This window comes from Rhincodon typus, chromosome 7 (assembly GCF_021869965.1).
Source record: "Rhincodon typus isolate 14 chromosome 7, sRhiTyp1.1, whole genome shotgun sequence".
Classification (NCBI taxonomy): Eukaryota; Metazoa; Chordata; class Chondrichthyes; order Orectolobiformes; family Rhincodontidae; genus Rhincodon; species Rhincodon typus.
This window is the reverse complement of record NC_063338.1, coordinates 60125254-60193661: the sequence shown is the minus strand read 5'-3', so window position 1 is coordinate 60193661 and position 68408 is coordinate 60125254. Positions and strand designations below refer to the sequence as shown.

At 40.4% G+C, this 68408-nt stretch overlaps 3 protein-coding genes across 5 annotated transcripts in view; 2 read left to right on the top strand and 1 right to left on the bottom strand.

Annotated features, from left to right (window-relative positions):
* Positions 1–5149, top strand: part of lrp2a (low density lipoprotein receptor-related protein 2a) — a 286554-nt gene extending 281405 nt beyond the window's left edge. Inside the window, exons 73-74 of the mRNA XM_048599223.1 lie at positions 2262–2333; positions 3073–5149. Coding sequence (XP_048455180.1) covers positions 2262–2333; positions 3073–3249 — 249 coding nt within the window. The 3' untranslated portion in view covers positions 3250–5149. The remainder of the gene's footprint in view (positions 1–2261; positions 2334–3072) is intronic.
* A 2850-nt stretch (positions 5150–7999) lies between these two features.
* LOC109934862 (retinol dehydrogenase 7-like) lies at positions 8000–23672 on the bottom strand. The gene is made up of 6 exons (XM_048599222.1): positions 23655–23672; positions 23431–23469; positions 19675–20005; positions 14010–14268; positions 8949–9112; positions 8000–8424 (listed from the first exon to the last, which is right to left on the bottom strand). Exons 1-6 carry the CDS (start codon positions 23670–23672, stop codon positions 8171–8173), a joined length of 1065 nt encoding a protein of 354 aa, XP_048455179.1. The 3' UTR covers positions 8000–8170.
* A 19786-nt stretch (positions 23673–43458) lies between these two features.
* LOC109934859 (retinol dehydrogenase 7-like) lies at positions 43459–63824 on the top strand. Of its 3 annotated transcripts, none has more exons than XM_048599530.1 (5): positions 43459–43933; positions 52080–52399; positions 58690–58948; positions 59963–60126; positions 63327–63824. In XM_048599530.1, exons 2-5 carry the CDS (start codon positions 52087–52089, stop codon positions 63548–63550), a joined length of 960 nt encoding a protein of 319 aa, XP_048455487.1. In that variant the 5' UTR covers positions 43459–43933; positions 52080–52086; the 3' UTR covers positions 63551–63824. The 3 variants fall into 3 exon arrangements, with proteins under 3 accessions (XP_048455487.1, XP_048455488.1, XP_048455489.1); XM_048599531.1 differs by lacking the exon at positions 43459–43933 and adding an exon at positions 44420–44543; XM_048599532.1 differs by lacking the exon at positions 43459–43933 and adding an exon at positions 44553–45039.
* Positions 63825–68408: the final 4584 nt, after the last annotated feature.

The following is a 68408-nucleotide window of genomic DNA, read 5'->3' as shown; positions in this document are numbered from 1 at the left end:
CTTGCCCCCTTATTGCTCTTTATTTGTTTTTTTCTGGTTTTTAAAGCTATCCTCCTTACTATTTAACACCCCATCAACTTTTGTATCCTCCATAAACTTACTGATCAACTTTTTACATCCAAGTCTAAATGGTTTGTGTATACCACAAACAACAAAGGCCCCAAACACTGATTCCTGCTGAACCTCAATGGACACAGGCTTCCAGTCAGAAAACACTTCTCAACTATCACCCTCTGCCTCCTACCACTCAGCTAATTCTGAATCCAATTAGCTAAATTTCTCTGAATCCCATGGGCTCTTATCAGTCAGTCTTCCATGTGAGATCTAATCAATAGCCTTGAAGTTGAGGAAACCGGTGTCGAATACATTGCCCTCAACTACACACCTGGTCACCTCTTCAAAAAATTCAATCGAGTTGATTAGACATGATTACCCATTAATAAAACTGTGTTGACTGTTTTTGAGTAAGCCCTGCTTTTCCAAGTGCAGATTAATTCTATCCCTCAGAATTGTTTCCGATAGTTTCCCCACCAGTGAGGTTAGACTGACTGACCTGTTAGATCATAGAATCCCTACAGTGTGGAAACAGGCCGTTCAGCCCAACTAGTCCACGCTGCCCCTCCGAAGAGCATCCCACCCAGACTCATCCCCCTATCCCTGCATTTCCCCATGTCTAACTCACCTAACCTAAACATCCCTGGACACTATGGGCAATTTAGCATGGCCAATCCACCTACCCTGCACATCTCTGGACTGTGGGAGGAAACCAGAGCACCTGGAGGAAACCCATGCAGACATGGGGAGAATGTGCAAACTCCACACAGCCCGAGGGTGGAATTGAACCCGGGTCCCTGGTGCTGTGAGGCAGCACGCTAACCATTCTATATAAGGCTAAATACTAGCACGAGACTGATAGTCACCAAGTACCGTAAGGGAAAGTTGAAAAGAACTTTGAAGACTGAGTTCAAGGGGGCCCAAGTCCTCCTAATCGAGGCTTAGCCCAGGGAAAGTGTGAGGCCAGTGGCAGCCCACGGATCATCGGGATGCTGTCTTCTTGGAGTCGGGTTGCTTGTGAATGCAGCCCAAAGCAGGTGGTAAACCTATGGTTTCCTGGTTTATCCCTTGCTCCTTTCTTGAATAATGGTATCACATTAGCTGTTCTGTCATCCGCTGGCACTTCTGTTGTGGCCAGAAAGGAACTTAAAATGCCTCTACTATATCCTTCTTTGCCTTACTCAACAGCCTGAAATACATTTCATTCACCCCCACAGGTTTATGTACATTTAAGCCTGCTGGACCTTTGAGAACCTTCTCTCTAATTACACTCGTTTCTTTAAATATATCACAACCCTCTTTCCTGAGAGACAACCAGCACATCTAGAATCCGACTGACATCCTCACCAAAGCATCTACTGCAATCTGATTCCTTGCTCTTGTCCGAGATCCAATAACAGGTTTTTTTCAGTTGCTATTTCAGATGTGGGACCTAGACATTGCCTTTTCTGTGTTATGGACCAGACCAAACCCATCCCCACCTCCCAAAATATATAAAGGAGATAGCCTAGACCCTAACTTTTATCTTACTTACACTTGCCTTTAAGATGCTCTGTTCCAGATGTAATTTGATTGGTTACACAACTCTGCTTTAAGCAAAACACACATTTTATTCTTACCACCAGTTAAAATACATACAAAAGAAAGAAGAATTGGAATAACAACTCTATTGGAAAACTTAAATAAATCTATTATTTTAAGTAATGTTAAGTACTGAACTGTAACTGTTCCAGTATAGTAACATTTCATGAACACACCTTGGGAAAGGCAAATTCAGTAAAATAGATTGTCTCACATGTGACTTTGGCAGGGAAAGAGAGAACCTAAGCTTTTTAGCTGTAGCAGAGATGTACAGTTTTGAGAACCAGCTTCAAAGCCCCAGCAACGGCTGAAAGCTAGTCTAAAACCTTGGTTCTGTGGAAGCCCGACCCTACCTATTTATGCTGCTTCTATTGTTCCAACTCTTTTCAAAAAAAACCAAAGCCTCATAAGCTGTTTACTTTATTGGCTTGGAACAGATCGTTCATTACCTCAGTCTCAACCTTTCTTTGTTTAAATAAAAACAGGCCAAAATACACCTTTTAAAGCCATAGTATTGTCACATTAGCCTTTACCAATAATGTGGGTGGCACATTTCCAGTGCCTAATGAACATGTGCACTACCCACTGCATTAGATGGTGGCATTAATGTTATTTTCTTCTTTCAGGAATCGAAGTGGAGCTTTTTTAAACGAAAACCTCAACAAGGGACAAATTTTGAAAACCCAGTATATGCAGAGGTAACTCTCCTTTCACCTCCTTAACAGTGAATATTCTTTTTAATTTTGCCATGTAATTTAAGAAAGTGCAAAACATAAAATGTTGACTGCTCTCTTTAGTCAGTGCCCCTGTGGAGCCAATACCTATTGCTGGGGCCTCAGTACAAATCTCTTATACACTTGTGAGGAGACATAAACCGTGCTGTACTTCTCTAAGTCATGTCTCGTCTACAGACTCATTCACAGACTAATCATTTTAAACTCAGCAAATGAAGAGGCAATTGCTTGGCTCCAAGAATTTGCAGTTGCTAAATATATTAGTCTATATATAGGCACAGATGGTGCTTATCACTTAGCCACAGGCAGACCAGGCGCTAATATCACATGATTCAAATCATATCCTAATTAGGTATGTCAGAACATTGCTGCCTTTGCCAATCAGCAGGAAAGCAATGGCAAAGTTGTATCATATGCAGTCATTGGATGCCAAAAGTTGAACTCGGTTTTCTTGTTAGCAGCCCAACATTGATGTTACAATATTTCAATTGTGATGATTCTCTTTCTGCATCACAAGGAAATCATGTTGCAAAGCTTGTTTTCAATTGATTGAAGTAACTTGTCAATAATTTCCTGTTAATAAAATAAAAAAGCAATCTAATAATGGATACTCTAAAGGACAGTTTTCTTAAGACAAATTTATTTAATGGATTTTGAGTAACTGAATTTTAATGTATGCATGTCTTTATTTTCTACTTCCTAGTGCCAGAAACAGCAACAAACAAATAACCCAACTGGAGAAACCACTGCTGTTTCTCATACTTCTGGATTACCTCCAAGTAAGTCACGTTCGAAAAAAGACGAACCTTTGACATATAGTCCGACAGAGAATACTTTCAAAGATACAGCTACTCTTGTCAAAGAAGATTCAAATGCATAATTCAAAGCTGAACTGAAGGAGAGATAGACTTTCCTCCGATACATTCTATTTTATACACACCCAGCATATTTGGACATGTCATAAATATTTGGTAAAAGATACCTTTTAAAGATAATTAGAATGAGCCAATAGCTGTTAAAAGAGGTGGTCTGTCTGTTCCTTTATCTTCAGTAATATTTTGTGCCAGCTTTTTTTTTTGTTGTTCTTATCTGTAAAGACTTTTAATCCAGGGGTACTTTTTGTACTTCTTTGCACTGGACTTGTGTAAAAGTTTGAAATATGTAATGTTATAAATATGTTGTACATTTGTAAATTTTGAAGAGATTATGTCAATTATCTTGCCAAGGGTATGACTGATTTATACTGAAGGTTGCAATCAGTGGAAACCTAAAGATTGAAGTAAGACTACTGATTTTAATATAAACAAAAGTAATTCTAAATGTGAAAACTACTGATCTTGCCACGTAATAAGAATTCTTCACAAACACATTTTGATGAAACTAAATGATCGAAAACATATATAAAACACGTACACTGGAGCTTTAGCATTTCAGTTATTTGTACACAGTGAAATTCGTAATAAATGGTCATTCAAACTATGATAAACTAATTGTTAATCACAGAAAACTGACACACACACACACACACACACACACACACACACACACACACACAGTGTAGATATGCTCCAATCCTGGTAAGCAAAGAAGATCTTCACAAAAAAGTTCATTTGATTATTCAAAATTAAATATTCATAAAAATATTGTTTTATAATTGTTTCTTCTGAAATCTAAGTAGTTTAATTTTGTTCGTTTTTAATTAGTTGTGATTCAGCAGGCCGTTGCTGAAGTCATGGGTGTAGGACCAAACAGCATAAGGGAAAGCACTGTCGAACACCAAGGTGTCATGTGCAAAAAATGGTAGCTACAGAACTTATGATAAAAACCTAAATAATGAATAATCTGAGGACAGACTCATCGATTGGGTTAAAATAATTGTAGCAGATGCTTCCTAACATTTTATGCAGAGGAAATATAGGATCAGTCAGAAAATTTGAATCAATAATATTTTTCTTTTAATTTGACTTCCAGCTTTACAGTTCATTTACCTTGGTGCAACAGGGATAGTCATATTCACTGGTTTGAATTGAATTCTAGTTCTTGTAAAGCAAAAGTTTTGAAATTGGAGAGGAAGAACAGAGTTTGTTTCTAACTCTAAAACTCTTTGCAAAAAAGAACTGTGGATTGAGGGAAACATCTACTTAAAAAAAATGCTTTTCTGACCACTGAAGCTTTCAAAGGAACCAGATGAAATCAGTTTATTCTGGTCCAGTTACGAATGTGAGCAAAATATCTATTGATTATAAAATGCTTTGAGATTTTCAGAAATTCCTTTAATTACAATCAAATACATTGTGAAAAGTAAATACAATTTAAAACTGGAAAATAGAACCAATGGGAAATACAGCATTGGATACAGGTGACTGTTTATACAGATTACACTTTTAAGTATATACCTCATGACCAATATTAAAATGATTAGGCCCGGATATGTTCTCTTATCCGTCAGGATTCAAGGAATGATTGGGATGACGGTTCATCTTGGCTTACTTCACACTGAAGTACAATTCCAACAGGTATTATCCAGTAAATGGCCTAGACTAGCTGCCTAAATTTTAGTTAAAGGCCTGCACATCTACTCCATATTGATTGTACTTAATGTGATTATAGTTTTATATATTTTACATCATAAGAATGAATATTTTAGAATCCTTTGTATGCTAATTTTGATGGATGTATTTTAATTAGCATGAAATTTACGTTGTACTTCGATCAAGAAAAGAATTGTTACTGGAATAAATATGCTCAAAATGTCCAATAAATTTTGTTATTTTATCATACTTCAGTATCCTTTAGTTCTTCTTACAGAAGGAAATTGTCAGGGGGTGGGAAATACTTTAAAACAGCACTTTCCTGGGAGAAATTCACTGTTAGTTATTTTGCTTGCTGAGATAATTGCCTATATAGCTTATATTCACACCTTACCACCAGAAGTTCCAGACTGGAATGATCACCTTAGCTGTCAACACTTAACATTTCCTTTCAAAGCACCACGGAAAGATAAAATTGAACAGTACTTTTTGGTAAGATTTGCACGACAATATTCTTTTGTAACAATTTCTTTGGGCTGATTCTTAGTTTTTTTTTGACCAAGTGTAAATTGCATCAAGTTTATTGGCCAAATGAGATTTCTCACCAAATTTTACAGAACACACCACATTAATAGGCATTCTTACTCCTATGGTGCCTATCACTGTCTAGTTTCTGCCCCATCTTGCCACATGCTATTCCAAGAACAACTCACTGCTGTCCAGACCTCCCAGAAATGACTGACATCGCTGGCAGAGGGCCATCTTTAAAAGCCCATTATGCATCCAGAGAAATAGACATGTTCAAGTCTGGTATGACTCTGAAGAATGAGTACTGAAGAAGAGTCATACTGGACTCAAAATATTACTACTGTTTCTCTCTCCACAAATGCGACCAGACCAGCTGACTTTCTCCAGCATTCTGCATATTTGTTTTAGGCTTTAAAAGTACAATTCCCATCCCACTAACTTCTCAAGTGTTTCTCTAACTCTAGCTTCATAATCATAGAATCCCTACAGTATGGAAACAGGCCATTCAGCCCAACAAGTCCACACTGCCCCTCTGAAGAGTATCCCACCCAGACCCATTCCCCATGTCTAACCCAAACATCCCTGGGCACTATAGTATGGCCAATCCACCTACCCTGCACATCTTTGGAGTGTGGGAGGAAGCTCGAGCACCCAAAGGAAACCCACACAGACACAGGGAGAATGTGCAAACTCCACACAGACAGTCGCCTGAGGGTGGAATTGAACCCAGGTCCCTGGCGCTGTGAGGCAGCAGTGCTAACCACTGAGCCACCTTCTTGTGTGTCCACTCACCTTGCTTTTATTGGTGGTTATGCATTCAGCCAGAAAGGCTCCTTATTCCGGAATTCTTTCCTCTACTATCTTACTTGACATTCTGTTCTCTCCCATATCATTGGCCAAGATTTCCTTCACTCTCTTAATAGTTCCTTCCTTGCTTGACATCATTTTGTTTCATTCACACATCAGTAAAGTATGTTAATACATTTTTCTAGGAAATGATAACTATTTAAATGCAAACTGTTGTCATTGCCAAATCAAATAATGTACTTGTTGTACTGTATACTTTACTCTTTGCAGCAGATCTGGGCATATTCCTGATGTCTGTACTTTCAGCCAGGGACTTTACATGCCTGCATCCACGAGTGGCGGTGCATTTTACTTCTAATGCAGCACAGAAACCTCACCACTACTATGGAGTTGCACACTTGTCAACTCCCCTTCTGGTGTCTTACTTGGGTGTAAACCTGCTGATGGCACACCAATATGTTCTGCAATAATATAAATAATTTCACTTACATGGCTCATTCAGATCCTTGAGCACCATACTATATTGACTTTCTCCATTCTAAGCCAGTAAAATGCTCAGGCATGATACAAGAACCAAATGGATGAATTAAGAAGAACTAGAACATAGAACATAGAAAAGTACAGCATAGTATAGGCCCTTCGGCCCACGAAGTTGTGCCGACTATTATCCTACTATGATCAAACTACCCTGCATACCCTACATTTTACTATCCTCCATGTGCCTATCCAAGAGTCACTTAAAAGTCTCTGAAGTATCTGACATAAGCATATCCATATAGATATGCATAGAAATTGGTCTATTTTGCTTTGAATATACTTCAAAAGACTAGTGCAATTCAATGCAGGAACAGGTAGGCCATCCTGTATTTCATTTCTAGACATCTTTACTATGTGTGCATTATGTCCAGTCCACATACATCCATTTAGGCTTAGAGTGAGAGAGCTGTGTTTTTTGGGAAAAACGTTTTTTTAAACAAATACATCATGAAGGGTTTTAGTCCATGCAAATTATACATTTTTTTTTCCCCAGATCACTGTTCAATTCTTATTCACATTGGTGTTGACATGGAAAAAGCAACAAATCTCTCTTGCTTCAACAAAACAAAGTCCAACTATTCCACGGGAAAAACACAATTCCGTATTCAAACATTGAAACAATGCATTATTACAGAGGTTCATAAAAGAAAACATTAAAAATTATGTTTTTAGAAAACATTGATGCTACCATTAAGACTTACCTAGATAAGTTTAGTCTCTGGAACCATTCAAAACTTCCAAAATTGACATTAACAATTTGCTATGTTAAACAGAATTGGCTCATGAATGAGATGTAAAAATTACAGGAAACAAAGTATATTTTAGGTTCCAACAGATTAAAGAGGTTAAAGAATAAATGCAGTCTCTAAATCTCAGATAAACGTTCAAGATCTTATTGTTGTAGAATATGGGTTTATGTGCGTGAAAAAGACAGACAATGTACATTAGCATCAATAACTTGAAACACCATCATAAAATATCTCAGTAGCATCTTCAGTGAAAGCGACATCAGTCAAAACTTGACAGCACCTTAAAGGCAGAGCCTTGCAATTACAAATCCACTCTCAGTAGCAAATATTCTGACAGTACTGAGAGTTGGCAAATTGGATCGCAACAAAAAGTAATTACAATATTTTCAAATTTAGAAATGAACCACATCTAAAATGGCACAGGAAGGAATTTTCTATGCTCAATTATTGCAGACTTACATTTAATTTTTTCCTGAGATATTTTAACTTGTTGTAAAGTTACTGATCACATATAAAATCTAAGTACAATCCTCTATTTATTCTGTCTGAACAAGTGCTTTCTTACCGAATTAAAACTTAGAAAAACATTACCTGGTAATAATGCTACATATAGTGCCTACGTGTAATTCTAGTAGAGTGGATGATTTGATTACACAACAATTACGTTCCTGGCTTTTGATTTTCTCAAACAATATGCAGGGGTCGGTAAAAACAAACGTAACATGCAATCTACTAGAAATGATGGTGCATAGGAGATAGGAATCCAGAAAAACTTAGCATCCCATCCGGCGCTGTAACGTGTTCGTGGATACTTGGCTGTCAAAGCATGGTCCATGCAGTTAGTCACCTTCTCAAGGTCAGTAGAACACAGTGCGTGCATTGAAAACCGTTGTACTTTAATGTCTAGAAAATGAGCACTCAAGTTATACTAAAACTGTTATTCACAGCATATTATTGAAGACAATTATCGTACTTTTTGAATAACAATTATGCGTTGTTGCATTTGAACTTTCAGTTTAAATGTAAGCTAGCACGAAGCAATGTACAGTATCACACTCAAAACTATGCATTTAAAACAATTCAAAGTAATAAATAGCAGATCAGTCACAACAGGACAGCACTGGTGTAAATAGCCATTTTAATTTAAACAGTTATTTGTTAGTAAAGCACTTGAAAATTGGTGATAGGAGGATCAGGTTGCTAAAGGTTAGGGAGCCGACAGTTTCCCAAAGCTATTACCATAGTGATGCCTCATTGCAACCAGTTTGCACTCCTTCTGAGGTATAAATTGTTGTGATTGTTTGAAATTTGACATTTTTTTCCAATTCTTGTCATGAGTGGAAAACCTTTGACAGCATGTCTCTTTAAAAAGGTGCAAGAATTTTATACATGAATAAGAAATGAATGACTTACTAATACACACTTACAATTATTAAAATACTTTGGCCCATAGTAATCCCTGGTCTGAGGGGTCAGTCTCTCCCAAAGCTGTTGAAGGTTTTTCTCAATAAACTCTAAGTTTGTAGTTTCTGTCTTGAAGAAACCCGGTTCAATAATGCTGACTTTCATTCCAAAGTGCTGCATATCCCTCCTATAAAGAAATTCACAAGAGTTTAGTTTGCTCCAGCTTTCCAAATGTTTTGACAAATTATGTGACATGATGTGTTAAGCTGGAGGGAGGACAGAAAGAAATTATCCAGCTCTTTAAAGGTATTCAAATCATAATCTGTTCCCTTTCTTACAGCTATCTCTGACTAACATTCTCACAAAAGTGAAACACTGAGTGCTGGAAACCCAAAATAAAAGCAGAAAACATTGGAAGTGCCTACAGAAAGAACAACAGAGAGCCAAATCTTATGTTTTTTTGACTGCGAATCACTGACTTTTTTTGTAGGGTTTCTTGTCACAAGGCACAGCAAGATTCTTGATGTTTCATACCAAACTCGCTTCGTCAACTACCTACTCTGTGAGGTCCTTCAAATCCAATTCTATCCCCACCTAATCATGCCCCAGAAAAACTCTCCACTTAACGGAAATCTGCTGAAAGACCAGCATCCTTGGCATCTGTACGGTATTTAAGAGGCTATTATACACCCAGATGAACACTGGCATTCCAAATAACTTCCCTGCTCATTAACAGACAGAATGTGAACATTTTGGAGAGGGGAAGCTGATGCTGCTGCTCTCAGACAGGGACTCGGTGGTGATGGGGCATAAAAAGGGGTGGCCTCTTCCCAAAAGGGTAGTCAGAGGCAGCAACACCAGACTTTGGCAGCGTGGTCCATAGTCATCACGAGGGTCACTGCCATCTCATTGATGCAAATGAACAACCAGTGCTGTGAGAAGGTCAGTGCCCTTCTCCACTTTGCAGGATATGTGTAACACTTCTCTCTTAGCCCTCACATTCACTATCTCTGCTACTGCACTCCTCCCACCAAGGGTTATGATCTATCACTCTCGTCACAAACAGTTATGCCACCCACTTTCACATCACTCAATTCCCCCTTTTCCAGGAGGATCAGCCCACCATAGGACAGAAAGGGCCCAGATATGTAAAGGGAGTCCAAAATTAGACTCGTCAACCCGTACAAAGAGAGAATCCTGATCATCACAGGACAAGACCAGGACCATTCCTACAAGGATGCCAAGACATCATAGAGTCACACAGCGTGGAAACAGACCCATCAGTCCAACTTGATGCCAACCAGAAAGCCTAAACTGATCTAGTCCCATTTTCCAGCATTTGATGCATATGCCTCTAAGCCCTTTCAATTCATGCACCCATCAAGATCACTTTTAAATGTTGTAATTACTATCCTGCCAACCAAGTAAGTTCTACTCTTCATTCCAGTGCAACTCTCACAGTAACCCTGCTGTTGGTGTCATTCATTGCACAGTATTTCTAATTGCAGACCACATCACACACTGTCTCATCTTCCAGAAACTGCCAGCATCTCCACAAACACCATGGTGAAACAGCCAGCCTCACCAGAAGTCACCTCCTGGACCTCTGAGGATAAGGCTTCAGAGGAAGCATTGGCAAAACTGCCTCCTGCACCCCCCATCAGCTCAGATTCTGGCTCCTCGGTAGGAACGTTAGCTTCAGCAAATTTGGGAGCACATACTAGTAAGCACCTCAAATTGACAGTTTCACAGCTGGCCAAGGAAGAAACAGCCATGCCACTGGCACCCAGAGGACTGTCAGAACCCAGGTACCTGGTCAGCACCAGGATTATCAGCAATGAGGGTGCCCACATGCACAGTTGCAGCAGACAGGAGTGGGGGAGATAATGGCCCTCCTTGCCCTGAGGCTACAGGAATGCATTAACACATGTGATCACTCGGTTGTCTCCATGGGCAGCCAGCTCCAGTCCCCTCAGCATCTGTTGGAGAAGTGCACACGCCTGCACTCCATCACCACAGCCATTGCTCCTCAGGACTAAGGCATGGAGACAGGGATGCCATGAACGTGCCCCTTCCTCACAAGGGGTCAGGCTATACCTGGAGGTTCCCAGCCAGAGAGGGAGCCACACAGATACCCCCTATAAGTCTCCTGTCAAGGACACACCGAGGTGGTCATGAGCTCCACCTCCACCCTGCTTGACCTCTCCAACCCTTAATAAAAAGTGGGTCCAAAGACCCTCAAGCAGGTCAGAGATGTTTAGACACAAACATCACCCAAGATGGGCTGACTAAACCTCCAGGCCAACTAACTCCACCTCTGAGGAGGATCCCTCACCCCAGATGCAGATCCACGGATTACACTCAGACATAGTGATGCAGTGGGTGAGGGAATGGAGAGACAAAGTAAGAAAACCTATTGAAGGCACTTTGGCAACACGGATGACATTGCACTGTACATTAATTTTCACATTTGTTTAAATGTTATTATTTTGGCTTTACACAGTTTATTGGAGTGTGTGTATTGTGCTGAAGATAACTGTGCCAGCATGATGCTACAAAGTACGTACCATGCTTTGATGCCTGTATTGACAGCCTGTTGCAGCATGTGGAAGTAGGTTGGATCAAGGATTATACAGGGCAATAGGTCCTGCTATCACCATTGCTCCTTGTCTCACAACATCCAAATTCCTTCCCTGGCCTGTGCATCCAGTAATATCTGGGGCAGAGGGGTGTACAGGACACAGGGAGCCAGTGCATTAGGATTGGCAGTGATTACTGAGCCCATGTCTGTGTCCTATACAGTCCATGGGTCTGTTTTAATGTTGTCTCCCCTTAAAAGGAACTCACATCGGTGGGTCCTGCAGCCTCCTCCCCCACAGTTTGAGACATTAATCCCATCCACTCCAGGTGTGGTCACAACCATTCTCCTTTTGATTTCCAGCATGACAGATGGTGACAGTAAGTAATCTTCGGCCAGCGACTTTCAGCCTTCACCTGCTCACAATGCTGAGGCTGCAAACATCGAGATCTCCTTTCTGTTAATCCTTTAGGTTTTGAACCTTTCCGGGTTCCTCCACATAACCCATCTACGTAGGTCTGCACCTTTCCACCTTTCTCTCCCAGCCACTGGTATTTGAGGTAACCATGACAAGTGTAGTCATACACTAGCCCCTCCTTGAAGCCAGGATATTCCTGACCATGGACATGACTCCCTTCCCCAATAATGCCTGACTGTATTGCCTAATTTTCACGACTGTCACTCCTCCTTACACCCAGCCTGCAGCCCTCAATCCTGAAGAACAGGTTACTTAATCTCTCCCAACAGCAGGAGCCCTGCCACTAGTCTCACGCCCACCAACCCTCCATCCCTCTTTCCCCTTAGCTTTTGCAGATGGGCCCACGGTCCAGACCATGGGCCAACACACCCCCCACCCGCACCACCCCATAGTTGGCCTAACTGGATGAGAAGTGCCCAGAACCATAACTGGGGGGGCTATACTTCTCCCAAAGACATCAGCCCTACTCCCCAGACTGGCCGTTATGCAGCCACAGTACTGACTCACTCTCTGGATTGTAGAGGCATGGACCCCCTCACCAAAATCACCCTGACTGGATGCCTGACCATGGCCAATTCCCTGGACCGATGTAGCAGGCTGCCATTGATTGACTGATGGGCACATCTATGGAGATCAATGACAACTACTCACTCAAGACTTTAGACATGGCTACTTGCTTGCTGTATGTGCCATATGTTTGCCATATAAGCTGCAAGTGCCAGTAGCTTATAAGACTGAATCAGCTCACTGCCAAAACAGCAAGATATATGCCCCCTTGAATGACCAGCAAGACAAGCTACCTGGTTGTGTAACTGGGCTAACTGGCACAGCAAAAGTTCAGCAAGTGGATCAGAGAGATACCATGACAGCCATGAGGGGATGTCAAACTTCAGATTCCAATGTCCATGTACAAGGTGTCCATGGTACGTGGCCTAAGGTGCTGTCTGGTGCTAATCAACATGGAACCTCCTCACACACAGCAATCAGCTGAAGTCACCAGGTACCTGCCCTGATTCCCATTTTGGGAATTGTTCATGTCTAACTTCTTCTGTGTTTTCAGCAAGATAGTAAGCTGAATATTAATGATGAGTTGTGACATTAAAACACAAACAAGCTATAATCCCCTTTTATTAGCAGCTCACTGTTGACTAGCTAGGAACTCATCTCACTGCTCAGTGAATCCATAAAAGATGCTGTAAGTTGCTCCCAACATCAAGATGATATCTCTGGACTTCTTACCCGATTCTGCCATATTGTATTACTCTCATACCCCTATAAGATTCTTTCCAGAGTCAACTTTTCAGGTTGATTGAAATTTCAGAGTTTCGTGAATCCAAAATGTCAACTAGTTCTTTCCAAAAAATGCTGACAGAATTGCTGAGTATTTACGGCATTTTCTGTTTCTGTCTAACACTGATGAAATAGTTAAGCATCATGTTATCAAAACATGCATTTGTATTCAATGATTGTATCATTGGAAAGCCCAAACTGCTTCACTCAATATAAAAATTGGACTCCACGTCAAACATGAATCAATTTTAAAATAACAAAGAATTGCAGATACTGGAAATCAGAAACAAAAACAAAATTGCTGGGAAAATGCAGCAGGTCTGGCAGCGTCTGTGGAGAGAGCTAGCACAAAGCTTTTGCATTACATACAAAAAAGGTAGTTACAAAGAAGTGTAATACATTTTGAATTTCCACAGAATGGTTTGCATATCCTCTGAAGGAACATCAAATATAAAACAATTCCCATTTGCAGCATTTCTCTGCGGGTTCCATCAAACTCTGCCAAAGTTATGCTATTGGAAGATTAGGAAAAACCCCATAAAAATTCAAGGGCATGATGTTTATGCCTCTTTGCAGAGGGTAATGGTGGGTATTGGAAAATGACTGGATTGCTCCACATGGAGCAGGCATAAATTCACAGTGCCCATTCGCCTCCTTGTATACCATAATGACTACATAACTCTATGAAATTCAATGCAATCATTTATAACCTGCTTGCCAGATTTATTAGCCACTTACCTTAAACTGTCTGAAAATGACTCCACTCCGCATTTTGAAACACAGTAGCCACCACCAGCAAATGAAATACGACCCATGACACTAGCAACATTCACAATCCTTCCCTTTGCCTTTTTCACCAGTGGAAGAAAATGAAGGGTGACGTTAATAAGTCCAACTAGGTTAACATCCAAGACACTGGTAAAATCTTCCACTGTCAGCCATTCTGTGGGTGCTATTGGAATTGCTCTTCCAGCATTATTCACTAAACCCCATAGACCTGCAGGTCAGATAGACAATGTTACATGATTTAGGTTGTTTGTGAAATGACACGTTAATTCTCATCGAAATTAACAAGAGGTGATGTCCAGAACTTATGCTTCTTAGGTAATGATCTTGTGAAATGCCTACCTAATGTTAAAGGCTCTGGACCAATGCAAGTTGTCATTGAGGATGCTAAAAACTGTTGCACAACTCAAAAATAATTTGTTGGTTGCGGGGCTCTTTGGGAGGCACTGTATGAATGCAAATTCTTTCTTTAAATTAATTCTATAAATTTAGCCCACTGGCCCCATCATGCTTGTACCAGTGCTAGCACCTTAACTGTGGATTTCTGTCCTAATCCAATATGCTAGCTTTCATTTCATTCTTCTAAGACTTTCATAGTCAATAAATTTCACTTCAACATTTGCTAATGATAAAGCATTCCCACCATAAAATTTGCTGATATGGGCAAAGACACCTGGAACCAAAATCATCCAACAGCTTCTAGTCAATTACAGAATGGCCTTGACACTGTGCCACATAAAGACAAAAGAAAAAGGAAACAGAGTATAAAAGTGCACAGGTTTTGCTAAGAATCTGGGTGGCACAGTGGCTCAGTGGTTAGCAGTGCTGCTTCACAGCACCAGGAACCCGGATTTGATTCCACCCTTGGGTGACTGTCTGTGTGGAGTTTGCACATTCTCCCTGTGTCTGTGTGAGTTTCCTCCGGGTGCTCTGGTTTCTCCCCACAGTCCAAAGATGTGCAGGTTAGGTGGATTGGCCATGCTAAATTGCCCGTAGTGTTCAGGGATGTGTAGAATAGGTGGGTTACAGGGGGACGGGTCTGGGTGGGATGCTCTCAGGATCAGTGTGGACTTGTTGTTTGAAGGGCCTGTTTCCACACTGTAGGGATTCTATGATCTATGATGATCTATACCACAGCTGGAATACTGTGAACAATTTTGGGCCACTTAACTAAGGAAAGATATTCAAGCATTAGAGAAAGTCTGGAAGAAAATGAAGGGTGACATTAATAAATCTAACTAAGTTAACATTCAAGGCATCTCACTGAATGGCCAATCAGACTTGGTGGGGTGAATGGCGAACTTCTGCAGGTATGGTTTATGGTTTTATTGTAAAAGCGCTAATTCAGTCATGCCATTCAGGTGCTGGAAGCAAGCAGGATAGCAGAACAGTATTAGAATCTTATGCTGATTTGAATCATGGTCTACCATTTTGGATTAAGCAGTGCCTGTTAATGGCCTTCCCGGATCATTCTCAGCTGAATATATGCCTAGTGACACAAGGAACGCTTGCTCCCTACCCCCACAGTTAGTAAAGTTATTATGATGGAACCTCCAGATAAGACACTTTTGACTTTCTTGTTTTCTTGTCTTTCACATTATACAAGAAGTGCTGTGATGTGTTTTCTTGGAGGAATTTGGAAAGATTCTTAGATTCAGAAGGGATTGATGCTGGATTTCGATAAGTAGGGCAATGTATAGTTGTAGTCTCCTTAGGCTACAGCATGACAAGCAGATGAAGCACAGGCATCAAAAAATGGAAAAGCTATACCAAGGAGGAGGAGTAGGACGACTCTCAATTAAAGGCCAGACCTATCAAGGAGCACCAGAATGCTCTTTGCTGAGCTGGAGATACGAATTGCAAAGTCTAATCTGGCTACATTTCACCAAGAAGGTGCTAATTGAGCTATGCCACCTCCTACAATCAGACCTAGAGTCAAGCTGCAGGGCAAAGATAAGGTTGCCATCAACATTTTGGATGATAGGGCTGCTCTCTTATTAGAGAGACACAACTAGTGGTTGTTTAACCTGAGGGCCACCAAGCCTTGGGTGAGGGAACAAGTTGAGAAGGAGAGTCCTTCATGGTGACCTCAGCCAGGGAATTGAAACCAAAGTGTTGGCATCACAGTGCATCACAGACCAGCTGTCCAGCCAACTAAGCTAACCAATCCCCAGGACAAGGATAGCGCTGCTGTGTTCTTGAAGATCACCATCACCTTCAATTCCTATATCAGTTGACCCTTCCAGGTGGGAAAAATCAACATTACCGACAGTTCACAGCCTACAGTGCATCAATACTGAGGTAGCAAATACCTTGTATCACAGTAAATCTAACTTCATAATTTTCTGTTTACTGGAGAGAAGTGGGAGCCAACATGTTTCTTTATAGGAAAATTAGCTTTCTAATGACAATGTGCTAACAATGACATTCAAATAGTTCCATTGACCCCCAAGTATTAATGGTATGATGTGCCACAACCATAGGGCTAACTGCAGTTGGTGTGTCACCATACGCAGAACATTCACCTCCTGTCGTTCAAATCCCACCACGGCAGATAGTGGAATTTGAATTCAAAAATGTAAAATGTGGAATTAAGAGTCTGATGTTGATTGTTGATTGTCTGGGAAAAATCCGTCTGATTCACTAATGGCCTTTAGGGAAAGAAACTGCTGTCCTTACTTGGTCTGGACTGCATATGACTCCTCAGAGGGCAGGCATTTTTCGCTGGGCCAAATGGCCTCTCTTTCTGCACTATAGGGACACTATAATTCTATTAAACTTGCCCAGGTATGTTGTGTAGATGAAAAGCAGGACAATTCCACCCAGCCAATTATCAACTCACCCCATCAGTCTACTCTCGATCATCAGTAAAGTGATGTAAGGTGTCATGAACAGTGCTATCAAGCAGCACCTGCTCAGCAATAACCTGCTTAGTGACACCCAGTTTGGGTTCTGTCAGGACCACTCAGCTTCTGACCTCATTACAGCTTTGGTTCAAACATGGACAAAACAGCTGAATTCCAGAGGTGAGGTGAGAATGACAGCCATTGACATCAAGGCCACATTCGACTGAGTGTAGCATCAAAGAACCCCAGCAAAACTGGAATCAATGTGTATTAGGGGGCAAACTCTCCACTGGTTGGAGTCATACCTGGCACAGAGGAAGATGGTCATGATTGTTGGATGTCTATCATCTCAGCTCCAGGACGTCTCTAAAGGACCTGCTCAGGGTAATGTCCTAGGCCCAACCATCTTCAGTTGCTTGAATGACCTTTCCTCCATCATAAAAGGTCAGAAATGGGGATGTTCCCCGAATATTGGTGACTCCTCAGATACTGAAACAATCCATGTTCAAATACAAGATCTGGACAACATCCAGGCTTGGGCTCAGAAGTGGCAATTAACATTCACGCTACACAAATGCAATGTAACCATCGCAGTCAATGGTTTTACCATCATTGAATCTCTCATATCAAGACCCTTGGGGTCAGCAGTGAGCAGAAACTCAACCGGCCTCACCACATAAACAGAGTAACTATAAGAGCAGGTCAGAAGCTAGGATAGTGTGGTACGTAACTCACCTCCTGACTCCCCAAACCCTCCTGCACCTACAAGGGACAAGTCAGACTGCTAGAATAAGTGCAACTCCAACAGTCAAGAAGCTTGACACCATCCTGGACAAAGCAGCCTGCTCGACTGGCACCATACCCACAAATATCCACTCCTGTCCACCACTAGTGCACAGTAGCAACAATGTATAATATTTACTAGATGCACTTCAGAAGTTCACCAAAAATCCTTAAACAGAGCCACCAAACCAACTACCATTTCCATCAAGGTGGTCAAGGGCAGCAGATATGTGGGAACACCAGAACCTGCAAGTTCTCCTCCAAGTTACTCACCATCCCAATTTGCAAATATATCACCCTTCTTTCACGGTCGCTGGGTCAAAATCCTGGAATTTATTCCCAAGCGCATTGTGGGTCTACTTACAGCATGAGGACTGCAGCAGTTCAAAAAGGCAGCTCGCCATCATCTTCAAGCACAACTCGGGATGGGCAATAAAAGCTGGCCAGGCAGCAACAGCCAAATCTTACAAGTGAAAATAAAACTATGGCCCAAATGTCCCAATTTCAGTTGCAACAGACTTGACCAAAGTAGTAATTATTTTTAATGTTATCCACTTATCTGAATGCAAATTTTGCAACTAAGATTCCAATTTTAGCCTCTCCTGAATGCATCCATCAGAGATAACAAGGAAGAAATCCACTCAACACAGGAGTAGCATTGCAGGCCAAGACACTCCCCTTTTTCAGAATACTTGCTACTGTATTTCAGAAGTTGGAGGTTCCAAGGATACTTTGACAGCAATGGAGGGAAGGTCAGTGTGTAGTTTAAGTGAGGGGCTACTGGGTAGGTAAAGAGGTAACATGTCATGTGGGTAGGGTACCAAATGGATGTGAGAGATAGTGTGCTAAGTGGATAGAAAGGATATAGTGTACCAAGTGGGTGAGGGGGCTTGTGATCCTAGCCTGTAGTGTGGCAGGCTGGTAAGGGGACAGATGGTTGAAGGAGCTAGTACGCCACATGATCAAAGGGGGTTGTACGCCAGGTGGATTGGAGAGGTAGGGTGGCAGGAGGCTGCTTTTTGGGTAAGTTGGGATGATTGGTCAGGTCTCATTCAGGGGAGGTTGTGATGGGTTATTGCCGGTTCAGCAGGACTGGGTCTGTGAATGTTCTTGGCTTCCAACTCTGATGTTGGCATTGACAGGACTGGGTACTGGGCTGGAAGTTGCATGCAGATGGGTTTGTATGGCACCAGCAGGACATTGCCAGCGAGTTTCTGTTGGTTTCAGCAGGGCAAGGTAGGGTGGCATGGGCCATGTTATGAGGAGCAGAGTGTCACTTCAGGGAGTCAGGGATCAGATGTAGTGGGGAGATGTGTGTGTGCATGCACAAAACTCTTGGGTAGTTATTACAAAATGTTTATAATTTTTTTTTCCTGGGGAATTAAGTTTATGTGAGTTTGCACAATTCTAGTTTATGCTTCCCCAACTACTCTTTAGACATATTAAAACATTAGAAAATTGCTCCATTAATTTGTTCCTGGTCACTCATATCTACATTTTTGAAAGGATTTGTCATTACAGAGGTAATGTGATCAAAAATCTTTGTTGGCAAAATATGGCAGTTGGTTTGCATAATGTGCAGGAGGAGATAAGTTATCGAAAGACATTTTAACACTCCTGGTTGGAGTCCAAGTTTAAAGAAACAATATAATTCTTGCAAAATTACTTACAAGACATTTAAAGAAGTTTGTACATGAAGATAACCTAATTGGTGACTATCATCATCACGGATTATTTCTCCATTGAGACAAAATAAAAAATGTGAGACACATAGAAACAACTCATGCAACTGTATAACAGATGATGTTTATTCCAGTAATTGGTCTTACCTCCAAGTATTAGCAGAGTGCTATTTGTTCAGAAAATTGAAGCTCTGCTACTTAGTAATTATATGAAATTCAAAAAGAATATCACAGAAAAATCATTTTATCCTTAATATTTTAACTAACAGTTGGAGAAAAAAAGACCAAAAATTCCATCTCACTAACCTTGGTCTCCAACTTCTGCTTGTACAAATTCCACTGCTTTCTGAATATGATCTTGGCTGGTCACATTGAGCCTGACAGTTTTCAGTTTGGATGAACAGTCTGTCTGTAGTTTCTCTGCTCCGCTTTCTGTGAAGCAAGCAGCGATTACACGAAACCCTCGTTTGTCAAGCTGCTTTGCCAGTAAGTTTCCAAAGCCAGTGTCACATCCAGTAATAAAGATATATTTGTCCTTGATATTTTTGAGTTCCAGGTTGTCTCTAATTAACCAGCAAAGGAAGATGAAGATGACAATTCCCAGAATAGATGTCTGTATTGGAGCTGTATGAACCAACTAACAGAAGTACACTAATTACTTTAAAATACCTTCTGAGGTATATTAGTTGTATAGAAGTCTATGAATAAATAATAATATAGTTAGCCCATGGCTAATTATTTGTTAAAATACTCATTTTCATAATGAATACAAAAGGAATAATAGTCTGAAGAAAATTTAGACATTGTAATAGTTGTTACAAGGAAATATCTTCTAATGAGATATCATGCAGACTTTTTGTAGGCTACCAAATGAAGAGGGAATGATGGGAGGAAGGAAGAATATTACAACATTTTTTAAAACTAATATTAGAATCATAGTGTTCTACAGCACTGTAAGAGGCCTTTTGGCCCATCATGTCTGCATCGGTCATCAAACATCCATCTATTCTAATTCCATTTTCCAGCACTTAGACCATATCCTTGAATGATAATGGCATTTCAAATACTCATCTAAAAAGATCCCTAACCTTGAGGGTTCCTGCATCTATCACCTTCCAGGCAGCAAGTTCCAGACTACCACAACATTCTAGGTGAAAATTTGTTCCTCAAATTCTCTCTAAACCTCCTGCTCCCTACTTTAAAACTGTGCCCCTGAGTTGTTTACACCCTACTAAAGGGGAAAGGTGTCTCCCTATCTGTGCCCCTGAGAACTTTGTACACTTCAAAACAGACACCCCTTCAGCTTTCTTTAATGGAAAAGAAGTTTAGCCTATCCAGCTTCCCCTCATAGTTCAACTGCTCGAGCCCAGGCAACATCCTAATGAATCTCTTGTGTCCTCTCTAATACAGTCACATCCTTCCTATAGTATGGCAACCAGAATTGCACATAGTATTACAGCTGTGGCTTAACTAATATTGCACACATCTCCTTCACAAATGCCTTCAACTTGTATTCAATGTGTTGACTAATAAAAAGCAATCCATAAGTCTTCTTACCCACCTTACCTACCTGTCCTGTTGCCTTCAAAGATCTATGGACTTGCTCACCAAGGTCTCTCTGAGCTTTTGCACTTCCCAGGGTCCTGCCATTCAACATGTACTCTTGCCTTGTTAGTCCTACCAAAATCATCACTTCACACTTTTCATTAAATTCCATTTGCCACTGTTCAGCCTATCTGTCCAGCCCAGCCATGTCATACTGTCATCTAAAGTTTTCCTCCTCGCTTTTTACTACACCACTAACCTTCATGTCTTCTGCAAACTTATTGATCATGCCTCCTACATTCATAGATAGATCATTAATACACACCAAACGGAAATGGACCAAGCACTATGCCCTGTGGTATGCCACTGTTATAAGCTTCCAGTTACAAAATGTTCCAGTTCCAGTTTCAACAATCAGCCTCTATTACTATCACGAAGCCAATTTTGGATACAATTTGCCAATTTGATCTGGATTTTATGAGCTTTTAGCTTCTTAACCAGTCTGCCATGTGACACCTTGTAAAAAGCCTTAAGGAAATCTATGTACTGCACTACCTTCATCTACACACACCCAGTCATCAAAAAGTACAATAAAATATACCTGTTTGTTAATCTCTCCCTTACAAAGACATGCTGATTGTCCTTGATTAATTTTTACCTTTAAGAGTGGAGATTAATTCAATCCCTCAGAATTTTCTTCCAATGGTTTCCTACCACAGATCTTAACCTCACTGGCCTGTAGTTTCTTTGTTTAAACCTACCATCCTTCTTGAATAATCATGATTCTTTTAAAGTGAAGTCACTATTGTAATGGAAGGAAACAGTCAATTATTAAATTGTAGTGATTGGAACCAGGTAGATCTTGTTAACTATGAGATCTTTGATTGATTCAGGTTAACAATCTCAATCAGGAATCCCTGGCTGACCAATATTAGATTTAGAGTCTCCTCAGTTCAGTGGACTGACTCAAAGCTGGTTGGCCACAGCCAGTGTACTGTGAACAAGTAAATAAAGCACGTGTTGCTGACAGGATACCAGCCTATGTGCAGTTATTTCATAAATATAATAAAGGATGGAGCTATTTGAAATCAAGTAACAAGTATTGCCAACAACATCAGTCCAGCTGTTTGATAACTTGGCATTTGGATGAAAGGTCAATAACTTGAAATATTAACTCTTTCTCCACAGCTGCTGTCTGATCTGCTGAGTTTTCCAGTTTTTTTTTGTTCTTGTTTTAGGTTTTCAGAGTTCACATTATTTTTGAGTAACTTAGATTCTGGTCATAGTAAAGAAAGATTCCCAATTCCATTCTTCAGTTTAATTCAACTCTTATCAACAATCAGTCTGAATCCACAGAAGTGAGCCACCACTTCAAGTTTGAAAAAAACCCAAACCATGTAAAGCACAGATCTGAGCCACTTTACTTTGGACATTATTATACATGGTGCATGGGTAAGGTTACTGTAGGATATTTTTCATATATGGTTGTGCCTGGCACCCAAAAAACTTTTACCTTCAGAAACTGCATTACAATATTGTTTTTTGTGCAAATATTTATTAGGTGTCAATTTTTTCGTTGAGAAATTGCAGCAGGAACAGCTCCTCAATCTTGCTGCGCCATTCAATAAAATTTTAAACTGATCTACTGCCTAAACACCCATCTTATTGCCTGCTCCCATATCGTTGATTCTTTGACAGACCAAAACATCTGTCCTAGAATTAGAATGTAACACCCACAAACCTCTCAGGTCAAGAAGCCAAAAGATTAACATCCTCATGACTGAAGAAATTTCTAATCCCAGTCTGAAATGATTGGTTCTGTATACTGAGACCATGTCCCATGTCTACTTTCACCAACCAGGAGACATAAGGTCCGAGTGTCTACGTTGTTAAGTCCCTTCAGAATTTCGTGTTTCACTGACAGCATCTCATTTCTCCAGAGAAAACAAGCACAATTTTTCAGCCACTCATCTGAAGTGAACCATTTCATGCAGGAACCAGTCTTGTGAACCATTATTGTATCGCATTGTATCACAGAACCATGATCTATTAAAAAGGAGCTTTCGGATTTAAAAGCCCATTTAATGAATACCATTTTGGTTATTTTTCACTTTAATGTTTTCCTAAAGTATGAAAATTAATTTGCCAGTTCATGATATACTCAAAAGATTTAGAAACTATTTGAAATCAAAATTGATAGCGGGGACTTTTTTGTGTAACTGAACAGTGACCTTAAATTTTAAATTATTAAATATAGTGTACTAATCCAAATCTATTTAGAATATCCTCCTTCATTATAGACCTTCTATGGGTACTGTTTTTGCCTCAACAATAAGTTTGTAATTATTTTTTTTTAATCATTTTACTGTTTACACAAAGATGCATTAAACATTATGGTGATATTGCAACACATTCATTATTTTCAATGGCAATAATTCTGCACTCATTCCTTATATTCAAATGAATTCCCCATTATCAGAGTGAAGACAAACATTATGCCAATTTTATGAGACTGACCTGCAGAACATTTTCAAAAACATCTCCTTTGGTAGATGCCTGACAATAAAAAAGACCACATTAAATTCATTGTACATTACGAAAAGGGGTGATTCTACCTTGGCAGGAACAAAATTAGCAGTGACTTAGCAAGATATCCAACCCTCCCAAACCTCCTTGCCTTTGACTTTAGAAAATCCAGATTTTGTTTTATTTTTTGTGCCAATTTTGAAAGGTATTTTTACCTCATCGTAACTCAGCATTATTAAGTTGAAAAAATGATGTTTAAAAAAATCGGATGAACTGCAAGATCTCATGTGACACAAGTGAAACACCACTAATTTTTTAAAAAATCTTGAATTACTGTGTAGCATGGAAAATGCAATGGCTAGGTTGTACACATCAAGATTGCATAACAGCAATGTGATAATGACTAGATAAATAAATAGCTTTGTTGTGATGTTGATGGGGGGATAAACATTAGCCATGACACCAAGGTTAACTCTTCAGCTCTTTTGATATGGAATCTTTCCTGTCCATGTGAAAGATAGGGCTTCAGTTTAACACTAAAATAAAACAAAGAACTGCAGATGCTGGAGATCTAAAACTGAAGAAATTCAACAGGCCTGGTAGTATGTGGAGAGAGAGGTTTGACACTTCTTCAGAATCTAATTGGCTTAACTGTTAGGCCATCTCAGAAGGTAGTTAAGAGTCAAGCACATTGCTGTGGATTGAGAGTCACATGTAAGGCAACAGATTTTCTTCCATAAAGGAATGGCAGTTTCTTAGTTAACAAGGTGTAGAGCTGGATGAACACAGCAGGCCAAGCAGCATCAGAGGAGCAGGAAAGCTGACGTTTCGGGTCTGGACCCTTCTTCAGAAATGGGGAAGGGGAAGGGGATTCTGAAATAAATAGAGAGAGAGGGGGCGGCGGATGGAAGATGGATAAAGGAGCAGATAGGTGGAGAGGAGAGAGACAGGTCAAAGAGGCGGGGATGGAGCCAGTAAAGGTGAGTGTAGGTGGGGAGTTAGGGTGGGGGTAGGTCAGTCCAGGGAAGACGGACAGGTCAAGGAGGCGGGATGAGGCTGGTAGATAGGAGGTAGGGGTGGGACTTGAGGTGGGAGGAATGGATAGGTGGGAGAAAGGACGGACAGGTTAGGGAGGCTTTCCTGCTCCTCTGATGCTGCTTGGCCTGCTGTGTTCATCCAGCTCTACACCTTGTTATCTCAGATTCTCCAGCATCGGCAGTTTCCACTATCTCTGACACAGTTTCTTAGTTATTTTTTCAATGACAGTCAAGGATAGTTTCACAGTCACTATTAATTAGATATTATCAATTAATTACTTTTCCAGCAGCCACCATAATGGAATGTGAACTTAGGTCCTCAGAGCATTTAGCTAGGCCACTGGATCAGTGACATTACCATTACACTGTCACCTGTCTTAAACTAAAACAGAGATATTTTAAATAGATCCAGTGCTATGCTTCTAAGTTACTATATATAAATGCTTATCCTATGTCTTTAGAAGAATTTTATATTTGAAATAGTAACTGTATGAATTTTCTGTTTTTAGGAATTAGCTGTATTTTTCTTTAAACTGCAGCCTGAGAATTTGCATTGATCTGCAATTGTTTCAATACTTGCCAGAGCATTGTAGCACGGAGGAGATGTTTTACTGATATTTGCACGTGAACATAATTAACTTGTCATAAGTATTGTCAGTCTCAGAACTCCTAAACTGCTTGTTTCAGGTCATTCAACTCTAATGCAATACATTACAGCTTGATGTTATTGAGGTTTTCCAAGTAAGAAATATACTACTTCTTTAAAATCCATGATCATTTTAAGAATAGATTGCTGTCTGACATTCATCCATTAAAATAACAAAGGTTGGTACCTATTTGTGTTAATATACTTTAAAATTATTCACAACATAATTCTTTAAGGTGGTATCTCAACTCATAAACAATTCTTTGAAGAAAACATAAAACGATACAGTTTGATTCACTCTTAAGCGAACAACAGATTCTTAAATAAACAAAATTAACCCAAGAATAATCATCTTAAAGTATCATGGTAAGAAGTTCAAACTGTCATGTAGGATGGCAAATATGACTTACATTTGGACTCAATATTTCTTCCATTAGAAAATAATCAATATGCTGTGGCAATTGTTACTGATTTGCAACTTGCAAGTGTCTTCAATGTAAAGCCCTCAAGCTTTTTAATAGCATTAAGATTACTGATCTACTTATGTAAATTTTAAATGTGTCCTGACATGCTAGAAGTGATGTCTTTGGTGATCGTGTTCATCCTGTAATTCACATGTACTTGCAGGTGCTGTCTGTTAAAATTCTAACATGTAAGTTCAAGTTTTCAATTGTTGAACATGGCAGGGGTGGGACAGAGGGGAAGCAGGCAGAAGTGAAGTCAGTGGTCACAGGAAACAGAGGGGAAGTGGAAAAGCTGAAATATTTCAGCAGTGAGAAAGCAGAATCCACAGCAGAAAGAGAATCAATAGGAATACATCAAGATTAGCTCAGTTAAATAGGGTTAATATTTACAGTGGCAGAACAGAAAATGGAGTAACAGAAGCAGACCAGATATTAAAATAGGGGAAGGCCAGTCGTATTAGCAGTTGGCAGAAAAGAAGGTTATGATATTTGTGGGTAGACGCATGGTGGACCTATCTTCTTTTTGATTGGATCTGAGAGAATATGGTTTATGCTGATAGAACAATCGTGAGGGAATCTTCATGAGAAAAGCTTCTTGCTTAACAAGATGCAGTTTATTGTATGATAGCAATTAGCTGGACAGACAATGTTGCTAGGATTATAGGGATAGATGGGTGACATCTCCTCGTTCAGATCCAGAGCTATTCCCCAATTTCTCCACTGAAGACTATATAATGTCATCAGATTGGAGATTCATGCAATCCCCAACATTAACCATTTCAGAAATAGTACAACACAGGCCACAATAGCATCATGGAAAGATGCAGTACAGAAGAAAGTCAGTCAGCCAGCCCATTTTGCCTGCTTCTTGAAAGGGTTGTCCAGGAGAAGCTGAATAGTTAAGGCTATTTTCTCTGGAGTGTCAGACGCTGAGGGATGACCTTACAGAGGTTTATAAAATTATGGGGGGCATGGATAGGGCAAATAGTCAAGGTCTTTTCCCTAGGATAGGGGAATACAAACCTAGAGGGCATAGGTTTATAGGTGAGAGGAGAAAGATTTAAAAAGGGACCTGAGGGGTAGCTTTTCCATGCAGAGTGTTGTGCATAAATGGATGAGCTGCCACAGGAAGTGTAGGACGCTGGTACAATTACAACATTTAAAAGGCATCTGGATGGGTATATGAATAGGAAAGGTTTAAGAGAGATATCGGCCTAATGCTGGCAAATGGGACTAGATTAAGTTAGGGTATCTGTTCAGCATGGACAAGTTGGAGCAAAGGGTCTATTTCCATGCTGTACATCTATGACTCTAAGTCTTTATCTAATGCCTTTTTGATTATTGTCATTAAATTTACTTCCACCACCCAGTATAGGCCAGAAGTTCATGTAATAATAGACGTTCAAGATGGGAAAATGCTAGTTTCTGTGTAGGTCCCATGATGGTAGCTGAGTGAAGCTGAGAATCTTTGGTACATGCATTAGTGCAATTATGTTAAGGTATCTCTTACTTGTCAGATTATAGAATTCTTCCTGTTTTATTACAACAAAAAATTTAAAAATAATAATTAAGTTTGAGATGGTGATTCATAATGTTACTTTTACCTATGACTCCTTCACAGCCAAAGTTATATTTTTCAAATAAAAAAAAACAAGAACTGTAGGTGCTGTAAATCAGAAACTAAACCAGACAGACAATACGATAAATGCTCAGCAGGTCTAGCAACATCAGTGGAGCGAAATCAGAGTTAATGTTTCAGGTCCGGTGACCCTTCCTCAGAACTTAGATTTTTCAATGCTTTCCTTGACAGCTTCCAGTTTCAGTCATAATCTACACACTTTGTCCCATGGAAGTGCCTGCTAACTATTACTCCAATGCCACAGAACTGCATTTTCTCAAGAGTCCAAAATTCAGAATTCTAATAGCAGGATTGGCTTTTGTAAATATGTTTTTGGAGTGTTAAAAGTGGGTCAAGCTTCTTGATGGCAAGCATCAGGAAGACTTTTGAAGTATTTGCATGTCACGTGTGCTCATTAAAAGGCCAGTTCAGATTTAAACTTGCCCCACCTGACTAAGTTTTGCATAAATAGGAAATCACCAGATGGCAATGTATTAAATGGCATAAAAAGGAAGCAGAATGTCACTGAAATTAGAACAGTAGGACAAAAACAAAACACCCAGTGGAGCTGTTATTATAATGAAGTGCTATAAAGAAATTCCAGTGGCTTGAGCTTTCAAATAGGAAGTCCATAAGTTTGACACCAGTAAGGCTCCGGGATGGAGGAATTAAACAATTTAAAGTTAGCACAAATCATTTGTGGTGACATTGAGTGCTCACTAATTGGAAAAAAATCACATTTTGGGAAGTTGGACTGTTGATAAAAATTGTTTAGACTACTGCTATGAAGTTGGGTAGAGTGCTTGTGGATTGGAAGGCCAGAAGTTAGAATTTGGTGTTTGTAAAATGCTAGGGTGGAAAGCAGTGTGAGGTCCCTTTAAAAGATTATGTGCTTTTTCTATGCTTTGAAATTCAAAAAGGATGTCTGTGGGCAGCAGCTTGTGGGTTTGCAGGTGCACAGAACACTCGAACTGAAACATTTGTATCAAAAAACCATACATTTAGCAGGTATTGTTATCGAAACTGCATTCAGCAGTTTTGTTATCGAGACAAGTTTTGAGTTTTAGCCAATCTAATTGAATCAGGCACTTAGATACTGAAAACCAATTAAAATTTAAATCTGATGGTCTTGACAACATAGAACCAATCCCAATTGTAAGAAAGGGTATAAAAGGAGAGGACAGTTGGCAGATCAGGAGAATTAACTGCCATCTGCCAGAGTTAACTGCTGTCAGTCTTCTCTAAGTTCTAGAGAAGGCACCATCTAAATCAAAAGGTACCTACGGCACAACTAGTTAATTTTTCTGACGGAAGAATTCGATGGAGAAGGCGTTCCTGACAAAACATTTGTTGGAGAAGGCACAGAGCATTCCGGAAGACACATAACCTGGCTGTATTTGTGACAGACTAAATTCACTTTTTTAAAAAAAAATTATAAGTGGGGCTTGCATTTATTGCAACAGGAACCATTCAAATCTTGTTTTATTTGGGAATAGTTAGCTAATAATTTAGTTACTTATCTAACTAACAGTGAACAAACTAAATTATTATTTGTTGATTTTAAAGTGAGTATCAGGAGTTTATTTTGTTTAACCACAAGAAGTTGTGGAAAAGGCAGATTACACCACTTTTCACACTCCGTTTTGGGTATTTCGGTTTTCATTTTCAGAGGGGGGGTCAAACTCCATTTTATAACAGATTGGGGGCTCCAGTTCGGGATCTGAATGGATTTGGGGTATGAAAGGTCCAAACAGATTTAAACAGTCTTGGCGATTAGTGTCCTAGATCTATAAAACATAAAAGAGAAGTGGAAAAGATGTTTAATTTCAATGCCTTGCTGTTGGTTAAATCAAAAGAAGGAAACTGCTTCTAAGGTTGTTAAGAGGTTTTGTGAATCAATGATGCTTCCCAAATTTGCCAAGAAAGTTTAGAAAGACTGACAAAGGTGACACTTTCAGAACTAGCAGACAGGCTAGAATTGAGTTTAACTAGGGATAAGAAATTATAACAGTTAGTCAAGAATTTAGGTATACCAGAGAAACTGTCAAGTGCAGTGGGGTTAGAAAAAAATTAAATTGCAAGTAAGTTGGAGTTAGAAAATGAACTTAAAAGGTGGGAGTTAGAAGACAAAGAGAAAGAAAGGGAAAGAAGAGCCATGATAGAAATAAAGGGAAAGAAGATTCTCAGCTGAGCAATAAGAAAAAGTGTTTGAACTTTTGGAAGTTGACAATTAGACAGGGAAGTCAATTTAAAAGTTTAGAGATGAAGATAGAATGTAGGCTTAGTGAGGAGGAGAGTGATGATGAGTAAACCCAAACTTCAATGAAAAAGACGTAGAACTCTTTTTCAGAGATAACAAGGTGTAGAGCTGGATGAACATGAACTGCACCTTGTTATCTCATTTTCTCCAGCAGCTGCAGTTCCTACTATCTCTAGAACTCTTTTTCACTTCTTTTGGGAAATTGGCTAAACAAATGAACTGGCCAGTAGTTAATGTTAATGTTAATTCAGACCAAGTTGGTAGGTAGGATTAGTGAGGTTTTTGCAGTGCTGTCAGGGGAGAGCCAAGAGATTACAACGATGTCAAACAGGCTATTTTGAGTGCCTCTGAATTGGTACCAGAAGCATATAGGCAACAGTTCAAAAACATAAGAAAAGATCCAGGTAAGACATAGAGTTTGAAAGAATTAAACAGAACAACTTCGATGGATGGATGGATGTAGATAGAAAAGGCATGAGGATCTTAGAGATATTATTCTGCTGGAGGAGTTTTTTTTTAAAAAAATTCACTTCCAGAAGTGATAATAACTCATGTGGAGGTACAGTGAGAACAGCTGCAGAGATGGCGGATGAATATGCATTAGTGCCTAAATCGAAATCTAGCTTCCGATAGCAATTTCATTCCATGAGGGATAGAAATTAGGAAAGAGGGAGGTCCTTCAATATAGGACAAAAAGTAGATCACACCAGGAACAGTTTACCAAATGTGGAAAAAGAGAAACCCAAGAGTGTGGAAAAGAGGTGAAAGACCTCAAGTGTTTTCACTGCAAAATGGTGGGACACACAAAGTTACAGAGCTGGTGGTTTAAGTAACACACTGGGATAAAGGATGAGGTAAAAGAGGCTAAACCAGTGGGATTAGCTAAGGTGGTGAAGGAAATCTCAAGAGAAGTTGAGGAGCTGCAGGAGAGTGCACAGCCTAGTCATGGGCTGGATAGTAAGATAGTGCCTTATCTTTTCAAAGACTTCACCTGTGTGGGTAAGGTTTACACAGGTAGAACAGGGGGAGTAGGTAAACAAGTTAAAATATTGAAAGATACCCGATATGGTCAGTGTCTAATAGACAGAGATGAAAATATTTGCCCTCCTGAAATATTGCCTGAGAGATTGATAATCTGTGGAATAAATGGAGAGAGAATTAGTATTCTCCTGTGTAAGGTAGGACTAGAATGTCCAATCAAGACTGGGGAAGTGATAGTGGGAGTGATTGAAAGAGTGGCTATTCCAGGAATACAGTTCGTTGTAGGAAATGATTTTACTGGATGAAAGGTGGAAATAATGTGCATGGTAATGGAGAAGCTGAAAGAAAACCAGGGAACTGGGAAATTAAAAGGAAAATACCCTGGAATTTTTCCAGACTGTGGTGACAAGATCCCACAGTCATAAGTTAAAACAAGTAGGAAAAACAAAAGGAGAAAGACGAAGGAGTTGAGGTCCAGTTAGCTTTCACACTCTGATGAAATGGTACAGGAAAAACCTAAGCAGGTAGAGGATCAGGTAGAGGTGTTTAGTTCTGAAAGATTAATGGAGTTACAACAAAAAGATGAGACGATAAAGGATTTATATCATAAAGCCTACTCTGAAAAGGAATCAGAATGTATTCCAGAATGCTATTTCCTTAAGGATAAAATCGTAAGGTGGAAATGGAGATCCTAGCAGGTTAGATCAGATGAGAAATGGACATAAATTCACCAGATTGTGTGGCCAGTAGAATATAGACAGAAAGTATTACACGTAGCACATGAAATAACTCCGGGAGGTCATTTAGGAGTGAGGGATATTCAGGCTAAAATACAGAAGCATTTCGATTGGCCTGGATTACATAAATATTTGGTTGAATTTTGCTGTACTTGTCATACATGTCAATTGGTAGGAAAGCCACAGGCAGTAATAAAATCGTCGCTTTTGATGCCAATTCCCACATCTAAAGAGTCTCTCACATGGGTTGATTGATTGCGTAGGTCTCCTCCCTAAAACCAAAAGTGGGAATCAGTATTTCCTAACCATAATGGATATGTCTACCAGGTTTCCTGAGGCAATTACATTACGGAATGTCAAGACAAAAATGGTTATGGAGGAGTTGTTTGCTTTCTTTACACATTATGGACGGCCCAGGGAGATTCAATCAGACCAAGGGTCCAATTTTACTGCCAAATTATTTAAGGAGGTCATGGATACTTTAGGCATCAAACATTTTAGATCCAGTGTAAACCAGCCTGAATCCCCACGAGCATTGGAAAGGTGACATCAGACCCTAAAGACAATGTTGCGGGCTTATTGCCAGGATTACCCAAATGATTGGGATAAATGTGTCCAATTTATACTGTTTGCTATTAGAGATACTCCAAAATCAATCAACTCAGTTTATTCCATCCGAATTGATATTCGGACAAAGTAAGAGGGCCTTTAAAATTAATTAAAGCAAAGTTGATAGGCAAGAGATCCCTTCAAAGCAAGATTTAGTGGTTCTGATCAGATTCAGAAGAAGTTAAGTCAGATGAATTATCTGGGAAAGATGCCAGACAGGAAAGGTTATCGGGTATTTCATGTGAACATGCTGAAACATTACTTTGACAGGAAAAGGGAACTGGAGAAACAGGTATTAGATCCTGCCACTCAGTGAGGAATCAAATCCAGATTATGTGGATTTTGACATGCCTCAGAATAAATTGAATAATGAGTAAGTCCTTAAATGATGTGAGTGTGTAGTGAGCTCTCTGTTCCGGGAATAGAACTGAATTGAAAGACTCATTATACTGCAATGAGGTCATATTTAGAAGTAGAAAATTACCTAGCATGAGGTTGCTGTTGAGAACGCTGTTCCGATAAAATAACACCTTACAGGTTTAATTCTGGAAGCAGCGCAGGTTCCGAAGGAAGTGGAAACGATGCTCCAAGACATCATAGAGCTGGGTCAAAGCAAGTGGAGTTTCATGATCATGTTGGTTCCCAAACCTGATGGTATTCAACGGTTCTGCATGGATTATTGGAAGGTCAACACCGTGACTAAATTTGACTCATACCCAATTCCAAGGCTGGAGGACTATGTGGAAAAAGCAGGTCAAGCCATTTACATAACAAAGTTGGACCTACTTCATGTTTACTGGCAAGTACCTTTGTCGGGGAGAATGAAAGAAGTTTCTGCTTTTGCAACCCCATATGGGCTATATCAATTTAAAGTCATGCTCTTTAGAATGAAAAAATGCACCAGCCACTTTTCAAAGATTTTAGAACAGAATTGTGGAAGGATTGACTAATTGTGCCTTCTACATAGATGACTTTGTGATCTTTAGCCATTCATGGAAAGATCACTCAGAGCATTGACAGAGTTCTGAGGGACAATGGATGGCAATGTTGGTCATAAACTTGGCAAAAACAGAATTCAAAGGTGGAAGTGACATTCTTAGGGCACAACATTGGACATGGACAGATGACACTGAGGAACAAGGTGACGAAGGCGACTGAGAAATTTCCAAGACCATCCTCGAAGGAGGAAGTCTTACAGCTTTTTAAGGACTGAGCGGGAACTACAGGAAATTGTGGCACCTTTGACTAACTTATTAAAAAAGAACATGAAATTTTGGTGGAACAATGCCAGGACGCATTTAAGAATTTAAAAGCAGTGTTAACCAACACACCAGTTTTAGCCACACCATGTTTCTTGAAATCCTTCAAAGTCACCATCAAAGCAAGCGATGTAGGGGTTGGAGCTGTGTTGTTAAAGGAGGAGGATTGTGGAATTGAAAGGCCAATCAGTTATTTTTCAAAAAACTCAACACTCACCAGAAAAAAGTATTCAACCATTGAAAAAGAGTTACTGAGTTTGGTAATGGCCTTACAACAATTTAATGTTTATGTTGCAAACAATGCATCAGAGACGATTGCGTATACCGATCACAATCCTTTGATATTTCTGGAAAGATTAAGGCCAAGAGCACCAGATTATTTCATTGCAGTCTTATGTTACAAGCATTTAAGTTACAGAGCGAATATGTTGTGGGTCGTGAAAATATTATTGCGGATTTGAAAGAAAAATGTTTATAAGGCAGAAATAGTAGTGTTCAATGTTATACTTGACTAGAATTAGTATGAAATGTTTAACTCTAGATTAATGAGATCTGGATCTGGTAATATAATGAAGTTAAGGTTTTAGAAAAATGAAGACATCCTTTCATAATTTTGGTTCATTTTCTCTTAAGGGGGCGGGGGTGTTGTGAAGTTGGGTAGAGTACTTGTGGATTGGAAGACAGGAAGTTAGAATTTGGTGTTTGTAAAATGCTAGGGCAGAAGCAGTATGTGGTCCCTTTAAAAATGATGTGCTTTTTCTATGCTTAGAAATTCAAAAAAGATGCCTGTGGGCAGCACCTTGTGGGCTTACAGGTGCTCAAAGCCATACAGTTAGCAGGTCAAGCAGCAGTTTTGTTATCAAGACAAGTTTTGAGATTTAGCCAATCAATTTGAATCAGGCTTAGATACCAAAAACCAATTAAAAATTAAATCTGATGGTTTTGACAACATAGAACCAATCTCAATTGTAAGAAAATGATACGTCATCAAGGGTATAAAAGGAGAGGGTATTTGTAAAATCAGAATTAACTGCCATCTTCCAGAGTTAACAGCTCTCAGCTCAAGGGAGAATCACTAGCTCTCAGTCTAAGTTCTAGAAGAAGCACCATCTAAATGAAAAGGTAACTACGGCACAACTTGTTAATATTTCTGACAGAAGAATTCGAAGGAGAAGGTGTTCCTGACAGAACATTTGATGGAGAAGGCACAGAGCATTCCGGGAGACATGTAACCTGGCTGTAATTGTGAAAGACTAAATTCATTTTTTAAAAGTTTTATTTTATATAAGTGGGACTCGTATTTATTGGAAGAGAATACTATTAGCATCTTGTTTTAATTGGGAATAGTTAGTAGTCAGAAGGGATTTATTCAGTTTGTTAATAACTTATTTAGTTTGTTTACTGTCGAAGTTGGATAAATAAATTGTTACTTGTTGATTGTAAAGTGAGAGTGTCAGGGCTTTATTTTATTTAACCATACAAGTTGCAGAAAAGGCAGGTTACACCACTTTTCACTCTCCTTTTTAACAGATAAGGTGAGGTGCTCGTTTTTTTGGGTATTTCAGGTTTACTTCTCAGAGCCAGGGTGGGGTCACTCTCCGCTTTATAACATTTCACGCATCAGCCAGCAAGGGGACAGATGTGGGGTCTCACCTACCACCCACATTTAAATTGTGATTGAGATCTTTAAAGCTTTGGTGACCTGTATTTTAAAAACTAATTTGCAAGTATTACTCTTACTATAGTAAACACCAGGGTATCTGCAACTTGTTTTTGGGAGGAAACTCCCCCTCGTGCACCCTGGGCAACAATCTTTAGACAATATTTCTAGGTTTAGCCCAATACTGAACTCCCTGTGTGCACACCAGTGCTATAAATAGCTGCATCTAATTGGCAAGATGTATACTTTTATCCCAAGGTGCTAGTTGGCTCAATTGGCTAAATAGCTAGCACACAGTTTAGAAATAATGCCAATGCTAGAAAGTTGGTTCCTATTCCAACTCAGGCAGATTTTGCATCTGCCTCCTCTCCTACCCATAATATGGAAGACAAAATGGATGCCAATAGCAAAGCACACTGAAGAAAATCCGCTCAGGATGAAACATTAATAGACATTGAGCGTCAGACCTCACATCACGCACTCAGTCTAGCACTGCCAACTTTGGAATTGCAGCTCATTTAAACCCAAAGCAATAAAAGGTTTAGCCCATTATACCCAAAACCCAGACTAATTTTAATTAATGTCAAATTCAAAACAGTTACCCCACAAAATCAGGACTGAATTCTAATTCTCAGAGAATACGATTATTTTACAGATTCCAATTAGTGTCTTAGTGCAGTTTAATACTGCCCAAGTACAGAAATGTTTGCAAAGAGTTCCTCTAAATTCATCTAGCTGACTCTAATATATATAAGCTTTGTAGGATTTAAAAATGTATTTCAGTTAGCCAACCATGTGCTAGCAATGCAATCTTATTGAATCACTGGATGATGTGTTAAAATAATACAAAATGACCAGAATGTAATACTTGTTGTAATGTTACCTTGTTTCTGTTTTCTTCAGTATTCTTGAAAACAATGATTAATTTTTTTTTAAACTGGTGTTGAAATTGGACATTTATTAACTGGAAATATCAAAAGTTCCAAAGTTTTTTTATTTTACCCACTATCACTTTTGATCAACTCCTTTTGCAGCAAACTAACAATCTGAATTAACCAAAAAATATTTGAGCAGTTGATCTACCTGAAATAGAATTCCTTAGCAAGAATAACAGTTTACCGCTGGAGCTATTTCCTTGCAGCTTAATATTTATTGTTATGTATTGACCAACAACCTGAAAATCCTGGTTTTAAAACCTACCATGCTAAAGTGAATACAATTAAATATGGGGTAGCACTAGAAGTTTTCTTAGGCCAGCATTTATTGTCCATTCATAATTACGCAAAGGGGAGTTAAGAATCAACTACATTGCTGTCGTTCTGGGGTCACATTACCAGACCAGGTAAAAATAGCAGTTTCCTTCCCTAACTGACATTAGTGAACTTGATGGTTTTTCCTGACAATTGGCAATTGATTCATGATCGTTTTTAGAGTCTTAATTCCAGATTTTTTATTGAGTTCAAATTCCATCATTTACTAAGGGAGGGTTTGAACCCAGATTCACAGAACATAGAGTCATAGATATATGGCACAGAAACAGATCCTTCATTCCAGCTCATCTACGCTGACCAGATATCCTATAACATTCTGTATAGATTTATATCTATATAATTGGAAAGGAGTGTACAAATCATAAGGAATAAAACAAGATCCTTGATGTATATTTATTATTTTCTAAACTAGAAAAATTAAATGGAACAAGGGTAATTGAAGGATGTCATAGTAAGGCAGTTAGTCCATGGAATGCTCCTCCTGTGTAATGTGAGAACTCAGGAACAATTCCAGTGTGCCAGCTAACCATGAGTGCAGGAATTGTTTCCAGTTGCAGCTACTGGAAATCCATCTTTTGAGTCTGGAGCAGTAACCAGAGTCACTGTGGAGTATCTGCAAGGCTGAAATCTTCGTGGATAGCATGTACAGTGTAGTGGTCACTCTGCAGTAAAGAACACACAGGCAAAAAGGGAATGAGTGACAATCATACAGAATAAAAGCAGCAGGCGATTGGCACAGGAGCCTCCTGGTGCCATCTCTCTCTCAAAAGATTTTCCATTTTGGATACTGCTGGAGTTTCAAAGGAATGCAGTGACAGCTAAGTCTGTGGCACCAGGAGTGGCTCAGCTGTACGGATAGAGAAAAAGAGTACAGGAGCAATAGAGGTAGAAGATTCACTCTAAAGAAAAACAGGTAGATGTTTCTATGGCTGCAGATATGATGTCAGGATAGCACTTTGTCCCTCTAGTGCCTGGGTCAAGAATGATACTGAGTGGCTGCAGCACATTCCAAAGGGGGAGGGAGAACAGCTAGTCCATGATGATACCAACAACGTAGGTAAAAAGACACATGGTGTCCTGCAGCAGAGTATAGGGAGCTATGAAATAAGGCAAATGGTAGGAACTCAAAAGATAGCACTCTCAGGATTAATCTGAGCCACAAATTAGCAAGATCAGGAATGACAATACTGAATGAATATGTGGCTGACAACATTGTGCAGGAGCAGGAATTTGTATTCTTGAAGCATTGGGACCAATTCTGGGGAAGGCGAGTTCTGTAAAAACTGAGTAGGTTGCATCCAACAAGGACCTGGGGCAATATCCTTGCAGGATCATTGACTTGGATAGCAGGGGAGGTTTTAAACTAAAATGGCAGGGCAAGAGGAATTTGGGTGTGTGAGATAAGAGTGAGAGAAACAAAGATAGAAATAACATGAAGGACAGAAAACTAGAAAGCCAAACAGGAAACAAGGGCTAGTATCAAATAGGGCTGAAATTTAAAAGTGGAAAAATGGCAAAAAGACAAATCTAAAGGAGCATTCCCAGTAAGGTAGATAATTAACAGGGCAAATTGTTATACATGGGTTTAATATAATTGGGATTAGAGATATTGGTGCAAGGTGACCAAGACCGGAAACTAAACATTCAAGGGTATTCACTTTCCAGGAAAGGTAAAGTAGAAACGGGAGGTGAGGTAACATTTTTAGTAAAAGATGAAATCATTGCAATAGTGAGAAAATATACTAGTGCAGGAAATCTAGCTTGTAATCAGTCTGGGTGAAGCTAAGAAATAAGGGGAAACATTGGTGGACATTGTCTATAGGCCTCCAAATTAGCAGTAGTGAGGGAGGAGTGGCATTAAAACAGGAAATTAGAGGTGCATGCAACAAGGGTGCTATGGTAATCATAGGTGATTTTAATCTATATTTAGACTGGGTAAGCCATATTGGCACTAACACTGCACTGAATCAAATCCCGGTGTATGTACAAGGTGGATTTTCAGACTAGCATGATGAGGAACCAATTCAGGAACAGACTGTCCTAGATTTGGCTAGGAAAATGAGCAAGTGTTAAATAATAAATTTTGTGACCTTCACTAAAAGTGATCATAATGTGACAGCTTTCTTTCTATCTCAAAGAATGCTAGGTAGTCCCATCCAAAACTGGAGTCCTAAATCTGAAAAATGAAACCATGTAGGTATGGGTGATTTCCCTGCAATAGCTGAGGTAACTTCATTAAAAGGCATGACATGGACAGGCAATGGTCAATATTTAAAGGAACAAATGCATGTACTGCAACAGTTATACATTCCTTTTGGGTGAGAACCAACAGCAAAAGTAGCCCATCTATACCATATAAAAATTGATTAAGGGTAATATGAGATCCAAGAATGAAGTAATATAAAGTCTCTCAAAAAAAGTAGCAAGCCAGGGGGTGACTGGGAGCAATTTAGAAATCACTGAAGGTAGATCAAGAGGTTGTTTTAAGAAGAAAAAATAGGGTGTGAGTGTAAACTTGCAAGGAATAAAATAGCATATGAACAGATGTGAGTATGTAACCGAAAAAAGTGAAGACTAATATAGGTTTCTTACAATCTGCAGGGGGAAAATTAATAATTAGTAACAAGAAAGTGGCAGAGTAATTAAGCAATTACTTTTGTTCTATCTTCATAGAGACATTAAAACAAAACTTCCCAGAAGTGCCATTTACAATATATCATTAATTTGGATGAGGGAATTGAGTTTAAGATTTCCAAGTTTGCTGATTGACACAGAACTGGTGAGCGTGAGTGGTTAGAAAGAGATGCTTCAAAATGATTTAGACCAGTTGATTGAATGGGCAAATGTATGACAGATGCAGTATGATCTGGATAAGTTGTCCACATCAGTAGGAAAAATAGAGTATTGCAGAGTATGTTTTAATTGGTGATAGATTGAGGACAGTTGATGTGCAAAGAGACCTGGGTATCCCAGTATACCAGCCATTGAAATCAAACATGTAGGTCAGCAGCTTGTTAGGAAGCCTTATGATACGGCGTCCTTCTTTGTCAGAGGAACAAAGAAGTCTTATTGCAGCCATTAAGTGCCTTAAAGAAAGCACAACTGAAATAGTGTGCAATTCTGGTCTCTTTACAAAATATAGCCCATTGTCTCCACCTTTTAATTACTAGGCTATTAATCCAGAAATACAGCTAAAGTTCTGGGCAGCTGTGCTCAAATCCCAACAGGTTATGGAATGTTAATTTCAAAAAAAAAAATCTGGAAATAATCTGTCAATTGTCAAAAAAGAACACACACAATGCATCTGGTTTACCAGTGTCCTTCTAGAGAAGGAAATTTGCCATCCTTACCTACTCTGGCCTATGTGCGACTCCAGAGCTAGAGCAGTGTGATTGACTCCCAGTTGCCCTCTGAAATAGCCTAGCAAGCTACTCAGTTGTATCAATTTTTACAAAACATTTGAACAAAGAAAAGAAACTGGACAAGCCACATGGTATCAATTTAGGCACCAGAAATGACAACAGCAAAAACAGCCCTGTTGACCCTGCAGAATGCACCTTAACAAAAACTTTGGAGATTGTGTTTCACTGACTAGTCAAGCAACAGCCTGACAGCCATACTCATGGAATCATACCTTACAAACAGTGCCCCAGACATCACTATCACCATCCCTGGATATGTCCTGTCCTACCAGGATATAGACCCAACAGGGGTGGTGCCAGCATTATACAATCAGGAGGGAATTGCCCTGGAGTCCTCAACATGTGGGTCTGGACCCCATAAAATCTCATGGCTTTAGGATAAACATGGCCAAGGAAACCTCCTGATGACCACATACCATCCTCTCTTGGCTGATGAATCAGGGTTGCTCAACATGGAGGAGTAATTCAGGGAAGCACTGAGAATGGAAAAGGCACAAAGTGTACTCTGGGTGGGGGATTTCAGTGTCCACCACCAGGAGTGGCTGAGCAGCAGCAGCACTACTGATCATGCTGTTCTGGGTCTGTGGCAGGTGGTGAGGGAACAACAAGAGGGGAGAAACATTCTTGACCTCATCATTACCAATCTGTCAGCTGCAGATGCATCTGTCCATGACAGTATCGATAAGAATGACTAGCACAGTCCTTGTGGAGACGAAGGACCACCCTCATATTGAGAATACTCTCCATTGTGTTGCATGGCACTATCACTGTGCTAGATGGGACAGACTTCGCACAGATCTAGCAAATCAAGACTGGGCATCCATGAGGGTCTGTGAGGCATCAATTGCATCAGAATTGTACTCCAGCACAATCTGTAACCTCATGGCCTGGCATATCCCCCACTCAACCGTTACCATCAAGCCATGGGATCAACCTTGGTTCAATGGAGAGTGTAGGAGGGCATGTCAGGAGCAGCACCAGGCATACCTAAAGATGAGGTGTCAACTTGGTGACGTTATCCGACAGGACTAGTTGCATACCAAACAGCATAAGCATCAAGTAATAGACAAAGCTAAGGGATCTCAATCAAAAGATCAGATCTAAGCTCTGCACTCTTGCCACATTCAGTCATGAATGGTGGTGGACTGTTAAAACAACTCACTGGAGGAGGAGGCTCCACAACATCCCCATTCTCAACGGTGGAAGAGCCCAGCACATCAGTGCAAAAGATAAGGCTGAAACATTTACAGTAATCTTCAGACAAAAGTGCCAAATTGATGATCCATCTCAGTCTCCTCCAGTGGTCCCTAGCATCACAGATACCAGTCTTCAGCCAATTCGATTCACTCCATGTGATGTGATATCAAGAAATGGTTATAGGCACTGGATACTACAAAGACTTTGGGCCCTGACAACATTCTAGCAATAGTACTGAAGGCTTGTGCTCCAGAACATGTCAGTCCTCCAGTCAACCTTTTCCATTACAACCCTGGCATCTACCCAACAATATGGAAATTGCCCATGTATATTATGCACACTAGAAGCTGAACAAGTCCACGCCAGCAAATTGCCACAAAAGTCTACTCTTGATCGTCAGTAAAGTGATATAAAATGTTATCAACAATGCTTTCAAGCAGCACTTGCTCAGTGTTGCCCAGTTTGGGTTCCTCCAGGGACACTCAGCTCCTGACCTCATTGCAGCCTTGGTTCAAACCATGGACTAAAAAGAGCTGAATTCCAGGGGTGAGGTGAGGCGAGAGTGACAGCCCTTGACATCAAAGCCACATTCAACTGAGTGTGGCAACACAGAGCCCTAGCAAAGCAGGAATCAATAGGGAAAACTCTCCATTGTTTGGAACCATGCCTGGCACATAGGAAGACGGTTGTGGCTGTTGGAAGTCTGTTATCACAGATCCAGGACATCTCTGCAGGAGTTTCTAAGGGTAGTGGCCTAGGCCCAACCATCTTCAGTTGCTTCGTTAATGGCATCATAAGTTGAGAACTGGGGACGTTAACCAATGATTGCACAATGTTCATCACTATTCACAACTCCTCAGATACTGAAGCAGTCCATGTCCAAATGCAACAAAATCTAGACAATATCCAGGCTGGGCTAACAATTGGCAAGTAACATTCACAATGTCAGACAGTCACCATCTCCAATAAGAGACAGAGACGGAGACAATCTGTCTGTCCCTTGACATTCAATGGTGTTACCATCACTGAATCCCCAGTGTCAACATCTTGGGGTTACATTGGTCAGAAACTCAACTGGACTCACCTTATAAATACAGTGGCTAAAGAGCAGGTCAGAGGCTAGGAGTACTGTGGCAAATAACTCATGTCTTGATCCTCCCCAATCCTCCAACATGTACACAGCACAAGTCAGGACCACGATAGAATACTCCCCATTTGCGTGGATGGATACAGCTCCAACACTCAAGAAGCTTGACACCATCCAGGACAAAGCAGTCTGCTTGATTGGCACCACACCCACGATACCCACTTTCTCCATCACTGATGCTCAGTAGCAACAGTGTTTACTGTCTGCACGATGCATCACAGAAATTCAAAGATCCTCAGACAGCACCTTCCAAACCCACAACTATTTCCATGTAAAAGGACAAGAACAGCAGATGCATGGGAATACCACCACCTTCAAGTTCCCCTCCAATCCACTCACCATCCTGACTTGGAAATATATCCCTGTTCCTTTACTAGAACCTGATCAAAATCCTGGAATTCCCTCCCTAAAGTCATTATGGGTTTACCTGCAGCACATAGATAGCAGCAGTTCAAGAAGCCAGCTCACCACTACCTTCTCAAGTGTAACTAAGGCCTGGCAATAAATGCTGGCCAGCCAGCAAGGCCCACATCCCATGAGTGAATAAAAAGAGGTGTAAGTATATTTCAGTCTCTTGGTCCCTCCCAGCCCCTCATTATGAGAAATATGTCTGCTTTTCTTTTTCATTCAAAGTTGGAAATTGTCACATTTCTATAGGTTTCCTAAACCTACTATATTGTTAACCACTCACTTAATCAGTCTGCATCCCTTTCTAGCTTCATTTCTTTTCCTTACAGCTAACTTTCTCACTTAGCTTTGTATCATCAACAAATTTGGATATATCACACATTGACTTCTCAATTCAATCAAGAAATAAAAACACCAAACATCAAGTTATCTTATAGAAAAAAATTATACACAGCAAAATGATACCTGGACTTCAGGGGTTATTAAGAGAGATTATCAGGTCGTTTTTTTCTCTAAAATTTAGAAATATCAAGGGGTGATCTGATCAAAGTCTTCAAGATATTAGCAGGAAAGGACAGGATAGATATACTGTGTCTACTGATTGGGGATTCTAGAATTAGGGGGCATAGTCTGAGAATTAGGGTCAGGTTGTGCAGGAGAGATATTAGGAGGCAATTCTATACTTAAAAGGGTAGTGGATGTTTGGTGCTCTCTTCCACAAACCCCGGCAGTGATGGATCCGTTAACTTCAAACCTCAGATAGATAAATTTGTGTTAAGCGAAGATATTGAGGGATAATAGGCCAAAGACAGGTGTATGTAGTCAGGCCATAGATTAGCCATGATTTCATTGAATGGCCCCCTCCCATTCCTACTTTCCAAAGTTAAGATTAGAGCAGAGATAGTAGGTAGCTTTCTTGCTCCTCTGATGCTGCTTGGCCTACTGGGTTCATCCAGTTCTACACCTTGTTATTTAAGATTGGAGCATATAGTTTAGGTGAAAGTAGATGTTGAAATATCATGAAAAACGTTTTAAATCTATAACTGAAAAGGATTTGTTCTATTTAAAAAAATAGTAATTGACCTTAAATGGAGACAGTAAAGCTTCAGACAAAGTTATGTTTTCCAGTTACGATCTGTTATTGTTAATCACATTGTCCTCAAAACTCAGTTAAACCTCTGAGTTTTTAATGGCAGGGGCGGTTAGTGATTTAAAAGGAAGAAGTTTTGCCAAACGTCAGCTGATTTCAACTGAATAATCCACGAAGAGGCTGATATGTCCAGCGCACAGCCTTTTGCAGAGCACTGAGTGACGGACCGTTATGTCAGGATTTCCGCCAATCCGCACCGCACTAAACGTTGAAATTACACGTAATGTCAGAGAAATAATAATGTCGGTTTTCGCCATTTCACAAATCAAGGCCCCTCTCCCAAATCCACTTTCAATGTTTTTGGCCAGTTACCTCCTCCCGAATCGGGAATTCTCACATTCTGTTAACTTTACCAAGCACTAAAAGAAAACTGGAGAAAAGTATTCTAATAGTCTGTATGTTTAAGTAGTGAAATTACACATTAGATTCCTTAAATCAATATATGGAACTATGATCTGATTTGTTGATTAATTCTGGGGGAGGACGATGTTTCTCTGAGACTCTGTGCGTTCTGCTGGGAGCTATCCCAGTTCTCCGGAAGTCTCGAACTCTGTAAAAGTTCGTTGAGGTTCCAGTTGCTTAAAAACGGAACACCAAGTTGGACAACACTCTGGTTTAACTCTTGGAGGTACGATCTATGCTTTGAATTAACATCCACTGTCTGCACAATACGCTTAACTATTTATTGCAAAAATATTCAGGGAGAATTAAGGTAAAGCCTGCAGGGCTGGATGAACACAGCGGGCCAAGCAGCATCATAGGAGCAGAAAGGCTGACGTTTCGGGCCTAGACCCTTCTTCAGAAATGGGGGAGGGGAAGGGGGTTCTGAAATAAATAGGGAGAGGGGGGGAGGCGGATAGAAGATGGATAGAGGAGAGGAGACAGACAGGTCGAGGTGGGGGGGGAGGGATGGAGCCAGTAAAGGTGAGTGTAGGTGGGGAGTTAGGGAGGGGATAGGTCAGTTCAGGGAGGACGGACAGGTCAAGGCGGCGGGATGAGGTTAGTCGGTAGGAGATGGGGGATAGGTGGGAGGAAGAACAGGTTAGGGAGGCGGGGACGAGCTGGGCTGGTTTTGGGATGAGGTAGGGGGAAGGGAGATAAACGGAACGGATCCCTATTAAACCTCGGCAGAAAGAGCTGAAAGGGTGGTCTTTCCCCACTGCGTCAGAGGAAATTTTGTTAAAGGCTGGTTCTGCAGTCATTGAAACGGCCGCGCTGTTTGACCTCCATTAGAACTGGTGACTATTTGAAGCAGACGTTTATTTTTGGTTCGGATTTGGACGTTGCTAAGCAATTTAACTATCCAAAGCAGACGTAGGCGGACTTTCTAGCATATGCACTCGCCTGAATACGGGCCTGTGAATTCTCTTACACCGTTTGGGTCTGGTGGGACTCTTTAGCTCTCTCCAGGGTGCATACCAACCACAACTAGAATGGCTTGCAATCACGAATCCTGAAGATTTTAGCCATTTGGCCGAGGCTTGGCTTTGTTTTGGAGCTTTGCTGTGGGCTGACCTAGAGTCCCTCTGCTCAGGATATGTCCAGAGAGAGGACACATGTTTGCCTTCACTCAAGTTGTGTTCCCCAAGCTCTGTTGGACTGGTGAGGGTGTCCACTTCCACCTGTAACTCGTCTGCTCCACTTGCTGCATTTTCCAATGAAAAAGCCAGTTGTAGTTGGTATAAACATCTAGAATCAGTTGATCAGCACTTGGATTCTCTAACCGCATGTCAGGTAGAGTCTTTTTTTGTTTCAGACTGATGTGATTGAATCATTTTACTGATTTATATTTTTCTTTGTCCTCCATTCTCGTGAAGGTAGATGAGGTTGGAAATCCACGATGTAATGTTTATTTGAAAGTTTTTACTTGACAATGATGTTAATCTTTTAATGATGTCTTATTTCTAACTTATTTTTTAAACTCTGTAAAGTAATGCAACTACATTTATTCCTCTTCTGTACCCAAAATTTGAACTAGGCATTTGTACCTATATTGGCGCTGTAAGAGGCAGACATTGTAAAAGTTTTTCACTGTACTTCTACAGTAGAGTACACATGATGACAAAGGATATTCTGTTCTATTCACTAGAGCAATGTTACAGTGGAAACATCCAAATTATGGTATTAACCTGCTGTATTAGCTTGGCACAAGCTGAATATTAGCTATTAGCCATATTCAATAGGAATTGATTTCAGCTCATTTTTGCTGGAGGCAAGTGAGCGGAGTTGTTTTAAGTGACATTTTCTATTTTGGCCAGAATCCCTGATTTCCAATGAAAATTGGGGGTGGAGTGGGTGAGGAATTTGATGGAGGGGTACAAAATTCTGGATGCAAAGACAATGCAGATCGTGGAATGTTTCCCCTTGGTAGAGGAGTCATTAACCAGAGGGCATTGTTTTTAAGGTAAGGATCAGGAGGTTTAGAGGGGATTGGGGGGGCATTAACTGAGGGTTGTGGGTATCAGGGACTCACTGCCTGAAAGTATGATAGTGGTAGGAACCCTCAAGACACTTAAGAATTATTGAGCTGAGCACTTGAAACACCATAGAATACAAGGTTATAGGCCAAGTACTGGAAAATGGGATTAGAATAGATGAATATTTGAAGACTGATGGGTCAAAGGGTCTTTTCCATGCTGTAAAATCTCTAAATCTATCACTATAAGAGCAAAATGGAGAGCATGCAAAAATCTGGTGGTTAAAATTAGGAGAAATCCCAAGATATTTTAAAAGTATCCTAAAAGGGAATAGGATAAGTAGGGACAAAGGGGCATTGGTAGGACTTTAAAGAAAGATATCGATACAGAATTCAGGGAAAGGGACTGTGAGGTTCTTGAGCAGATTAACATAGAGAATGAAGAAGTATTGGAGGTTTTGGCAGGCTTAAAAGTGGACAAATCCCCAGGTCTGGATGAGTTGTATCCTAAGCTGCTGTTGGAGGCAAGGGAGGAACTTGCAGGGCATCTGACCCAAAGTCTTAATTACTCTGGCTACAGAGGAGGTGCCAGAGGACTGGAGGGCGGCTAATGTGGTTCCACTTTTCAAGAAAGGATGAACCAAGGCATTATAGACCAATGAATGTCATGCCAGTTTTTTTAAAAAAGCTAGTGGAGAAAATTCTGAAGGAGAGAATTAATCTTCACTCAGAGGCAAAGTTTGAGCGGGGATAGCTAGCATGGATTTTTGAGGGAGGTCACACCTAACAAATCTGCCTGAACTTTTTGAGGAGATCAGGTGTATAGATAGGGGTAAAGCCGTTGATGTGGCTTTTTTACATTTCAACAAAGGCTTTGACAAGAAGTAACAAGTCAAGGGATTACTTAATGAATGGCAGGACACTAGGAAACTCAGGAATAGGGGGATCTTGCGGTGCATGTCTCCAGGTTCCTGAAGGTAACAGGACAAGTTAATAGGTGATTAAGAAGGCATGCAGAGCTCTTGCCTTTATCAGTTGTGGCATAGGTTATAAGAGCAGGAAGGCCATAGTGGAGCTGTGAAAACTTTTAAGCCACAGCTGGAGAACTGTGTAGGCCTGGTCACCACATTATTGCACGGGAGGCAGTGCAGAAGAGATTCAGCAGGATGTTGCCTGTGTAGGAGCATTTTTAGCTATGAAGAGAAGCTGGATAGACTGGGGGGGAACCTGATTAAGATGTAAATATTTTCTAACCAACCATTTCAGAGATATTATTACACATCTCTGGAGCAGGTGGATCTTGAACACAGGCCTTCTGGCCCAGAGCTAAGGTCACTACCCCTGTGCCACAAGACACCTGATTGATGCATATATGCATCAGACAGGGTGGATAGGAAGTGGCTGTTCCCCTTAGTTGAAGGGCAGGAAATATTGTGGGGATTTGTGAAAAAGCATTTCCCACCCAGAGGCCGGTGGGAATCTGGGATACACTGCCAGTGGAGTCAGGAAGCCTCAAAACCTTTCAAAAAGTACGTAGATGAGCATTCGAAATATCATAACATTCAAGGCTTTGGGACAAGTGCTGTAGAACGGATTAGTGTAGTTAGGTTGGTGTAGACTCAATGGACTGAAGGACCTCATTTTAGTGCTGTATGACTCTAGAGCCTGGTTAAATTGTCCCCATTTAATTTCATTTGGTGGCAGTGGGGGGGGGGAAGGCATTCACAAATTAGGGATCCTCTTAAATTGACCTTCTTGTGAACGACTGAGGAGGCTGGTGAATAAAGAAAGAGAGTCAGTTCATATCTACTCGCCTAGGAGTTTGACAGTTTAGGCTATCCCCTCTTGAGCCTAATGAATTGGGAAATCTCACCCAGGGACTAGTCAGAATGAGGGCAAATAACTGACATTAGGGGTAATGGCATGAGACCACAGCTGAGAGTTACCTGTCAGTGGTAAATTGTAGCTGATTACAGCTGAGGTTTGCTTATTCAGGCATAAAGTTATTTCTGGTTAGATTGGCCAATTATTCCAGTTAGAGGGCAAATACACACCCTTTCAATCACAGAATTATTATGGTGCAGATGGAAACCATTCAACCTGTAGTGCCTGCACCAGTTTTTCAAACAAGCGTTACCTAGTACCAAAACACAGTTGCTGGAAAAGCTCAGCAGGTCTGGCAGCATCTGTGAAGGAGAAAACAGAGTTAACATTTCGGGTCCAAACTGAGTTCTGAGGAAGGGTCACCGGACCCGAAACGTTAACTGTTTTTCCCCTTCACAGATGCTGCCAGACCTGCTGAGCTTTTCCAGCAACTTTGTTTTTGTTCCTGATTTACAGCATCCGCAGTTCTTTTGCTTTTTATTACCTAGTACCAGTCTCCTGCTTTTCTCCCCACACCCATGTGCATTATTTCTATTCAAATAATCATCCAAGATCTGTTGAATAACTCAGCTGAATCTGATCCACCACATTTCCAGGCAGTGCATTCCAAATTCTGACTACTGTGTATTACCACTGCATTACCCTCTCTTCATTTGCACATCACTTTATAAATCTATGCTGTCTTGTACTTGTTACTTTCATAGAGTTATACAGTACGGAAACAGACCCTTCGGTCCAACTCCTTCATGTCGGCCAGATATCCTATACTAATGTAGTCCCATTTGCTCTGCATGCGAATGTTGGCCCTTAGATCCCTTTTGTATCTTTCTCCCCTCGCCTTAATCCAATGCCCCCAGTTTTGGACTCCCCTATCCTGAGAAAAAGAACATGGCTATTCACCCTTCCTATGCCATTCATGATTTTATAAACCTCTCTAAGGTCATCTCTCAACCTCTGCCCCAGGGAAAACAACCCCAGCCTATTCAGCCTCTCCCTGCAGCTCAAAACTCTCTAGGAACAACTCCCTATCTACACTATCCTAATATTGAACAACAACTAACACACATTCAACTTTTTTTTAACACTTCTGGGATGGTCCAGTTGCCAGTACAAGTTACATTACAAATATTGGGTAACATTTTGTGTTCTGCCCAATGGTATGTTTGGAGGGAAGGAGGCATTTACTTAAATGGATTAGAGACAGGTAGGACCCTGCCATTTTTCCAACTCTGTCCCATTTAAATCTGTGATTAGGCCTATGGAATGGATTCCCATTTCACCAGGAATTGGGATTCCCAAAAGGAAATAAATGTCCAATTAAGGTCCTCTTCCTGCTGGTGCTGGCATGAATTGGGCAGTAAGTGGGCCTATCGTCACGCAGGAATGCGGGTGACATGGTGGCTTAGTAATTAGCACTGCTGCCTCACAGCGCCAGGGACTCGGGTTCATTTCCATTCTCGGGCAACTGTCTGTGTGGAGCTTGCACATTCTCCCTGTGTCTGCGTGGGGTTTTTTCCAGGTGCTCCGGTTTCCCCCCTCAGTCCAAAGATGTGCAGGTTAGGTAGGTTGGCCATGCTAAATTGTCCATAGTGTCCAGGGATGTGTAAGTTAGGTGGATTAGCTATGGGAAGTGCTGGGTTACAGAGAAAGGTTAGGGGGTTGGATCTGGGTGGGAGGGTTGGTGTGGACTTGTTGGGCCAAATGGCCTGTTTTCACACTGTAGGGATTCAATGATTCTGAGTACAACAGGCAAACTGGTCTGGGCTGTGTGGAACCTGGGGAGCAGTTCCTTTGAAAAGCATTCTGTGCCTGATGAAGGGACATAGCTTCAAGAAGAAGAAGAAGGGCACCTGGGAGCCACTCCCCTGTCTTTACTACAGATTTGTCTGCACCTTGACCCCCCCATATTCTTCAATCTATGAAACCACTCTGATTTGGGACACTCCAAGATTATGGACCTCTAGGATTTGGACACTTCAACCAGTTTGTTTTAAAAACACTTCACCCAAATTCCCGTCAGTGAGATGGACAAAGGGACATACCATTTGGTTTGTGGGATTGCACTAACGCCATTTACCATTGCTGCGCCAGAGACTTGCAAAGTGCACAGCCTTAGGCATTGGCTGGAAGTCTGATCAAAACTTCTCCAATACGCAACCCTTGGGCTGGTTTTAACTGGTTCTCCTGAACCTCTGACCTTGGTTCCCATTGTTCTCTGTAACTGATACCTTCTGGCTGCTGTTTAATTTAGTTTGGCCAATTTTAGGTCAGGTCTTGATTTTTTTTTCTTTTCCAGCTGTGTCCAAGATTGAGCCTGTTCTCACTTGACCACCCTAGTTCCAGCAGCAGTTAGAACCTCCCCAGTTGCTTACTGGATAAAAGAGCTGTTCACCTTTTTAATTGGTCAGCAGCTCTTGCCAGTCAGAAATTCCTGCCCAAGGGCCCTGATCCTGTGAAGGTCCGCTGGTGACTTCTTAACTGTCTGACTGGCACACATTACTGGTACAGAAGGCAGCACTGGTCTATTGCCAGCTCCCCAGCCAGCAGTCTGAACTCCAACCTTCTCAAAGATGTGCAGGCTAGGTGAGTTGGCCGTGCTAAATTGCCCATAGTGTTCAGGGATGTGTAGATTAGGTGGGTTATAGGGTGGTGGGTCTGGGTTGCGTGCTCTGAGGCTTGGTGTGGACTTGTTGGGCCGAAAGGCCTGTTTTCACACTGTAGGGATTTTATGATCATCTTCTCAATGAATTTCCCCTCACTGTGTGGGTGTCTCAACATTTTCTGGGCACCACCTTATTAAAATTTATCACTTCTAGTTAATTCAGTCACTTCTGGGAGTGTGGAGATCTGTAGTGAAGGTGAAAAGGAGAGAGAAACTCGATAAACTAGTTTAAACGGTGTGGAGCTGGAGGAACACAGCAGGCCAGGCAGCATCAGAGGAGCAAGAAAGCGGTCGGGACTCTTCTTCAGAAATAAGGGGGAAGGGAACGCTAACATTTTGAGAGGAGGGGTGGGGCTGGGGCTGGGGCTGGGGCTGGGGAAGGTAGGTGGGGTGGTGATAGGTGAGTGCAGGCAGGTAGTGGTGGGGATTGGTCAGGTGAAGTGGGAGGAGCGGGTAGGTAGGAGAGAAGACAGACAGGTTGTTAGCTCAGAGGTGGGGATGAGAGGGAGGGTTGGTCGTGGGATGAGGCTGGGAGTGGGGAAATTATGAAACTGGTAAAGTCCACGGTGAAACCATTGGGAGGTTACAAAGCTTATAAACTTTTGCTTGGTGCTTCCTTACTTGGTCTAAGTAAAGAGGAGTTATTGAGAATGGTAACACAACAGTAGGAGTCAGTTGTCCTAAAGGCCAACTCCAAACTACCCTCAAGTGCTGCAATTAAATGTTTGTATTATCCAGGATCTGGGTATGAAAAATACTACCTTCTGAATATGGTTAACTTATTTACTTGTTTCAGAATGCACAAAGCAATTTGCAAAGTATGATGACCAACAAGCTGCAATATCTGGGAAATAATATAAAAGCAAAACAAGATTCTGGAAAAATCTGGGCAATGCTTCTTGATGATTTCACAGAACTGCAGTCCCATGTGCAATATGGGGGTATCTATTGAGATGTATGTAGAAGAGCCTTGCCTCACCAAAAGAGCAGACTTCAGAATAACTTTGGATTCTCTTGGGAATGTCATAAGCATAAGTAATTCTGGAGATGAAATTCTGAGATAATCATTTTACTGTCAGCAGAGCAGCTCGGGACATGAGCACCAATCCAGACTCTGGATAGAATAATTTGTAAATAAATTCCTTTGAATGATATGGCAAAAAACAAATGTCAAAATTGACAAATGCAAAATAGAAGTAGTAGCAATATTGCCTACCACACTAGCCTCTCTTGTATACTTACAATTACTACCTTAATGTTGTTATTAATATTTATTCACAGAACTAACAATCAATCCCTGTGTCTAGCCACCTTTTTTAATGCAGATTCTTTCAATAGCTCCCCTTTATTGTTTTCAAACTGAATCCAATTTAAAAGCTTTCCTCTTTCAATGCCTTAAACTTAAGCTCTTTCAAATGTCTAAGAAAATCAAGAAATAGTACAACTACTGAAATCTTCTTGCCAACAATATATCTTCAAATAACTCCATTAAATTTGTCAGCATACTGCCAGCAAACCTCTGAACCTTTTCTGCAATCATTTGTGCTTGTGTTAAGCAGGTTTCCATGCTGGTAGAAGCATTTCATACTTTCCTGACTCTTTACTCCATTTGGCAGTATCCATATGCATTTCTGTTTCAGACCACAATCTTACAAAAAGCTTCCACCAACTTTTCAATATCCCACTCCCAACCAAGTCATGGTCTGCTGCAATGGTGAATCCTCTGGAGAAACATTAGTGACTTCACAAAAGCAACATTTTTTTAGAATATAAATACTATTTTAAAAATTCTTTCTTGTTTTTTTTCCACAGTTCAGAAATGCTTCAATACCTGATTATATGTGTGCTGCTTTATGTCCTATACTACCGCTACAGAGATAGTCAGTGTATAAAGAATGTATCTGACAAGTATGTATACATTACTGGCTGTGACTCTGGCTTTGGCAATCTACTAGCCAAACATTTGGATGAACAAGGATTCCATGTGCTAGCTGCCTGCTTTACTGAGAAGGGGGCTGAAGAATTGAAAGAGTGCACATCATCAAGACTCAAAACTTTCCAGCTGGACATTGTTAACTCTGAAAGCATCATCAAAGCTGCAGAATTTGTAAAGTCTGAGGTCAAGGAAAAAGGTAATTTAAAGATTGGCTTGTGCCTCATCTGCCATATAGAAAATGTTATTTGTCTGCTGAGTACTGATTTTATAAATCAGTTTATCAGCTAATGGTAGTCACTGAAGTTTTTGAAAAATCCAGAGCAAGAGAAAGAAATGGAAGGTTCTTGTGGCACAGTGGTAGTGTTTCTACACTGTTTTGGGGGGAAAGGGGGGTGAAATCAGGAGAATAACTTTGGATCTCAAAGGTTCAGATATATCGTCTATATCTGTGTTTCTGACTAGGAAAGTAATCGAACCTTTACTGAATTGCTGTTATGCAAGAAAGTCACATCTGTGGCCTCTTGTATCACTGGTAGTGTTCCTGTCTCTGAACTAGAAGGCTTGACTACAGTCCCACCTGCTCCAGAAGAGTGTCCTAACATATCTGAACAGGTTGTTTAAAAATGTAAAACCACATCTTCCTAAGAAAAGAGCCTCTTGTTAAAATTCACTAATGGCTATTCCTCTACTGCTACAAAGTCCCTTGGACCTGGTCAAAGAAAGAGAATTGTTGGCATATCCTTCCACCCACAAATACCCCATGGTGATCAACGTTGGATATTTTTATTGCTTAATACTACAAAATACAATGGTGAAAATATCCACAGGAGACCAAGACTAAGTGAGTTTGCAGCTTTAAAGACATTGCCATTTTTAAGAACAGCTACAAGTAGTCCGAAGAAGATAGGAAGAACTGCCGATGCTGGAGTCAGATAAGTGTGGAGCTGGAGGAGCACAGCAGGCCAGGCAGCATCAGAGGAGCAGAAAAGTTGAAGTTTCAGGTCAGGATCCTTCTTCTGAAATGGCAGAAATTTCTGAAGAAGGATCCTGATCCGAAACGTCAAATTTCCTGTTCCTTTGATTTGCTGCCTGGCCTGCTGTGCTCCTCCAGCTCCACACTGTTATCTATAAGCAGTCAGAAGGAATTCGCAGAAACACCAATCAGGAGTAAGTAGCATTACAGGCTTAAAATTTTTACTTCAGGCCTTGCAAAAATCACAGGTGAAATGGTGTGCGGAGGAAAGAACATAACGATTAGTCACAAGTGACGGTTACAGATTCCATCGGGAAGCCAGGGTCAGTACGACCATTCCCAGTTGGAGGCTCAACTGAGAAGTGAACTTGCTGCAATTGAGTAAAGTTTAAAAAATCCCTATTGGGGAAGGGGAAAAAACTTCTAACAGTGCAGAAAAACCAGCGGAGAAGGCTCAAAGTAAAAACAAGAGTACTTAAAGGTTAGTGTTTTCATCACGGTGATTAGGCATCACAAAGCATGGCTACAGTAGGGATATCAAGGGCCCTAGAAATACACCGAAGTTGCAGCACTGGTAATATCACACAGCAGAGTGAAAGTGACAAAAGCTAAAATGGACAGATTATAACAGAAGTTAGAAAAATTTTGGGACAGGAATAAGTGAAAGAGATTCATGATTTAAATCGTGGTTCAAACAGGAAAAATTTGTTAAAGCTGCAGGCACAAGGCTTTTTGGAGAAAGCTCGGAAAAGGATGTGCATTATATATTAGTCCAGGGCAATCATCTAATTTGTTTGTAAGCAGGTGTAAACTCCGTTTTGACCAGAAAAATGTGGGAAACCTCCCAGAGCTAGTGCAACAAAATAGCATCTCACGTTGTGTATTAAAAGCTTTCAAGGAAAGGAAAGAATTCAAATATACTCCTCAGTTTAAAAGCTTAAGACAAGGAAAATATTGCCATTTAAAATAGTAAAAATCTTTAAGGGAAAGACGTTATGGTGCATTGACAAAAACAGCAGTTGCTGGAGAAGCTCAGTATGGTTTGGCAGCATCTGTGAAGCAAAATCAATTAACGCTTCAGGACGGGTGACCCTTCCTATAGTACGTTAGTTACTTTAAAACTTGTAATTCTGAAGTAAGAACAAATAATCACATTAGGAAGACATGGCAAGAGAAGGATATGACCTGTAAGATGTAATATCAGAGACGGGTCAAATGTTTCTTTTGAGAAGGATTATCTTAAATCATCGCAGGACCAGGGAAACAATACTGAATGCAGCATCTCATTAAGGAAAGATGTTAAATTGTTACTTGTTCAGGAACATTCTATATCTATTTTAATGAATCAGGTTATTCATTGAAGCAACACTAGTCTATTTGAACAAAAACTCTCACTGAATTTATTCAATCAAAATCAATCTTCATTAGGCAAAATGCAAGTGGCTATCTCCTGTTTTAAAGTATGACAATCTAGTCTCTTAAAAATAAGCAAAACTGATCTTCCCATGTAAAATCAGTGAATCAAATCAGAGTCTTGGTAGTCAGCTGCTAACAGGGGTCAACTTCCAGTGTTGCAGTGTCTGGTCTCAAGCCCACAGTCTTTGGAGTTTCAAGCTCTGAGTTCTTCTTCCTTCTTTCAATGGTCATTCCCAGGTTGTATCTCCAGTGTTTATTCACCAGTATATTTATACTCTTTCTTTTTCAACAAGGTGTCTGCATCCTTGCAGCTAAGAAGCCACCAAATCGTGTCATTTCAGCAGACACAATCTCGTTATTCTAGTTGATTAGGTTATCTGCTGGTGTTTATCTCATCAGACAAGACCTTGTTACTTCGGTTCATTTAGTTGTCTTCTGTTGAGCCTGCAGTAGGGTTAGGGTTATGCCCATAGTTGCTTAGAGTCAGTTGACTCGTCAGAGCCGATCACTTTTACCAGCATGCAATTCGGTCCAGCTACAAAGTTCAGAAGCAACTTGAAGTCACCAGAAAGGGTATCATTTCCCTACTATAAAACCAACTGACAGGTGTTCTGGCATGGCTATGATTCACAAATCCAATGCCATCAGAATATACATTGACTTAACACAGCTCAATAAGGCAGTAGTGAGGGAAATCTGCACCATGTCCACAGTAGACTGTTCAGTGTCTAAAAGAGTTTTCACTAAACTAAGCATGAGCAGTAGATTCTGGTCAGTGCTATTAGACAAGCAATCAAGCCTGCTTACTACTTTATCATACCATTTGGAAGATTTTACTTCAACAGACCGCCATTTGGGATTCATCAGCCCTAAAATTCTTCCATTTGATTATGTCCAACATTTTAGAAGACTTGGGCATCATGCCACATAGATAACAACATATTGATACATGAGGCTGTCAAGGAACACTACCAGAGGATCCATGCAGTTCTAAAACATCTACAGTCAAAAGGGCATACCCTCCACTGTAAGTGTGAATTTTCCAAGGGGTCTATTTGCTTCTTTGCCCACAATGTTAACAAGGATAGAATAATGCTGGAGCACGCGATGCTCACTGGCATGGTGGAAGCCTTTTGAGACTCCATCAACCCAGACAATACTATGTTAATTTAGTAAGTTTCTGTTTTGTTTTATAAGTTTCTGGTTGACTTTTAATTTGTTTGACTTTGATACAGTGCCCAAACAGGAGCTGGTTCACTTTCAACTTCCTATGTTAATAAAAGAATCAGGAGAGGTTTACTCTGTATTGGTGTCCCTGTCCCAGGAGTGTTTGATGCAGACACTGTCAAGGAGGCTTTACTTTTAGTTTAAAAGGTAGAGAGACCTTTGCTTTCAGTTTAAATGCTGAGCCCACCAAAAACAAAGGCCGTTAAGGAGCTTCCCATTCCAAAACTGGTTCATGACCTGCAAAGATGTTAAGCCTGATAAAGCAACAAAACCTTTGCCTCATTTGGCAACCATGACTGGATACTTGAGGCAACTCATCATCAAGGATGGTGTTGTGGCTAATATTGGAGGATACTTTTCAAAAGATCAAAGACATGCTGATGTCCACAATGATTCCAGCCTGCTGCAGTTCATCCTTTCCAGTTGTCATAACCATCTACAGACATGGGAACAATGCCTTTCAGGAAGAATGGGGATGAGAAACTGGTGTGTTGTGCCTCTAGAGCATTGTCACGTGAATGCAAATTATGAGCAGAAGTCTGTTTTGATCATATGAGCATCAGCGAGATCTTTACACTTTATCCGTGGCCTGAAGGTGCTCATAGAGACAGATGATAGTTTGCTAGAGTGTCTCCTTAGATGCAGAGATTCTAATTCCAGTTTGAGGTTTGCCTCCAAGATGCAATATGTGCAGGGGAAGATATAAATGACAAGGACGCACACTCTAGAGTGACATTTGACAGCCCTATAATGAATAATAAGGAATTTGTTCATGAAGCTGAGTCATCTACAACAGCCATCGTGATAGCAAACCAAAAACATTACATCAAATATGATGGGAATAAAAGACCAAGAATGTATCACCATTTATTAGCATTGCATCGAAGTGTGGCGACATTAAAGATTTGGTGGGTTGGCCATGAAAGCTTATATTGAGCATCAACATTTCACATTTGTAAATGACTTTGGTATGTGATGAAAGGTAATTAGCTGACAAAATAGAGGTTGCCTCTTTAATTCTAGCTAAATGACTAGCACGAAATGGTTTTCTGGTTTGTATGTAATACTAAAAACATTTTAGAAGGGCAAAGCTTCCACATATAAACTCACGATATTCCAAAAAGTGTGTAGGGATTCTGGTTTGCAATCAGTAAAACTGCTGATTTTTTAGGTGGTTCAAATCACCTCCAGATCCCTGGTTCTGACACTGGACTTATTTAGGGAATGTGAACTGAAGAAGGCAGTAGACCGGTGTTTCAAGGCAAAAGAATCTGCGTTTATCAAATACAAAAGGTGAGTATATTGCAAGAAACAGAAAGCAATACAAAGTAGTGAAATTGATGCAATCAATTATACAAAGGACAGTACTTAATAGTGTAGTTAAGTTAAACACAGGTTAAATACAATTAGAAGCTAAACAGCCGTTTTAATCACAGACACCTTAATCAGTATTCCTACCCTTGGGGTTCCCTCCACCGTCTTCCCCTCCCTGCTAGCTAAGTTGGATAGTTTGGGGTCTCAGAAATAAGCTCACCACTAGGGATAAACGTGATTTTGACATACAGCTGGCCATTCCCACTTGCCATAGCAGATGCTTCAGTGAGGACTTTGGATGGTGTAGGCTTTCGGTCTGGGTTGAGTCTGCTGATGTGGTAAGACGTGTTTTGGATTTATCAGGTGGGTACTTTGGTTTTCTTAGCTTATGGTCGTTTTCATGAGTTGGTTTTAACCTCCAAATGTGTCCGAGGCCAAATGTTGTTGATTGGGTTGGTGGTTTTCAAAGGTCGTCGGTTATCCGGTCTGCAGGTTGTGTTTGGTCGCTATTAGTTGCAAGTGGCTGTAGGGATTGCTCTCGGAGGGTGGTGAGGGTTAGCTGTCAGGAGTCCTTCTGGTGGTAGCTGCGGGGATAACTGTCAGCTGAGATTGCTCTCTTTCGGATCCCTCTTCTGGGGGTAGCTGCATTGATAGTTCTTGGGGCAGATTATTCTCTTGGATCCCTGTTTCGGAGGTAACTGTGCGGATAGCTCTGGGGTGTATTTAGTTGTAAGTTGCTCTTGTGTATTTTTCCAGAGCATAGCCCACTTTTTTTAAAGTTATTTGCAAAGTCCAGGATTTTGGTCCAGTTTTTCAGAATATGGGGATTTTTGCTCTATCCTACAAGTGTAACCAATGTTTAATGTAGAAAAAAATCAAGAATCAATTTGAACAATGCAACTTCCCTCTTTAAAAATCACTGGACTCCAAATGTTAACTCTGCTTTCTCACTTTTAGATGTTGCCAGACCTACTGAGTTTCTCCAGCAATTCCTGTTCTTTTACTGATGTTGGTTGAGGGATAAAAGCTGGCTGAGACATTAATAAAACTGCTGTCTTCAAACAGTATCACAGATGTATATGAGAGGGTAGATAAACCTTGGTTTAGCATATCAGCTGAAAAATGATACCTCTAGTGCTGTACACCCTCAGTCCAGTAATGCAGTATCAGCCTAAATGTGCCAAGTGAGGCTTAAAATTAAAAGGTAAGAATCTGGTCACTTGAATGGTATCTAGTACCTTTTTTATAAATGTTGTTCAATATTATACACAAATCTGTACATTATCTTTTATTAACAATTGCAGTTTTGAAGAAGTGATCATACAGTGTTAACTTAGTTAATTTTAAATATTTTGCATATGTCACAAGTCATCATATTTAGTTTCATAGAGGGTTTAATAAATCCCTTATGATTTAGTCACTTTCTATGAATGGTCCCTGCCTCTCTCACTTCATAAATTATGCTCACATCAAAATAAATGGAACCACAGAGCATTGTCAGGAACACATAATAGGGAATAATCTGAAGTTTATTTTTTTTTTTTGTTTCTCTCTAGGTCTATGGGGGCTGGTGAACAATGCTGGAATCTCTTTACCTGCTGGACCAAGTGACTGGCTAACAATAGATGATTACAAAGCTGTACTGAATGTCAACCTGATTGGACTAATTGAAGTTACATTGAGTGTGCTTCCACTGATAAAGAGAGCGCGAGGTAGAATAGTCAATGTAGCAAGTATATTTGGTAAGATCAGTTGTATGGGTGGACCTTACTGCATCTCGAAGTACGGTGTTGAAGCCTTCAATGATGGTCTCAGGTGAGTTAGAAATTGCAGAATTGGCCATTAATATTTGCTATGTTCTAGTATCTTCAATTTTATAATCAAATAACAAAGTAAGTCAGAATAACATTTGTTGACTTGATGCTTACTTTATAATGTTAATCAAGTGCATTATCGGTGTAGAGGGATTTTTTTTTGTCCATGGGATAATGATGTTTATTGCTCATTTTTAATGGCCTTGGGAAGGTAATGGTAAGTCACCTTCTTCAACTGCTTGTTGCAGGTTTGAAAGATGTCATGGAAAAAGCCTTGGCAAGTTGCTGCAGTGTATGTTGTAGATGCTGCTTAGAGTCATAGAACTGTAGAGCATGGAAACAGACCCTTCAGTCCAACCTTTCCATTCTAACCTAAATAAATCTGGTCCCATTTGGCCCATAACCTTCTAATCCTTCCTATTCATATAGCCATCCAGATGCCTTTTAAAGGTTGTAATTGTACCAGCTTCTACCACTTCCTGTGACAGCTCATTCCATGTACGCACCATCCTCTGCATGGAAAAAGTTGCCTGTTAGGTCCCTTTTAAATCTCACCTCCCCCCCCCCCCCCCCCCCCCCCCCCCCCCCTCCCCCAACCCCCTCTCTCCCTAAACCTATGACCTTTAGTCTTGGACTCCCCCACCCCAGGGAAAAGATGCTATTTTGATCTTTCTTATTAGGTATATTAATGACTTTGTCTTAGTAAAGGCAGGATACATGGAATTTTGTAAGTAAACATAATAGGCTATGTTACTTAGATGTAACTTCATGTTAATGATTCCTGCTCCCTTCTATACTTGCTCATACAAGTATAGAGTCACCTCAGCTGTATAAATTGGTGTGCAGAAAGTTGTATGTGTTCCTTCATGGGCATGAAAAGTATTGCAATTGGAAGCAGTACAAACATTCCTCCATCACCATTATGAATTGGATTAAAATAAAAACAATTATACTATTCTTTTTTTGTTTTGTGATTTGTTAAAAGCTGTAACAAATCAATTCTTTTTTTTTCCAGGAGGGACTTGAGTGAATTTGGAGTAAAAGTTCTTTGTATTGAGCCAGGCTTCTTCAAAACGAATATGACCAATTTAGATTTAATAACTGACAACTTTAAAAAAATCTGGTTCAGGTTACCACAGGATGTAAAAGATGACTATGGAGCTGATTATCTAGATAAAGGTAAGTTGTTCTAAGTGTAAACTACAGATACTTCTAATTGCTTTTGAACTGTAAATCTATGATACAGGCAGAAAATATTGCCTAAGTACCCAATCTTAAAATCAGATGAAAATTCTTTTCCCTTAGCTGCATTTCATATGTAGGAAGCAGCATATTTTAGAAAATGCAAATATATTTGAGATTTTAAATTTGTTTATCTACGTGTTTTTTCCAGTTTAAATTGGCACAGCCACAGTACCGTAACTAACCTTGATGAGAACTTTTTTTAATAATTTTTGTGAATAAACTTTTAAAGTAATTCAGTGTGCGTATAGAGGGCTGTGACATTCTATTTCAATCACTCCATATGGGCATCTAGGACTCAGATCAAGTATTAGATGCAGGATAAAGTTTCCTTTGATCTGACATAATAGTTTTTCCCAGTTCTAACATCAGGTGACCACCACGGCACTTCTGCTCCAATTTGGGTATCGGACACCCTGATCCCATGTTGTCACATTGACATTAATTAAACACCACCTGTCCAAGTCCAGGTCTCAATCTGCAACATATAATATCAATATAAAACTTGGAAAGATTTCTGAAAAATACCAAAAATGTATTTGGGACATTGTTGTGGATACTGGCAAAACAGAGTGCAACATTAGAATGCAAAATAAATTTATAGATTTTATTTCTCAACATTATGGTCTGCATTATTACTCTTGTAATTATTATAGATTTTTTAATAAATTTTGATCTCTGGAAACCTTTTGGATAGGATATTACATGTAGAGCTGGATTCCCAGGTTAAAATTCAGAGATGAGCTGACCGCTGCATGAATAGATAGACCATTAACTGGCTCGTGGCGTGATTTATGTCTCCACTAGGAGACAGTGCTGCCTCAGCTGCTGGCCAATCAAATAGCTAGAAGCTCTCAAATCCCAGCAGTGCCACTATGAGCATTAGTTCCCAGTGACCATTGTTGCTGGAGATAGCTTTAAAAAGTGAGTGAAGGTATTTCACTGGGGCCAGGCTGGAAGTCATTGCAGGGAGCAGGTGACGGGCTGGGCCCTTGCCATATGTGTGGACAAACTCCACTGCTGATAAAGTACTTGCAGGCCAGTGGACTACAAGCTTCTCACACACAAAGTACCATGCTACCCAACAGCATGGTAAATAAACATTCTCCCAAATCTTGGCCCAAGGTATGCCGGCTTCAGGTGGAGGATCCTGCTGATTACGCCAATCTGTAGGATTGAGATTTCCCCAACTGGAGACAAAGATTCAAGAGGCAGATAGGATGCAGGCACGTAGTGAACTTTATTTCAAGCAAAAACTGGTTAGCACAAGGAGAGGGCCAAAGGATCTTCTCTAAATCTGGTTTCGACATGATGCTGTTATCCCCTTAATCTTCAGCTCAGATCAGAAGAGCGATCAATGACACACTGATTTTACAGTGAAGAGCAGTATTTTTATACGTTGTGTTACAATAATCATACACAGCGTGGTTACTGTACCCTCCCCTTCTGTGGGACCAATCATGTAAACCACCTGATCAATGATGAGCATTCCTACAGACAACTCTCTAGGTTCTAATTTTTTTTTATGATTAACAATTACTGCAATCTCTAGGCCTTGGGATCTTTCTATGTTGCATTCATAAGTTACTGGCTGTCCTCCTTTTGGTAATGACCTCATTGTTTTTCTCTAAGGATTGTTTGAATTCTGTTGTCCATTGTACTGGCTATCTCTTATCAAATTCCATTACCCCTTTCTTTATAAAAAGTTGATTACTATTAAAAATGTGCAATATTAATAATAATTATAATTTCGATACTTTTTTAGCTAATCAGACAAGATATGCCAGGCATCTCTTTAATGGTTTCCCTTAGTTCTTTCATTATAAAGTTTTAAATCTATCTGTGATTATTTAAAGAATCTTTGACTAGAACGTATTAATATTGTAAATGGTTTCAAAGAGACAGCTAATTTCTGCAAGATAGCTTTAGCTGCTGTTTTCGTGGCTGAACACATTCTTTAATGAGTCTAGAATTAACTAAATGTTGTGATTTTTAAAAGCTTTTAAGTTACAATTTCATCAGTTCTTCTGTGTTTTGTTACAAATCGTCCAGATGTTCTTTTTGAACCTTCTTTATCGCTGTTTGCATTTTTGGGATCTTGCCATTCAGAGTGCTTTCTTTTGACTTGGACTAATTTCCTTCTCAAAGGCCCATTGTCTTTTATATATGCTGAAGCAAGCTTTTTAAAGCACTGCCATTTTTGTGTCTCTTAAAATAGCTAGAATTTAAAAGCCTGCTTTTGAGTTTCATTTAAAAAAAACAGGCAGCTCCAAAATCATGTTACCACCAAACTACCCAATTTTACACCTGCATCACTCCACCATTGGTCGTCTTACTGTTAACTAAGCAACTGAATTACCCACTCTGAAGGAAAAGCCAATAAAACTGGTAAATGAGACATATTGATCTGACGTATCTTGTATTCTTCAGAACATACAATCTGTACATTCATTTCTAAGCATTACTGGCTTTTTACTTTATTTTTAAACCCTCTGTGCTGACAATGTATCTTTGTTTTAATGATTTAGTTATAGCCTGCCATTAGTGGACAATTTTTGTGGATTTCTATACAGCTCCGTATCATTTGACCCCTTTTAAAGAGTTTTCAGAGCCTGGAGCATTCAGTATTCAAAATTTAATCTTCACTATTCGTGCGTTTCAAATTTATGCATGACAGCATATTAAAATAATAGGCGAAGGTCACCTGGCCAATGTCAGGCTGAACTGCACAGGATTAGAACCACTCAATATTTCAGCGCCCATGTAGACTTCTCAGATACAATGCTAGACCAAGTAAGGTAAAAATCTGGGACACTCTCCTCCATTCTATGACCAGTTATATTAATTTAGGTTTACCATGATTATAATTCTGGATATTTCATCTACCTTCCATCAGTCATTATTTCTGCTTTACCAGTTGTCCTCAGCTGTCTTTTGAAAATTTGCAGAGCGGAAACTTCACTGCTTAGCAGAAACCTTGATCTAAAGTTTGATTATCTGGGGGTAAAATATTTTAAATCAACCCTGTCTATGTGTGCTTTCTATGTACGTCCTGTAGTCTTTCAAATCAGTCATATTGTAGCTTGCTTTAATTAAGGTGATGTTAATTAATTTTAATAACTACTTGTATTTTGCAGTCAAACATAAACTTAAGACGAGGCTTGCAAAGCTTGCAGACCCAAATTTGATGAAAGTGGTGTGGTGCATGAATCATGCTCTGACATCTGTTCACCCTCGCACTCGCTACTCAGCTGGACGAGATGCAAAACTGTTCTGGATTCCTCTTTCGTACATGCCAACCATCATCTCTGATATTGTGCTCAGACTTGACAAGGTTAAGTCAGCAAAATGTATCTTGTAATATGCATTTGAGAATGCTTCTTTACAATGAAAGAAATCTGTTAACAGATTTTCATTTTGATTTTCACTTCACTTTCTGTATTGTACAATTCTATATAACTATGTGCATAATAAGAAATATGATTGACCCAACTGTGTATTTTTTTAAGAAAATGCTTTTATAACTGAGGTTTTCGACAATCTTGAGAATAGATGACTGAAGAAGATGAAAGGCCAGCTGCTGTGGCACCACTTTATGAAATAAAGAACAGCTAACACTGCAAATTGAGAATTCATTCTCCAAACTGGGAGTGTTTTGTAGTGTAACTGTTTAAAAACAAAGGCCTGTGATAGAGTAGAAGGGAGGAGAGATCAAAATGAATGATAGTAGTGTAGGGAAAAATATTTGATAATGGCACATATAAAGAAAGCAAATTAGAATCTCTAGGTAGTCTAACCAGAGATAAATGTGGAGCTGGAGGAACATAGCAGGCCAAGCAGGAAAGCTGACATTTCAGGTTGGGACCCTTCTTCAGAAATGGGGGAGGAGGAAGGGAGCTCAGAAATAAATAGAGGGAGGAGGCTGGGGTAGGGGAAGGTAGGTGGGATGGTGATAGGTGAATGCAGGTGGGGATTGGTCTGTGAGGTGGGACGGACAGGTTGTCAAGTCAATGAGATGGGGATGAGAGGGAGGGTTGGTCATGGGATGAGGCCGGGGGTGGGGAGATTTTGAAACTGGTAAAATCCACAATTAGGCCATTGGGCTGTAGGCTCCCAAGGTGGAATATGAGGTGCTTCTCCTTCATTTTCCAGGTGTTATTGTGACACTGAAGGAGGCCAAGGATGGACATGTCACTGGGGGAGGGGGAGGGGGAGTTGAAACGGTTCGCAACTGGAAGGTGGTGTTGTTTATCGTGAACAGAGCGCAGATGCTCTACAAAGCGGTCTCTGAGCCTCTGCTTCGTCTCACTGCTGTAGAGGAGGCCACATCGGGAGCAGGGGATGCAGTAGACCACGTTGACAGATGTTCAGATGAACCCTTGTCTAATGTTAAAGGTTTGTTTTGTGTCTTGAATGGAGGTGAGAGGGGAGGTGCAGGGGCAGGTGTAGCACTTCCTGCAATTGCAGGGAAAAATGCCGGGGGTGGTGGGCTACTGGGGGATGTGGAACAGACGAGGGAGCCGTGGAGTGAGCGATCCCTACGAAACCAGATAGGGTTGGGGAGGGAAATATATCGTTGGTTGTGGGGTCAGATTGTAGGTGGCGGAAATGGTGGAGAATGATACATTAGATGAGGAGGTTAGTGGGGTGATATGTGAGGACAAGGGCGATTCTGTCTTTGTTTTTATTGCAGGGAGAGAATGTGAGGGCAGAGGTACAGGAAACACAAGAGATGCGATTGAGAGCATTTTCAACCGCAGAGGTGGTGGGGGAAGCTGCAGCCCTTGGAATAAGGGGACATCTGGGATGTTTGGGAATGGAACGCCCCATCTTGGGAGCAGATGTGATGGAGGCAGAGGAATTGGGAGTAGGGGATCGCATTCTTGCAGGAAGGTAGGTGAGAGGAGGTGTAGTCTAGGTAGCTGTCTGAGTCGGCTTGAAATAGATGTCGGTTTTGAGGCGGTCACCAGAGATGGAGACAGAGAGGTCCAGAAAGGGGCGAGAGGTATCAGAGATGGTCCAGGTGAACTTGAGGTTGGGGTGAAAGGTGTTAGTAAAGTTGATGAACTGTTCAAGCTCCTCATGGGAGCTCGAGGCAGCACCGATACGGTAATTAATATAGCGGAGGAAGAGGTGGGGTATAGTGCCAGTGTAGCAGTGGAAGAGGGACTGTTCCATGTATCCTACGAAGAGGCACGCATAGCTTGGGCCCATGCAGGTTCATAGTGTGTGGATTCAGAAGATGGAACAAAAATGACAGGTAACTAGAAACATGAGATCTTGCACAAAAATGGAGATGTCCCACAAATTAGTCACTTGATCGATATTTGATCTTCCCACTGTGGAGAAAATCACACTAGGCAGAGATTTCAGTTATACTGAATCGAAAGAAAGACAACTGGAAGGAGTTTCTGGAGCATTGGACATTGAGAAGGAAGAAGTTAAAGGGTGGATGTTGTATATCCTGTACTTGTTAATTTTGGGTATTGAACACAATAGCAGCTTCTGATAAACAGATTTTGTTTACTGTTGATGATGACTTGGAACAGCTATTGTAGCTTTGACTCAATTAGCTAATGGTTATTTGACTATCTTGTATGCTGTTACTGTTTAACATTAAGATGCTACCAGTTGTTTTCCTAATGTCTTAATAAAGAAATATTATTTCATGATTTTGTGACCTGAGTTCTCTTTGTATTTTGCAATGAGAGGTTTACTCGTTCCCTCTGAATTGTGGGACAGTAGGGGTGGGGGGTGGGTGGCTGTTGGTGGATTTACTACTGTAAGTCTCAATGAATTGACAGCACAAGATTTAGTATACATTGACTACATCATAATGGAAGACCATGGAGTATATTTTATCTTCCCTGTGCGAGAAGGTCAACAAGTCTTGGTTTTAATGGTGCTGAAAGCAGTCACTCTCTCCTTGCCTCTGGAGTTCACCACTGTTCCGCATGTTTGAACTAAAGCTGTAAATGAGGTCAGGAGCTGAGTGGCCCTGGTACAATCTAACCTAAATGTCAGTGAGCAGATTTATTGCTAAGCAAGTGCTGTTTGATAGCAATGGTCATTACCCTTCCATCACTTTACTGATAATTAAGAGTTGAATAACACAGTAATTGGGTTGGATTTGTCCTGCTTTTTGTACACAAGACACCCTTTAGGCAATTCTTCACATTGGTATCTGCCCACCAATGTGTTGGAACAGCTCAGCTGGGGGCACAGCAACATCTGGAACACAGGTCTTCAGTACTATTGCCAGAATATTATCAAGGCCCATAGCCTTTGCAGTATCCTGTACACCCATACATGTCTTGATATCACAAAGTGAATTGAATTGGATGAAGACTGGCTTCCCATCATGCTGGCGATCTCTGGAGGAGGCAGAAATGAATTATCCACTGGACAATTCTAGGTGAACATTGCTGAAAATACTTCAGTTTTATCTTTTGTACTGGGCTGGGCTCTCCTATCATTGATTCCTTCTCTTCCAGTGAGTTATTTAATTGTCCACTACCATTCATGAAAAGGTGTAGTGGGGCTGCAGAACCTAGATCTGATCCATTTGTCATGGAATCACTTGCCCCTGTCTGTCACTTGCTGTTTGGCATGCAAGTATTCCTGCGTGGCTTCAACAGGTTGACTGCTCATTTTTAGGTGTATCCTTCTGCACTTTTCAACAGACCAGGTTAAATCGCACTGCTTGTTGGTGAGGGCAATGAGGTTGCAGATTGTGTTGGAGAGCAATTCTGCTGCTGATGACCCACAGTGCCTTATGAACATTTCATTTTCCGCTTGAGGACCCTGCAGCCCTCTGGGCTCCATATTGGATTCAGTAATTTTAGCACTTAAACTCTCCAATGTCCTAGCTCCCTACCCCACACACCAGGCCTTGTTACCACATAGCCTGTCATTGCACATTACTGTTGTTGGTCAATAACAGTCCCCATTAACAGCTACTCACCCTCCTCGCCAGAACATTATCAACTCCTTTGTTTATCCAACTGCTCTTCTCTTTCTTTGGGCTCTATCCTTTATCCTATCGTTTACTCCCTACCCCATGACCCCCTCTATTTTCTTCATGTAAACTGATGTTTTCCTAGCTACCATCAGTTCTGAGGAAGGGTTACTGCATCCAAATCATTAACTCTGATTTTCTTCTTCACAGATGCTGCCAGACCTGCAGAGCTTTCCCAGCAACTTCTGTTTTTGTTTCTGATTTACAGCATCCGCAGTTTTTTCAGTTTTTCTTATGAATTCCCAGTCTTGATGGCTAGATCTGTTTGCAATCTATTCCATTTAGCACGGTAATAGTGCCACACAAAACCAAGGAGTGTATGCTCAATGTGAAGATGGGACGTCATCTCCACAAGGCCATGTAGTGGGCAGTCCTATTGATACTGCCATAGCCAGATATATCTGCAACAGATAGATTAGTGAAGATGAGGTCAAGTATGCTTTTTTGCTTCTTGTTGGTTTCCTCAGCTCCTGTGACAGGTTCATTCTACTTTCTATATCCTTTAAGAATGGACCACCTTAGGTTGGTTAGTAGTGGTTAGTGAGCCATTCTTGGGGGTAGACATTGCAGGCTCCAACCCAGAGTTCATTTGGCATGCTTACCACCCCCTATGCTTCCTTCAATAAGTTTTCAACATGTAGGAGACCTGATTCATCAGGTGGTTGGGAATGGTGGGAGGGTTCATTACAGCCAGCAGGAGGTGTCCATACATAATGCTACGAGGTACAATTATATAAGCATGATTATGTCAGGCTATTGCTTGACAAGTCTTTGAAAGCAATTTCCCAATTTTGGCACTAACCTCCAGATGTGAGTAAAGAGGAATTTGCAAGGATGATAGTCTTTGCAGGGTCAACAGAGCTGAGATTGCCATTGACATTTCTGATGCCTAGATCAACATTAGATGATTCGTCTAGTTTTATTTCTTTGAGACTTTTTAGCGCTTTGATTCAAGTGAATGTCTTGCTAGGTATTTCAGAGGCAAGTTAAGGGTAAACAACATTGTTATGGGTCTGGAGTCACACGTAGACCAGACCAGATGAAGTTATTGGAAGTACTAAGATTCCTGGGACTGAATGGTTTTATCGAAAATTCATATCAAAGTTTAGCAGTGTGGTTGCTCCATTGAATGACTTGTTGAAGAAGTGCTGAAAATTTCAATGAATGGAGAAATGTCAGAAGACATTTCACAGCCTGAAAG

What these genes read in the sequence shown, in the direction of transcription:
- LOC109934862 (XM_048599222.1), bottom strand. An exon ending in TTTTTGAAAATGTTCTGCAG is followed by an intron (nt 20,006 to 23,430) that starts GTCAGTCTCATA and finishes TACTTCTGTTAG; the next exon opens with TTGGTTCATACAGCTCCAAT. An exon ending in AGCAGAAGTTGGAGACCAAG is followed by an intron (nt 14,269 to 19,674) that starts GTTAGTGAGATG and finishes TCTGACCTGCAG; the next exon opens with GTCTATGGGGTTTAGTGAAT.
- LOC109934859 (XM_048599530.1), top strand. Translation starts at nt 52,087, where the DNA reads ATGCTTCAATACCTGATTATATGTGTGCTGCTTTATGTCCTATACTAC. An exon ending in GTCTGAGGTCAAGGAAAAAG is followed by an intron (nt 52,400 to 58,689) that starts GTAATTTAAAGA and finishes GTTTCTCTCTAG; the next exon opens with GTCTATGGGGGCTGGTGAAC. An exon ending in GCCTTCAATGATGGTCTCAG is followed by an intron (nt 58,949 to 59,962) that starts GTGAGTTAGAAA and finishes TTTTTTTTCCAG; the next exon opens with GAGGGACTTGAGTGAATTTG.